Source organism: Abramis brama (genome assembly GCF_963993115.1).
Source record: "Abramis brama genome assembly, chromosome: 5".
In the NCBI taxonomy this organism is placed as follows: domain Eukaryota; kingdom Metazoa; phylum Chordata; class Actinopteri; order Cypriniformes; family Leuciscidae; genus Abramis; species Abramis brama.
Genome location: NC_139967.1, coordinates 32438207 through 32510295, shown reverse-complemented (window position 1 = coordinate 32510295; position 72089 = coordinate 32438207). Strand labels below are relative to the sequence as shown.

General features: G+C 38.0%; 2 protein-coding genes across 4 annotated transcripts in view; both read left to right on the top strand.

The window, feature by feature from the left end:
• The window catches only part of homer1b (homer scaffold protein 1b), a 31815-nt gene extending 3656 nt beyond the window's left edge, over nt 1-28159 (top strand). For 2 of the 3 annotated variants that reach the window (XM_084114252.1, XM_084114253.1), the window contains exons 2-9: nt 3021-3177; nt 12418-12549; nt 17307-17399; nt 17794-17951; nt 25741-25897; nt 26287-26397; nt 26517-26597; nt 26917-28152. In XM_084114252.1, coding sequence (XP_083970378.1) covers nt 3021-3177; nt 12418-12549; nt 17307-17399; nt 17794-17951; nt 25741-25897; nt 26287-26397; nt 26517-26597; nt 26917-27105 — 1078 coding nt within the window. In that variant the 3' untranslated portion in view covers nt 27106-28152. Of the gene's footprint in view, nt 1-2755; nt 3178-12417; nt 12550-17306; nt 17400-17793; nt 17952-25740; nt 25898-26286; nt 26398-26516; nt 26598-26916 lie in introns of those variants that run through there. The other variant, XM_084114251.1, reaches the window with a different exon arrangement.
• A 5604-nt stretch (nt 28160-33763) lies between these two features.
• Nucleotides 33764-47813, top strand: lhfpl2b (LHFPL tetraspan subfamily member 2b). The gene is made up of 3 exons (XM_084114114.1): nt 33764-34084; nt 37844-38441; nt 47079-47813. Exons 2-3 carry the CDS (start codon nt 38033-38035, stop codon nt 47333-47335), a joined length of 666 nt encoding a protein of 221 aa, XP_083970240.1. The 5' UTR covers nt 33764-34084; nt 37844-38032; the 3' UTR covers nt 47336-47813.
• The last annotated feature ends 24276 nt before the right edge of the window (nt 47814-72089 follow it).

The window sequence follows — 72089 nt, the reverse complement described above, 5'->3', positions numbered from 1 at the left end:
CATATGCCCTTTGACACAGATTTGAGGCCAGTTGCTTTTAAAGTAGTATGTTGGGGAAGGGTCAATGAGCAGGCTATACTGTAGTGGGCTTCCCTCTGTGTTTGGATTTGGATTTTGAAGCAAAGCATTTCTCTTTACCTGAAACTTGAAGGGCATTAATGAACTTCCCATGTAATCCTCCTAGTCGTATCTGATCTATGTATCCAGAGATAAAGCTGAGATTGTCAGTAATTTTGAGCCTGATGCAATTGTTAGTTGTCCCTATAAGGATCTTTTGAATATTGGTAAGTTTGTCCAATAACACTTTACAATGAGGTTCTGTACTTTAATATTGTTATCCCTTTGATGTGTACTAGCACCGCTGTGATTGGAGCGTTCAGTGCATCACGTGATCAACTGCTAAATTCAAATGTGCTTTTGAGCTTTGGCTGGCACTGGCTGCGGTGTGTCACATGACAAGCATGATGCGTCGCCATGAAAATAATTAGGAGATACGTTCTAAAAATAATGGTCGCCTTAAAAAACTCAGGGGGTCAGCTAGAATATTTTAAACTTTGCAGTAGCTAACATGAAATCACCATGAACCACAGCACTTAAATATTGGTCAATGTTAATTTCTACTTATTGTCTGTATAAATTATAAATTAACAATAGTTCATGAATATACATGAATCAACAATGAATTGATTTCATTGTTTCCAAGATTCCACTTTTTTTTTTTTTTTTAAGTCAGCATGAAATAAAATTCAACCTATTTTATAGGTTATATTATTGTGAACAACTCAGCTGTGCATGTGCTTCATTTAAAAAAAATGTTAAATCAAAATGTTATAATTGGACAAACAACAGACAACAGACTTCTCTCTGGTGACATGACATATGTAGGACTTCTCCAATCATTTAGCTCATGTTTATCTGCCTCCGCTCTTGACTGCAACGCCCACATCTCAGAATCCAATCAACAACCAAATGTATAGAACCAAGTACCCGTCCTACATTTTTCTTTTTTGAAAATCCATTACACACGAATGTAAGTCACAACAGAAGAAAAAATCTGTTGTTACCTTAATTGCATTAACATAAAAGCAGGTACACTAAAAATATTAGATCTCTATCTCTATGGTTAAAACATAAAACTCTATGCAAGTTACTTGCGCTGTTGTTGTTTTTTGGATTTTTTTTTTTTTTTTTTTACTTCGCTACTACTTGAAATGAATCTGAAATCTGCCACTAAACCAAATCATCCTTTTCCATAGTAAATGAGGGTATGGCAAGAACATTTTGAACACTGATTTTTTTTAATTTTTTTTTTTTTATGTACTCTCTCAATAATGAAAATGTATTAATGTTTACCTTAATGTTCTGTAGTGCAATTTTTAGTTTATTATACCTCATTGACCTTACTGAGAAGTTTTGCCATGTGAATGCTAATTGCTGATGAATTGCTGATGACATGTATGTATCACTTTGAATGAGGATAAATCTGTAATTGTGTTAAGAAGAATGAGAGAGTTCAGAGTGAGACAGCTCATCTGACTCGGGCTCCAGGTTTCTTTTGTTCTCTTTAGCAATGATTGCCTATTATTCTAGAGTGATTATTCCTTCCTGCTTGTGGTCCACATGCTTTTCTGTTTTTTGTTGCCCAAAGTGATGATAATATTCACAAAACTGACCTTCGTTTTTTTCTCTGTGCGTGGCCTCCAAGGTGATTAATTGCTTAAAGGGATAGTCCGCCCAAAAATAAAAATTGTCGTCATTTACTGTCCCTCATGTTGTTCCAAACCTGCACTTGTATGACTTTGTTTCTTCTGTGAAACATAAAAGAAGATATTTTGAGAAATGTCTCAGTGTTGTTTTTGTTCATACAATGAAAGTCAGTGGCGTCCAGTGTTGTTTTCGACCCCATTGACTTTCATTGTATGGACAAAATCTTGAAATCAAAATGGTAATGATGACACGATTTAGATTTTTGTGTCAACTATCTTTTTGCAGAGTTTATTCTTTTGTGTCATTATCGGAACCTTAAAATGTAGCATTGAAAAACTTGGCTGGGGTGTTTATGAAATTCCACCCATACTCTTAGACTAAAAGAAGTAATGCACATTAGTTTATCTATTAATTACGTTACCTTTGTCTATGTGTGATTATCAAATTAAGCTAGGGTGTCTTAGCCTGACTACGTCAGACTTCCTACTTCCGCTCAATTTCATTTCGCTTCTGTAGTCAGTCTGAGATAGCAGCCTATCTTTCAGTTCTCCAGCGGCCTTCGGACGGCCGGGCCAATCAACGAACAGAGGGCGGGCTGAGAGCCGTGACGTAGATGCTGATTGTACCGTGGATGCGTAGATTTACTTCACATAATCTGCAAAAGTCGTTCACAGCCATGTTTACTCCGGTATTTCGCTCGATGGTTTTGTTTTCGCATCATACATGTGTTTACAGTGGAAGTTAGATGCGACTGAGCATGCGCATAACACACGCCATAACCAAACGTCATGTGATTGGCTTACGGGTAACCAATGATTTTAAACTTCAGACAAGCGCCCCCCCGCGAGAAAGAAAACGCTTTTCAATTGAGCCATGCCAGACTCTGTCTACAAAGCAAAGGCGAAGTAGCAGAGTTTGGTATTACCAGGCTAAGGGTGTCTAGGAAAAGAGCCCTGATTCTTCCAACTTCCAACAGCAAAGATCAGGTCAGTAGGGGTGGGACTGCACAGATTACTGCGACCCTGACTATATTTAGTGTCCGTCCCACACTGCCCCAGCCAAACAGCTGGCATTTCCATATCAGCAGGGCGTTGAATGGTCGCCTTGCACTGTTAGCAGGGCACCAATGTGTCTGACTGCTTAGGCAAGACCCAGGTTTCTACCTGGGTTCAAGCAGTGGTGATCAGCAGCAAGATGGAGGCTGGAGAAATGGTGATCCGTCTACCGGGACGTTCCAGCGCGCCTGGCGGAATCGGAGAGACAACGGTGCTCAGGCACAAAGAGGTTCACCACTTTTTTTTCCTACCTTTCAGGGAACAGCCCATCTACAGCACCCGGGCACACGTCTTCCAGATAGACCCCAGCACTAAGAAGAACTGGATGCCCACCAGCAAACATGCGGTCACTGTATCTTACTTCTATGACAGTACCAGGAACGTGTACAGGATCATCAGCTTGGATGGATCAAAGGTAACGTGGTGTGTTTTTTGTCTTTAAACTGATGTGGATTCATGTTCGTTGGTATACTGTAGGGAAGCATCCATTGTGAATGTAGGGAAACAGGTCCTATAATATCATGTTCTTCTCAGTATGGTGGAGATTAAAGGATTGTCTTTGGTTCAGGAAAAGCATCTGATAATGCTTTCCAAATCTCAAAAATATAATGTGTGTTTGATGCATTCAGTTGAATTAGCAGCAGATTTGAGTGTGCAGAAGACCGACCTGCTAGAGATTCCTATCAAACATATTCTCCGGGATAGAAGTGGATTATTTCGCTCTCCCTGTGGAGAGCAGCATGCACTTGAATTGGTCACTGCTGTGCAACCTTACACAGTGGATGTAATGGCCCAATATTTCAGGAAACATCAATAGACAGTGGTAGCGACTCTACATCCGCTAGAGTTAGTCCATCCATCTTACCGTTGGCTATTACTTTAAGGCTTTTATAGTTTCACCCATTTATTTTAATGCAGATGGTGTAATTGTCCACAATACTTCGCATCAGACCACTGCAGACCATGTGTCTCCGCCATCCTCCTGAAATCTCACTGTAGAAAGCAGTCATGTGGTTTTGTATGTCAAATCACAAACCCTTGGACCCAATTAGCCTATAAATCAAAAGTATGTAAAAAACATTATATGAACATTGTATGGAGTGTTTCATGTGCAGTCATAACCCTATCCTGACGGTTCCTCAACTTTAGCAGAGGAGGATTTTAAAATAGCTCCCGCAGTATGTCTGAATGTGCTTGTGAGTTGGGATGCTCAGCCCTCCCCTTAGCTTTTGGTTTCAGAGACAGAAATAACATGTGAGCCAATGCACTTTGCACTGTGACTGTTGACACCAACACAAACGCACACTGTTTGTTCAGCAGTTAATCCTGTTTGATCCATGTTGAGATTTGTGTAGACCTAAAACATACCATAGGGTCAACGATGATTTTTTGAGCAGATCTATTTTTTCAAAAATATGAATTATATATTAAATGTCTTTAGTACAATGACTTGAATACACATTTTCTATGACGAGCATAATTCTTATGTTTTGGGGCACGGAAAGTAAAAAAATAATGTCTCAATAAAGTAATGAAATTGAGAGGACCCCTGTAAACCATTATGGCTGTGTGTCAAGGTCAGTTAGTCCTAAAACTTTTTTTGACAAATTTTTTTTTAATGACAATCGAGTTGTGAACTCCCAATCATGTGGTGGTACTCCCAAATATGTAACGATATTTATGAATTAATAATTCGTAGTTAATTTACTTTATTTAAATAAATTAATGGTAACACTTTACAATAAGGTTTCATTAGTTAACTACATTAGTTAACATTAACTGGAAATGAACTGCCCTTCTTCAGCATTTAATCTTTGTTCATGTTAATTTCAACATTTATTAATACATTATTAAAATCAAAAGTTTTATTTGTTAACATTAGTTAATGCACTGTGAAGTAACATGAACAAACAATGAACGGCTGTATTTTTACTGACTAACGTTGACAAAGATGAACAAAAACATCAATAAATGTATTGCTCATGGTTCATGTTAGTTAATACATTAACGTTAACAAATTAAACCTTATTGTAAAGTGTTACCAAATTAATTAGTAAAAATACTTTTTACCTTAAAAATATATTTTAAAACTTTTTGAAAATTATTATTAAGATGTCTATATATTCAAGGTGTAAGGAAAATGTGTTATTGCTTTTTACTTGATGGTTAAACCACATGACATTTTTAATTATTTTTATAAGTTTATTTGTCATTTACCATCTCAGAAACCTTTTAAATATTCAACTAATAGTCTTAGCTTGATTTAGGTAACTATCAACACTAGCAAAAAAAAGTACCATGGTAATTCCAGGATATTGTTTTAATTACTTTGGAGTATCGTCTAAATACCAAGTACATAAAAATGCTTACCATTTAGTACCTGATATGATCTCTGTCCCATGGCACCGCCGCCGTACCTTTTTGTTAAGAAATTAGGTGGTGGTATTACAAAATACAGGGATCCACAGTTGCATTATTATGTCTTTAAATGTTACTGTACCTTATGAGACTGGGACAGGGAATGGGGTCAACACAGCAGCTGTAATTAGAGTCTGATCTTAAGTCCATTCTGAGCCCTTCAGGGAATTTAAGTCATGCTCACAGTGGCTAAAGGTATTAGCAGGATGCTACATTGATTGAAGAGCTCATGTTAAGCCTGACATAATATTTAAGTTCTGACCATGCCTGTGTTTTCGCCCTCCACCCCTGCAATTTATTCTGGCTTTCTTCAACTGATTGTGGACCTGTCACTCTGAATGACAGAGACTTGTCACTTAAGCCTGGTCTTTATCTGAACCACCATTGACCTATAATAGGCAATAGCAGAGCGAGCAGGAAGGTCTCTATTCTCTGAGTGCTATTCACATTATCTTGGATATAACTTCACTTGACGGTATCTGATCAAATGCAGTTTCCTTTTAGTTTGGACTCTTCTTTGAGCCCTTTCCTCCTTACATTTTTGCCAATTTATTAAAGTCACCAACCATGGCGTGAGGGTGGGACAACCTGTCACTCGCATGAGATCACAGCAATAGAAAACAATAACGATCCAATCAATTCCAGATTGACTAAATTCAGTCCTGCTCTACATTTTTTCTTGTTTGAGAAAATTTGGCTGCCATTACTGAGCTCAGTCATTTTCAAAATAGTAACGCTTTTCCAGTTACATGCTATGTTTCATGCTATGTAATTTTTTTTATTTATTTCAGTAGTAGTGTATAGTATGATGTATTCCATACTACATCACTGTTTTCAAATCCATCAGGTTCATTTTTTTAGAGAATGGATTTGTTTGAATGTTTCATATAAATGAACAGGTTAAAAAATGATTGACTGATTAATACAATCAGGTCCCTGTGCAACATTATTGCTTTATCATGGCAGCATATGTGTGACTCTAGCAGCCTAAATGTAAATTAGTGTGTAGAAGTGGGAGGAATATATTTAAAATAACATTTAAATTTAGAATGAATTTCACAGACATGGCTTAGATTAAAGGAGAACTCCGGTCAATTTTAACATTGAGCTAATTTTTTTGTAAATTTGGAGTGCTGTCAGTACAGAGAACAACGACAAAAATCGGTGTTGCCTACACCGTGTTATCCTCTTTTTAAAATTTGCACCCTGTTGACTTCAATGGGGCAAGTTTTAAACCTGCTTTTAGCCTCTTAACATCCTTGATGTGTCATTACAAGTGCCCAGCCATTGTGAGTGATCCCTTCAGAGTGAACACGGTGAATCTGACTGCAGTAGATGTGAAAGATATGAATAAAAATTAAGTTAATTCGGCCAGCGCTCATACCTGTATTTATTTCCTGTTTTCGGTCGAAGCCCACAGTTGTCGATTGTCGAGTTCTCCACTGTTGCTTAGTTACCTATGATCACGCGCATGAACTCGACAATCGACTACTATGGACTTCGACCGAAAACAGGAAATAAATACAGGTATGTGCGCTGGCTGAAATAACTTCATTTTTATTCATATCTTTCACATCTACTGCAGTCAGATTCACCGTGTTCACTCTGAAGGAATCAACTCACATGGCTGGGCACTTGTAATGACACATCAAGGATGTTAAGAGGCTAAAAGCAGGTTTAAAACTTGCCCCATTGAAGTCAACAGGGTGCAAATTTTAAAAAGAGGATAACACGGTGTAGGCAACACCGATTTTTGTCGTTGTTCTCTGTACTGACAGCACTCCAAATTTACAAAAAAATTTGCTCAATGTTAAAATTGACTGGAGTTCTCCTTTAAGCCATGACTAGGCCTTTGTTAAATTAGGACATTAAGTAGCTTTTATAAACATGCCTTAAAAAACATAAAATAAAATATGGAACTGACTTATTTTAGGAAATGTCAGAGCAAGTTGCTTTCAGTTAAAACAGCTCAAACATGCATTTTAGTCTGGGACGAGGCTAATCCTTGCTATTCTTAAGCTGACATTTCCCACTGTATATTCCTAAACCCTGGGTTCGCATTTTTTATTTGAATATTTGTGGTGCGCCAGTGTCATTAATTGGACGAACAGCATGCGACCTGTTTACATAAAGCTCTAGCATTGCGCATACTTATATATTGTCGACTGTCAATCAAGTTTTACTGAATAGACTTTTGAGACTATAAAGGTAAGAATTAAACTCTTCTCGTTTTCCAGCTCCATTTGTCATTTTTTTCCTCAAATGCTGAAACATAACCTGTTTATACGACACGTGTTGTTCAAAGCACGTGAATATGAGGCACATGATTGGTTGGTTTGGAATAACGATAACCCAAGGTTAAGCGCAGTGTGAAAAGCACTTATAAGTATCTTGTTGCTTCAGATGTGACATTAAATGATCAGAAAAGAGCAAATGCCATGTGCCGGAAACAAAATTGCGTTGCTAACAGCTAGGCTATTATTGCGAGTGACATCCTGCTCTCTTTTAACCCCTGACAGATTGCAAAAGTGGCATGAAACGGACAGCTTCTTCCAACAACAACGTTAGCCTCAGCGCTGTTCTTCGCTGCTGTCCACCCACTGCACAGCTTTCAGCTGTTCACATGCAATTACAATCCTGAAGTGAGTGATTATACAGCAGGCTACGCAGACTCTGATTAGGGCTCTCGTCGAGCCAATCCGTCTGCATCTGAAAATAAAGACAAATAACGTTACCAGCTCCAGCGTACTTATCGTTCTGCTAGCTGAGCAGCTCGTACACAAGAGCTCAAACTGTGAAGTTCCTGAGCTGGTCTTCCACACATACACATGCTTATCACTTCATTAGGTTCAACCCACTTAATGTGTACATTAGGCACAGCGCAAACATCAGTCACGCTGATGCAGATTAGCAAACACTAGCATGGATTTGTTAGAAAACCTTCAGTCTAGTTGCTAAATATCTTAATTATTTGAATATTATATTTTGACATTTTCTGAAGAAAATAATGCTATAGGGTGGTATGTCTGGTCGCTTCCCATTGTGGTGTTCTGAAAGTTTGTTGTTTAAACTTAAATTCTATTTGCTACTGAAAGTGTTGTTGATTTATTTTTTTCTTTATGTAGGCTATGCTAAAAGCTCAGTTTCACCACTTATTAGCGGTGTTGGTAACACTTTACAATAAGGCCTCATTTGTTAGTTAATGTATTAACTAATATGAACTAACCATGATAAATACATTTGTTACAGTATTTATTAATCTATGTTAATAAAAAATACAGTCATTCATTGTTAGTTCAAGTTAGTTCATAATCAATGTTAACAAATTCAACTTTTGATTTTAATAATGTAAATGTTGAAATTAACAGTAACTATGATTAATAAATGCTGTAGAAGTATTGTTCATTCTTAGTTTATGCTAACTAAAGTAATTAACTAATGCTAACTAATGAAACCTTATGGTCTGCATAAAGTATATTTCAAAATATTACTGTTCAAAAGTTTGGGGTTGGGAAGATATTCTTAATGTTATTGAAAGGAGTCTCTTATGCTCATGACTGCATTTATACGGTATTCAATAATACCGTAAGTACAGTAATACTATGAAATATTATTACAATTTATAATAACAGTTTTCTCTTTGAATATATTTTAAAATGTTTTTTTTTTTTTCTCTAATTGCAAGGCTAAATTTTCAGCATCATTACTCCAGTCACTTCAGTGTCACATGATCCTTCAGAAATCATTCTAATATGCTGATTTTCTGCTCAATAATCATTTCACCACCCAGACTTTTTTTATCCCCAAATTGTGATAGTTTAAATCTAGTCCTAATTGTCAGCTCTAAATGTTACATGGAGAAATTGGGCCATTTTGAAATTTTTTTTACCACAGTTTATAGTTAATAAACATTTGAGCATTTGGCTGAAAGGATAATTTTCAGACTGCTGAGAACTAAAATTAACTATGGGCATGTGGACTATCTCTTTTCTGCTCTATTCCTGTGATTCCTATTACTATGGTAACAGCAACTTCATGATAGGTGGATCTCTCTTCAGGATTATGTGTAGCAATTCACCAGATATTCATTGCTTAAAATTTATTTCTGGTTTCCACAAAGGCATATGTACTGTATGTGCAATTGAAAATGAATAGGATTTTTTACTTTCAGAACCCTACTGTTGTGCTCTGTAGGTCAACCTTAAATATCCGTGGAAATGCTGAATACTGGAAGTATAGAACAGAGGGAACAGCACTCATCCTTCCAATGATTGTATAACATGTGTGTAACACACACATACACATACACACACACACACAGGAAGCTGACAGTGGTAGCCCACTGTCGATTTTCTCGCTTGAAATTACACGTTAGTATGTGGCCAATTGGCCTTGTTCTGGAAGTGTGTGGGAGTATGAGAGCGCTCGAGGCCTTTTATCCACACAGCCTTCGTGGATTGCTATGCTTTGTGCATCCATCCATTTCATGTTTTACATTCCCCATCTTGAAGAACTATAGTGCAAAAAATAGATTTATGCTTAAAACAAGTTAAAAAAAATCTGCCATTGGAACTCCATGATATGAAATCTATGTAATTTTATTGGTAAATACATTTTTTTGTAGAAATCTGGTACTTATTAAGAATGTGATTTCTGTGAGAGGATTTTGATGACTTTCTAAATCTCTGGATGCTCAAATTATGATTGTGAGATCCACAGAATCTGTGCAACATTCACAGTGCATCTCTCTCCTCTCTCTCTCTGCTTCTCCTTCTCGCTCTTTCCTCCCTCCTTATTTGCTCTCGGTTTCACACCCACACAAACACATTCACTGGCAGTGACTGTCGTCATTTCATCAATAACATTTCAAAGGCTTATAACGCAGGAAACATCCTGAGATGTACTGAAGGCAAGTGTTTGTGAGCATCCATTTCTGACCATCTCATTTAGACATTTTTGATATATTTTTAAGATAGACCCCTGATTCAACAGCATATGAGCTGTTTACTTACTCCATAACTGATCACTGATTAACTTTAAACTCCATCCTTGTGCCTTGGCATTAAATCCACACGGATTGTTGTATTATATTATACAACAGTTTATTCTTTTTCTGATTGGCTGAGAGCCTTTTCCAGCCATGCAATATTCTACTAGTATCACCACGGGAATTGTTTCACTGTTTGTATCACTCCACTTGCAGCATTTCTCACAGAGAGTGTCACGGCGGACGGGCAAACCACCATAATTTTACAAATACTTCTGTTGTTGTGTCACGGAATGTAGTTTTAAGAGTTTATTAGGTGAGAATATAGTTATTTAGACCTCAAATATGCGACTTATAAATAAACATAGCGCATATTTGACAATTTGTTTAGACGTTTTCGGAGATGCGAGCTCCAGACGTTAGCGGTCATTCAGCGTTCAAGTGAGAACAGCTTTGGGCCCTATCATATGGCAGGCGCCAGGCGCGACGCAAGTGTTTTTGCTAGTATCAGCCCGACGCAGTTATCATTTTCACGTCCTGCGCCACGTTGTTTAAATAGCAAATGCATTTGCGCCCATTTGAATTTAAATAAAAAAAGAGCCAACTCTGCCGGATGTGCGTTTTCTGGCTAGAGAAGCATTCAGTTATTCTCCTTGCAAATTCCGCCATGCAAATAGCGAATCCGCCATGGCACGAGCGCAACTGGCTTTTTAAGGGAATGGGAGATGAGACTCTGATTGGTTTATTGCATGTTACGCCCAAAACACACCCATTACTCATTAAGAGAATAGAGACAACCCTTTTAGACCATGCACCGGGCACGCCGACCAATTTTCCTGTCTTTAAACTAGCAAAAGTGGATTCGGACACGCCCTAAGTTCACTTGCGCCGTGCACTTAGAACGTTAAAATAGGGCCCTTTATCTCGGCCAGTCCTTTGGGAATTTTCTGCTGGCTCTTATGTAGGTAGTGGTTAAACATGAGGTATAATTCACTTTGGCTATATCAAACGAGCAATTATTGGTCTTATTAATCTACCTGGAGCTAATCGATTTGGCTAAGGGGGAAATTAGGTTTCACAACTTTATATTTTTATATTATATAAATTTTTTTCCTCAGTAGACATTCAAACTGATTTTGTGTTTATGAATATAAGATATCATAATTATCCTGAAGAATATCAGCTAGATGCAGATAGAGATCTCTCACTCATAATACTCTCCTCTACATAATACAATAAGCTTCAATGAAGCGACTCAACATTCCTAAGTTCTAAAGTGATGTTTTAGAACGGAGGCTTGGGCTCAACTGTTAAACTGTCAACTTGAGATTTGGATCCACGGCGGAAGGAAGTAGTTTTGCACAAAAGAGGGTTTTTAAAGACACTCCGTTGTTGTTTCTTATTTATTTAAATTGACTTGTGCCGTCAAACTGTTGTGTAAACGCAATATCAAACTCATAGCTGTGGCCGAATCACAGCCATGCTGATATATTTCATGCTGAAATCAAATGGCTACTCGTGTGATATTGCTTATATATTGTTAGGTAATTTGATCATGCTTTTTTTCTAATAAATTAATTAAATTAAATTCTGCTATTACTCAGTTGTTGTTTTTTTGTAACAAAATGTCTGTGCAAAAAAAAAAATGAAATTCTTTCTTTAGAAAGATGTCAGGACATTTTTAATTCAGTTATTTTAATATTGTTTATATAGCCTACTATTATATTTATTAATTTTGAAATAGCTTTTTTTTTTTTAAGATTTCTATTTAGCTTTAATTTATTTTTAATTCAGTTTTAATCATTTTAGTTCTCCAACTTAAACTTGAGTCAGTTTTTTAAGTTTAAGTTTTTCATATATTTATTTATATATTTAGTTTATATAGTACTTCAGCTTTATTTCAATGAACAAAAATGATTTTTAATATTTTAGATTTAGTTATAGTTAACAACAATAACAACTCTAGGAATATCAAAGGCCATATTTGAACTTACTAACTCCAAGGCCACATCTCCGACAACAGATCTGTACGAGCATGATGATACACTAATGGATCACACTCTTTCACACACAATTTTATGCTGGCTGTTAACCTAATATTTCAATCAGCTCATGTTATGGACCCTATTTCTGCCTATTTTTTGCTCTCTCAAAGGGCCTTCATCTTAAACGCTTCAAGGCCGGATTGAAAACATGCACTTATGTTTTCACATTCTTTTCTGAGGAGTTGTTTTCTTTTTCATCTCACAGGCAATAATAAACAGCACTATCACCCCGAACATGACCTTCACAAAGACGTCTCAGAAGTTTGGGCAGTGGGCAGACAGCCGTGCCAACACAGTGTATGGGCTGGGTTTCTCCTCTGAGCATCATCTGGCCAAGGTGGGTGGAATTCTTTCTCTCTCATTCTCTCATTTTCTTCCCCGTGTCTCTGGAGGTCTTGCTCTCCCTTTCTTTCGTTCTCTTCCACCCCCTGTGTTTCTGAGCTGGGGAACACCTACACACTGTGCCCTAATGAGGAGCTGTACAGTCATCTGTGCGTGGGAGGCTTCTTCTGTGCAGTGCTTTCCTCTCTTTCGCTCCCTCTATCTCTCGCTCCTCTGCATTATGATGATGCACTGTCAGGAGCTCACCACCTCATCTAGTCTTCCTCTTCTCTCTTTCTTTTTCATTCCCTCTCACTCTCCTCTTTCCTTTGCTTTTACATATGCTGTATTTACTTCATACAAAGTGAATTATAGCAGTATTTTCACTATTATTTATTTATCATTTTGAAAATATTGTGTTATTTTACTCACTCTCATGTAGTTCCTGATCTTTCTCACTTTATTCTGTGGAACACACACACACAAATGGACCATAACAGTATCATAAAATAGCACTTTACAAAAATGTGCAGTTGTTACATTAACACGTTATTTCTACTTAATTTAATTTAAAATATATATACGTGACCCTGGATCACAAAACCAGTCACATGGGTACATTTTCTGAAATTGGGATGTATACATATAAATAAATAAGATTTCCATTGATGTATGGTTTGTTAGGATATGACAATATTTGGCCGAGATACAACTATTTGAATATCTGGAATCTGAGGGTGCGAAACATTGAGAAAATCGCCTTTAAAGTTGTCCAGTTATGTTCGCGATTGTGGTGTATCCACTTAGAAAAATAAATGTTTTATATATTTACAGTAGGAAATTTACAAAATATCTTCATGAAACATGATCTTTACTTAATATCCTGATGATTTTTGGCATAAAAGAAAAATCTATAATTTTGACCCATACAATGTATTTTTGGCTATTGCCACAAATATACCCGTCCGACTTGTGACTGGTTTTGTGATCCAGGGTCACATATATAAATAAAATGACTTCTATGGTAATTATATGTAACTTAAGTCAGGCTGATTCGGTCATATTAAATAAAATTTTGTGTAATACAATAATATAATGCAAATAATGATTTTTTACACAATTGAATTCCCATTATGTTCCACAGAATAAAGTCTCAGAGTTTTGATATGACATGAAGGTGAGTAAATTATTAAAAGATTATTGGTAACACCTTACAATAAGGTTCCATTTGTTAACATTAGTTAACATGGTCTTATTGGACTAACAATGAAAAATACTTTTAAAGTATTTATGAATCTTTCTTAAAGTTAATTTCAACATTTACCAATACATTATTAAAATCAAACGTTGTATCTGTTCATATTATTTAGAGGACTTGAGCTGACATGAACTAACAATGAACAGTTGTATTTGTATTAACCAACATTAACAAAAAATAATAAATACTCTAACAAATGAATTGCTCATTGTTAGTTAATTTTAGTTATTGCATTAACTAACGTTAACCAGTGTTGAGGGTAACTCATTACTCTCTTGAGTTACCAGTGTTGAGGGTAACTCAAGTAATGTGCATTACGTAATCGGATTACTTTTGTCAAGTAACTAGTAAAGTAACGCATTACTTTTAAATTAACAACAAAATATTTGAGTTACTTTTTCAAATAAGTAACAGAAGTTACTTTATTTCCCCATGTATTGACTGACACATTTTTGTCTCCATGTTGAGAGAAATCGGGTGCAGAGGCGCTGTGTAAACATGATGGTTATTGTAGTTCTAGACTAAATGTGAACACGCATTTACTCATCTCACTTGCACAAAAACAGATTAAGTATTCCTTAAAAGGTATAAAAACAGTGAATTGCAAACTTAGAATATTAAGCAATCCTGCAGTATTTAAATATGCCAGGAGCTATTTATTCCATAAACTAATTTGTTAAAAGAATTCACATAAGGTCCAAAGAATATGCTTATTTTTGTTTGTTTTCCAGAAAGACTTCAGATAATAGGTGGATTAATATAAAGTGGGATCAAAGTGGTATAGATGGGCAAGCCGTGTAACGCCAGAATAAAAGCTAATAATGGCTGAATACAAACAAAAGAATAATGATAAAAAATAATGAAGATTAGGTCTCAATCACGGCAGAGTTGTGAAAGGTTTGTCGAGTGAGAACAATAGAAACATGAATGGGACAGTTCTCCTCGCCAGACATTAGACAATAGACTGCAAATGGGTGATTACAGGGCAAAAAATATATTTTCCTTCTTTAAGAACTCACATGACACGGTCTTATAAAATGTTTCCTACAATTCATAGTTTTAGAGATAACATCCTCAGATTTGAAATGAAGCATGAGCAGACTTGTGGCTTCAGCATCGTTGTGTTTCTACAACAGTTTCTACAACACAGACACATCATATTTTTATACATTTAATGTTTTTTTATTTTTTATTTTTTTTATGTTTGAGCTTATATATCTCCATAGACTGTTATTAATGAGTAATGAACTCTTAATAAAGTTCGTTGAGTCTGAGTCTTGAACTGTAAACTCTCAAGTGTTGGCTTTCTAAATATATGTTGGCTATGTGTCTATTCAGAATGACTTATGAGCAGCAACCTTTTTATTTTGGGTATGTCATTTATGCCCCACTTGCCAAAATGCGGGGTGTGTGGGGTAAGGATGTTAAATATCATATTTGTGTTTAATTTTTGTTGTTGTTTTTATTGCTGAAGTAAGAATGTTGAACTTTCTTCTTCTGCGTCCTGTTTTTCTGCAAATCAGAATTGCTGCAAAGCTGAAAGGTTTATTTGATGTGTGAATCTGCATTTCCTTTAGCTTGAGGCTTATTCATTTCACTTCTGGTGTGAAAGTCCTTTTACATTTGCCAAAAATAGAACTTTTTTTGTTATTACAAAAATTAACAAGCATGCCCAGTCCAGGTGAGAAAATATAACCCAAAAGTATTGTAACATTACTTTCCATAAAAAATAACTAAGTAACAGAATTAGTTAAATTTTAGGGACACAATATTATAAAGCATTACTTTTAAATTTCCCCAACATTGGCGTTAACTAATGGAACCTTATTGTAAAGTGTTCATCTTTGGATGAACTCTCTTTAAATACAAATGCCTCAAACTTTAAGATACTACAAACTTTCTGTCTAGGGTATATTCACTCTAAATCTGATTTTTAAACATTGTTAATGGAAAACCGTAGCCCCTGACCTAAAAGTGTACATAAATCTTCCTGCTGGATATTCAGAGGAAAATGCTTCAGTCCTTCCAGAGCCCAGGAAGCTTTAATGGGAGCAGTCTATATTGGGAACTGTAACCATTGCTCCTTTTTTTTTTTTTTTTTTTAGAAGAGATACCACATATCCACTCTAAAATAGTTAATCCATTTAAACACATAAACATGATCTTCTTATTTCTGTCTCTGTAATCATCATTAAAAGAACAGCATTGATAGTTACCAGCATAAATAAAAATTGCATTTTGTATGCAAGTCTCTAGCTTGGTGTGCTGGTGTCCCCATCAGGATTTTTTTTTAGCTAGCTTCACCAGGAATACTTTTTTTTTGGTCGAACGATTTACCCAGAAAGATCATGCTGGTTGATATGCTTCATCAGCTGGACCAGCACCAAACCACAGTACCAACCCAGCAAACAGGGAACGTTCTCAAAACTTTTGCTAACGTTGTGGCAACTGGCAAGGTTCTCTCAAAGTTATGAACAAACGTTCTTTCAGTAACAATCTTCATCTTTAAAGGGGTGGTTGAATATGATTTCACTTTTCTAACTTTAGTTAGTGTGTAATGTTGCTGTTTGAGCATAAACAACATCTGCAAAGTTACGACGCTCAAAGTTCAAAGCAAAGGGAGATATTTTCTTTTAAAGAAATTGCTTTTTAAGGACTACGACAAACGGCTGGTAGAGACTACACGACATTCCTCCCGGGTTAGTGACATCACTAACCCTATAATTTACATAAGCCCCGCCCCCTGAACACGATTTATAGATTATCATGATAGAATATGCTAATCAATGAGTAGAAGATAACTACACATCAGCTACATAAATTCACCAACTAACCATTCAGAAATATCGTCTACATGTTGTCACTTCTTCTTGAGTCTCTCTCTCGGTTTGAACATAAAGGCTAAAAGTTTTTGAAATTTTCAGTGCATGTGGGTGTGAGATAAAAGAACACAAGCTCTTGAAGCTCCGCCCCCTGTGCCGGGAGCAGAAGCTCATTTGCATTTAAAGGGACAGACACAAAACGGTGCGTTTTTGCTCACCCTCAAAAAGTGACAACTTTAACATGCTATATAAAAATATCTGTGGGGTATTTTGAGCTAAAACTTCACATACACACTCTGAGGACATCAAAGACTTATTTTACATCTTGTGAAAAGGTCATTATACCACCCCTTTAATAATGTTCTCAGAAAGTTAGCACAAAATTATTATTTATGCTGTTACCTGAAACGTTTAGTTTACTAACGTTTTTTTTTTTAAATGTTAGGCTACTACTTATTTCAGAATATTCAGAGAACATTCAAATGTAACGTTCCCATAATGTTTGCAAAATAATAAAACAGAATGTTCCCTTAATGTTCGCATAACCAAGAAAAAAAAAAGGGTTATGAAGCATTTAAAAATCAGATGTTTTTAAGAGAATATTCATAATTAACATTTGTAACTTAATGGGAATGTTAGCAAACTGAATGTGAATCCCATGTTTAAAGGCTTGAACCTGTTTTCTCTTATTAGTTTGCAGAAAAATTTTCAGAGTACAAGGAAGCAGCTAGGATGGCCAAGGAGAAGTCTCTAGAAAAGATGGAGCTGGCAAGTTCGCCCTCTCAGGTATGCCCTGTAAAGTCTGGACTCTGAACTGTTGTTTTAGTGTATAGTGTTTACATGGAATGAAGTTTGCTTGGAAAACTTGTTATTCAAAATAGGAGAATATAGTCTAATACATCTAAATCCGTAATAGTTTTTTTGCAATCAGCATATTTTCCATTTATGATTTATTCTTATCAGTACAGTCTAACCAGTGCAGAACAATGATGTTCACAAAGACTGGTCACATCATTTCAGTCTCCAAGGGAAATCTATTGTCTCTAAGAAAAATTTAGCCCCTAAATTTAGCCCCCTGCTCTAATTAGCAGCTTAGCAATTATATATGTAAAAGAAGATTATGTATTGACTATGTGAGGGTGCAACAAATTAATAACCCATGATTAATCGCTTTTCACAGGAATCGCCTGCCGACATTCATTCCCCCCTGACTCCACCCGTCACTGCGGACCTCTGTCGAATCAACGGCACTGGTGACGACGTCACTCTGTCTGACGTGTCACCGAATTCTATGCTCCAACCAGACCTTTCCCCGACCACGCCGACCCTTGCACACAGGTAACTGGGGCTTAATATAAAATCTCTTTCAGAATCCTGGTACAACAAGAGGTAACACGTTATCATGATAGTCCACTTTAGACATTCTACTAACTATAAGTAACTTTGCAACTACATGTCAAATAACTCTCATTAGAGACTGTCTGCTTAATATCTGATAACACTTTATTTTGATGGTCCCCCATCAGACATTGTACTGATTAAAGTAGCTTTGCATGCATGTCAACTTATTCTACTAAAGGCCCCGACATACTCTCAGTGAAGTTCTCTTTCGTTATTCGCTTAGGGGTAAAAAGAAGTTTGTGACTATAGTGGTGTACTGTAGGTGAACATCCGACGCCGCCCACACTGCTGAGAGCAGCGTTTAGATGAAACTTTAATATGTGCTGCTCGCTTTACTCTAAATACTAAAATATACTCACAACAAAAATGACAGTGGTAAGAAAAGAGCTATTAAGAACGCACCTGATCATGTGGATATGTTTGCATGACTTCTGCACTTTACACAATAGATCTATAATAGTAGTAAACATGAAAAAACAGTAAAAGTCTCGCTTTCGATTAGAACTACAACTTTGTCAGACAGTGACGGACGGAACAGAAGAAATTAACCCGGATAAGATTTCCATGGCAAAGAAGGCGGAGCCTCAGAGCCACACCTACCTATTACATAATCGCCACGGACTTAAGGTAGTTCAAAGGTGTTTACAAGCCAGAGCAAACTTTTCCATTTTGGCAAACTTTTTAAAACTCATTTTCTACTATAAAGCAGCTCTCAAATGTGTTCATGTTTTTACTCACGGACTTCCGACAGTGATGGACGGAACAGAAGAAATGAAACTGGATAAGATTTCCATGTCAAAAAAGGCGGGGCCTCAGAGCCACACCTACTTATTACATAATCGCCACGGACCAATGGTAGTTCGGAGGTGTTTACCAGCCGGAGCAAACTTTTCCACTTTAGCAAGCTGTATTGAACTCTTGATACGAACTTCAAATTAACTTAGTTTTGGCCTCATTTTGTTCAAAATGACGTCACACCAGTTAATTCGATTTCACTTATGGCCCTGAACCCTTACCTAACAGTTGAGTTAGTAATAACTAGTAATAACCTAACTAATGAGAGTTAGTTGACCAGTATTGCAAATTAATTAAAATTAGCTGACATGTAGTTGCAAAGTTACTTGTAGTTAGAATGTCTAAAGTGGACTATTGAAAAAAAGAAAAGAAAACCGACAAGATTTTTGGTTAATTTGTCACAATTATTTCTTTAATTTCTGCTTTTTTTATTTTTTGCATGCATTGCTCATTTCCTCTGTTTTTACATTTAGATTTGCCTCCATCTTAAAGTTACTCAAAACACTCACTTAAAGTTAATCTTTAAAAACACTTATAATTTAATAGCAATATTAAATCTAATCTATTGCAAACATCAAAAAGAATCTACATTTTTCTACTGTTAATTATAATGTTGTGATGTCTAAATTCACTTGTAGCACTGGTTGATTTTAGTTTTAGTTTTTCATTTATTTAGACAAAATAATATTGACTTTTAATATCAGCTGTTTATAGGTTATCAGTCATAACTAAACCAAACTAAATAATGTATTGGCTTATTAGCCAGAATTTTAATATCAACGCATCCCTAGTTTATTTGTTGCCTAAAATTTTTAAGTAAAAGTTGTGTTAAAGTTAGCAATAGCGGTCATGGGTTCATTGCACTTTTCCTGAGCACTCTTCAGCGAATTATTTTCAGCATGAGCATTCAGACACTTGTTCATATGAGTATGTACTTTTTTTAGTCTGACTGCAAAGGCAACATTTCGAGCTCATTTCACCAGCTCTCTAGATGCTTGAATTTTAATTGGTTGAGCAATCCAGTGCTTCAGGTTCAAAAATAGCATCCTACCATTTCTTACATAATCTCAGGTTAATGTTTCACTCTCACCTGCCACTTGAAAAATACTAACCGATTATTGGACGCAAATACACAGTGGACCAAACCGCATTTAACACCCACACTGTAGTTCTCTTCCAGCTATATGGTTTTATAATTGTCATGAATTTTAGAAGCATCAATAACTTTCTTTTTTTCTCTAGAATAATATGTCCAAACAAGTCAGAATTATATAATACAGTGGCACGTTTTCAACCCAGAGCAAATGTGACTTACGAAGATGGAGGCGGTGTCATCTGTTGCAAAATGTGTCAGAAAACCCACTGTTAAATCAACACAACCTTTTTGTTTACAATGTGACCTCAAATAGGATTGTGTTTTTTCCATGTGAATTCATATATTATGAACAAATTCATATGGTCTTTTTTTGTCTTTTTTTTTCAGACACGTGCTTAAAACTTGCCGGGTCTGCTCCTACTGATAGCATCATTTCACAGCTGTTTGACATGACTACAATGTTTTATAATGAATGCACTTTTATGCAACAATGACTGTAGATGCAACTAATTCAATCTGAAGTTCTGTTATTATTTTTAGACAGATATGCATATTTGGTCCCACCTTATATTACGTGTCTTTAACTAATATGTACTAACATTAATCATTTGATACGATGCACTTACTGTGTCCATACATGTTTTTACATTGTACTTGTATTTTAAAAAATACCTGCATGTAATTACATCTATAATTACACTGTTGACCCTTGCCTTACACCTTAACCACCCCATTAACCGGCTACCCATACCTCCAATCCTGTCCCTAAACTTACCCGTATCCCACCTCAATAGCAGCAAAATCATTTTGCAATACAACACAATAAGTACATTGTACCTGACAATATTTTTTGTGTTTAATTTAAATGCATAGTAAAGACACCTAATGTAAAGTTTGACCGCATACTTATGTCAGCTGAACTCTGGTGATGTTGTTTTATTAGTCATGTTTTAAAATCCTTTGTAGAGAAATCATTTTTGGAAATGTCTCCCCAATTTTTGGGGGAGAATCTTTTTGTGACTTTGTTTTATGGTCTTTTTTTTGTTTTGTTTTTTTTTGCATCAAGTTGTGTTTCTAAGGTTGATATCTGTAAATCTGACATCACATTTAATACATTTATTAAATGTCATTCCACTTCAAATTCTCAGTTTGCTGAAGTTTTCCAACTTGACTTTTAACAATGCATTTACCGCAAAAATGTTTGACACGAGTAAGTGATCTTAGTAAAGCAAATTGTCCTTTTAGTTTTGCCAAGACTGATTCATACCACTTTGATATTATAAATATGTAATTTATATTAATAATCAGCAATTCATTCTTCAGTGAGGCTGATTTTGAAGTACATAATGCTATTAGTTCCCTTAAAGATGACCTGACTTCAAAATTCCCCTTAAAAATACTGTTCCTGCACTTGATGAAGGTGTAATACGTGTATATGAGTGTGGTGAATCTGACCCAATGGGTCATAGATTAGTCTGTCGAGTGTATTTGTTCTGCTTTGGCTGTTATTACGTGGTGAGTGAATTGAAAGCATTTCTTCGAAACACTAATTCTCTCACCCACAGTCTTGTGCAGCACATTAAAGTGAGTGTTGAGGGGCTGGTTGGGCAGTTGTCGTGAATCACATTTACAGTGGGGCTTAATATGATACGCACACCAAAATGTGCGGTACACCAATCAATACTCTTTAAACTTCATTACGACCTGCTCTTCATGTGACGTGAAGAAAACAGTCCATTTTATTGGTGGCTTAAATGGTATACATTTAACAGAGGTGCATTGTGGATCCATTGAAATGATTTGCATGTTGATTACTGGGCTGTTGGAGGAACGATCAGATGGAGAATGTTTATTGATTCACATTCAGTAGGCTTGAAGGACAGTCACACTGACATTATGCTGTTCTTTGTAGTTATGTAATGTGGACAGCCATATGCTTCTGTGCACCTGCATATATACAATGGCCCTTTAAAAATAATACCACTTGGTTTGATATTTCACATCTAATGCAGTGACATTCATTTGTTAGCCTATAGTGTATGTGTCCAACTTTTTATATATGAATAAGAGGCTTAAAGACTTTTTTAGAGAAAAATATTTTATTACATGAAAACAGTATACATCATAAAAAAATGCATCATGAATAGACTGAGAATGAAATAACATGCAGATAATCTACAAATTAGTTTTGACTAAACTATTTGTTTCCAATAAGTCCATAAAAAACAGCATAAAACTGCATTGAACTGATTCTTGTGTGTTCTGCACAAATGTTCCATCAAGTTCAAACACTCCTTTCTTTCTTTGGCTTAAAAATTACTTATTAAATCTAAAAGTCAGTGTTTAATTATCGTTTTAATTAAAGTGCCTTTTAGGCTCTAATCAAATCCCATTCAGTCAAAACTGAATAACATTTAACTATACTATACTGTAATATACAACATATGTTGACTTACCAGGCTGAAGTCCCTGTTTCTCTTAGCTTGAAGCTGCAAGACTTCACTCAGGTCTTCTCTCCTCTCTTTCTCCTGTAGAGGAACATTTCTTCTCCTTGTGTGCGGCGCTTTATAGCCATGTGTGTCTCCAGCCTGTTGTGTCACAGCTTCAGTAGGAGTCGGAGCGTGTGGGCTGAGGTGTTGTCTGTCAGAGCGGGGGTCGATCACGTCAGCCACAGCAGAGGTGGTGGCACTGGGGGAGATGAAAGGGAATTGGCGGCGCTCCGTATAGCGTAGGCGTCAGCGCTGAGGACTCTGTGCTGGTTCTCTGCACGTGTCCTGAGCGACGGTTTGAGTGGTTAAGCTGCGGTGGTGGAGTGCGTGGAGGGAGGCAGAGGAGGTGGGATGTGTGATGAGATGTTAAACAGGATGACAGCGGATGGGATTCCTCATAGTCTTTTGGAGATGTGGGTTGGTTATGTATTCACTGGCACTGTGACACTGTTTCAGCATTTGATTTTTTTTTTTTGTCAGTACATGATGATCAGAGCACATTGCAAATTTATGCTTGATTTCTTTGTCACTACATGAGGAACACAGATGGACTGATGATAAATGGTGGAATATATAACCGAAGAGTTAGCCTCCTCCTTTTGTCTTTACACTTTTGAGATCTCTTTTAGAAGGCATTCTGCTTTATCTATTTCAGCTTGTCACGTTCCATCAATCTTTGTATTATAATATTTATGCAAATGACATCGAATCTGGATCACAGAGTTTTTAATAACCCTTGTTAATTGCTCTTGAACTGCGTCCAAGTCTTGGTAAAACACAGAATGGTCGAATTAAAAACCCTTGTATCCAACTTTAATTACAGTCACGTTTAAAATGACATTCTTCCTATGTCCTCTTAACAGTCCTCATGGTCTAGACCAGGGGTGTCAAATTCAGTTCCTGGAGGGTCACTATATGCGTTTGATCTTTCGTCCTTCATTATCAACCATCGAAGTTCAATTCCAAGGGCCCTATCACACACCAGGCGCGATGCAAGTGTTTTTTGCTAGTTTCAGCCCGACGCAATTATCATTTTATCAAAGTGTGCCACGTTGTTTAAATAGCAACTGCATTTGCACCCATTTGTTCGCCCTGGTCTGAAAAGGAGGTGTGTTCAGGCGCATTGTTGGCACGTTGCTATTTTGCTATTTTTAATGTGCGCCTATAGGCAGGTGCACAACGCGCGTACACTCTGCTTATTACACACACAGGAACATGTGCTGCTGCGCACACAAACATGCCAAATATTAAAAATAAAAGGATTAATATTAAAAATGAAAGATTATTATTGTGTACATAAAGAAATGGTGGAATCCAGCTGGAATCCCGTAGATGGTCTGCTTGCGCGCTTTAACCTCGCAAACGAGCTGATCCGTTTCCTCTCTGGAGACGCGTTCAGATTTTCAGCTTTCAAATTCTGCAGGGTAAATAGTGAATCCACCTATTGCGAGCGCAACTGGCTTTTGGGAATGCGAGATGAAACTCTGATTGGTTTGTTGCACGTTACGCCCAAAGCACACCCATTATTCATTAAGAGAATAGAGACAACCGTTTTAGACCATGCACTGGGCGCACCGACCATTTTTCCCGTCGCTAAACTAGCAAAAGTGGATTCGGACACAGCGTAAGTGCACTTGCGTCGTGCGCTTTAGACCATGCACTTAGATCGTTAAAATAGGGCCCCAATACTCAAGAACGCAAGCACAGAGGACGCATGAAAGTGCCCGGATGTGTTCTTGAACACAAGTCCGTTCTTTGTGTTCTTGAAATTGAGAAACAGCCACTGTCCTGCAAAGTTTAGCTCCAACCCCAATTAAACACACCTGAACCAGAAAATCAGGGTCTCACTAGGCATACTAGAAACTTCCAGGCAGGTGTGTTGAGGCAAGTTTGAGCTAATCTCTGCGGGACAGTGGCCCTCCAGGATTGAGTTTCGACACCCCTGATCAAAGAATCATTAAGAATGGGAAGAAGTCTCATATTCGCACCAAGGCTGCCTTTATTTGATCAAAAATACAGTAAAAACTGAAATATTGTGAAATATTATCACAATTAAATATATATTTTTTTCTTTTTAAATATATTAAATGTCAAAGCTGAATATTCAGTCTTCAGTGTCTCATGATCCTTCAGAAATAATTCTAATATGCTGATTTGCTGCTCAAGAAACATTTCTTATTATTATTATCAATATCTGTGCTGTGTAATATTTTTGCGGAAACCGTGATACATTTTTTTCAAGATTCCTTGATGAATAGAATGTTCAAAAGAACAGTTTAGTATTATTATAAATGTCTTTACTGTCCTTTTTGACCAATTTAATCTTCTCTTGATGAATAAAAAATAAAAAAAATAAAACCTTACTGTCCCCAAACTTTTGAGCAGTAGTGTCAGATATTTAGGGCCAGATTTACTAAACAGGACAGATTAGCGTGAAAGCGCAATTCCAAAAAAGCACAAATGAAAGTGGAAAGTTCTGCTTGTGATCTAATGACGACGCGTAAATTGAAGAACACCGATGCAGCCGCATAATTTCCATAATGACCAAAGCAATCTACTAAGAGCAGTGGAAATCAGCGTCTGGTTTAAGACATGCTTTTTCTGGATGGTAAATAATGGCACAAATACCAGGAAATTGACTAGCGCAAACCTTAGTAAATCACTTTGCGTGATTCATTTAAATACTCTCCTCCCATAAATTTTCAATCTGAAAGGGAAACTCCTAAAAATGCATATGGAATAAGGTCAGCTGGAAAAATAACCCTGTCCACGCCTTTTCAGCGCTAATTTAAATCCTGACAGTAGTTTTTTAACGCCAAAAGAGGGTTTGCGCTGGCGCAAGCTGTTGGTAAATCTGGCCCCTAATATGAAATTTGATTGCATTACATTCATTCTGCTCTTTAAAAACTGGTCATAAATTAAATTGATCACAGTTATTTTATTCTATTGACAGCTCTAGTTTTTAAAAGTCAAATACCTTTGTTTATTTTAAACAGTTATACATCTTTTTAGTCTAATAGTTTACAGCTTAATACAAAGCAAGTATTCTCGACATACTATTTTAATAATTTTTGTTGCTTCAGTACAGTGACAATATAAAAGCCAATTATTTTTTTTGAGAAGAAAGTATTTATATCTGTATATTAATTTTATACATGGACGATATATACCCTATAGCTGCCTTTATATTTTAGAAAGTGACTCCCTCACAGGGGGATCTAAAGGTTCTTGGCATGAAAAAACCCTGGCCTATAGATTGAATCCTAAGTCTAAAATGGACATTAACAGTCAAGGATATATAATATGCAAGGTTGATTTTAATGTTGTTTTTCATTTTTGTCTACAGCCCGACTACCAACAAACACTGGGAAGCAGAGCTTGCAACACTAAAAAGCAACAATGCCAAGCTCACAGCTGCTCTACTGGAGTCCACAGCCAACGTCAAACAATGGAAACAGCAGCTAGCAGCTTATCAGGAGGAGGCCGAAAGGCTACACAAACGGGTGAGGAGGGGAGAGTTGACCTTGTAACCCAATATTATGAACATACAACAACCTTGGGTTCAATATATTTAGTGTTGTCTTGAACTAAGCCAGGGAGGGGCAACGTCGGTCCTGGAGAGCCACTGTCCTGCAGAGTTTAGCTCCAACCCTAATCAAACATATCTGAACAAGCTAATCAATGTCTTCAGGATTACTCAGGGTTGGAGCTAAACTCTGCAGGACAGTGGCTCTCCAGGACCTATGTTAACTAAGCTAAAACTGTTGGTAAATTTCCTAGTGTTTCTAATGTCTATGACAAAGTTGTGAATGTGAACTCCCCTTCAGTTTAGGTCTCTGTAACCTAAACTAAATTTGTGAACTGTTTTTTTGTTTGTTTTTTTGGTCTGCAGGTTTCTGAATTGGAAAGTCAGAGTAGTCAAACCAATGTGATCAAATCCCAGAAAACGGAGCTGAACCAAACAATAGAGGAGCTGGAGTGTACACTGAAGGCAAAAGAAGAGGTACTGTTTGTTATGTTGCATGGTCAATGATATCACTAACATCCTTCTTTCATTATCATTTTTTGGCTTTGCCAGATGCTTAAGCCATTTAAAACTTCTTTCTTACTTGTTTTTCATAGGAAATGGTGCGATTGAAAGAAGAAATAGAAAATGCAAAGCAGCTTCAAACTCAGAAAGATGAACTCACTAAAAAATTAGAGGTAAGAACAGACATCATCCCACCTCTCTCGGAAGGTCCGGGAGTCTCCCATATATTGATAGCGGCTCCCTGACGCCCCCAATTTATATACAATATCCCGGAAATCGAGTGAGCGAGTGAGAAAGCATGTTTCCACCTGGTGTGTTTTGCATGATCAATATAATAAATATATATTGTTATTGCAGCAAAGGGAGGGGGACTCTCTTATTAGTGATTATGGTTTTGAAATTAAATATTCAACAAGGTGTTATTGTGAACGCATACTTGTGTCCATGTTTTATAGCTGTCGTGTAACGAATGCCCGCACGGTGTGTTTGCAGGACACAGATTTGCGGAACAAGGAGCTTGAGGAACAGTTGGTTGATCTGGAGCAGCGTCTGGAGTCAAGTCAAGTAGATCAAGAGAACCTCCGCAAGAACCTCAAAACTCTGCTGGAGATACTGGATGGAAAGATCTTCGAGCTGACAGAGCTGAGAGACAACCTAGCTAAGCTCATAGAGGACAGCTAGACTCCTCAACCTCTAGCCTCAAAACTTGATTTTAATGCCACTTTCCTCCTTTTATGAAATACACAGCATCCGATTCAGGCCGAGAGAGTCTGGCGTACTTTCGAGCGACGCCTCGACTGCCGGTCTCTCCTTCACTCACTTACACGGAATGATTAACCATTGGTTGCACTTGATTTTGTATTTTTGAGGTGGGTTCGTTCTCTTCAGTGCCACTGCTACCTACCAAGTTTTATTGTCAACAATACTCCTGTACTTTTATTGATGTTTCCTTGAATTCCCAATCCCAAAATCCCAAATTAGGCAGCCTGCGAAAAACACATGGCTGCATATAGGCTCCTACTCTTTAAAGGTGCTGGTTTCGTGTGCCTGGCTGTTTGGCGTTAATGGACGTTTCTTATGCTGCTGAGGACACTACACAATTACACTGACTGGATCTTCAGTCGTATTTTAAGACTGGATATTCAGAGCCATATGTTGTAGCCAAATGTTGTTGGCTTGCCTCTTCCCCTTCATGGAAACTGCCTCAATGTTAGGTCAGTCAAAGTTTCAGGATACTCAACCGCTGACCTAAAAAGCTCTTGACATTTAGCAGACTCTGAGACGTAGATGTGGCATATGCTTTAGGCCTGTAATATACACTGAGCAATATTAGTGTGAGCGTTTGTATGCCAGATTAGTGCGAGCCACCTCAGTGCGTCCGTCAGGTACTCGAACAGTGGAAAAGACGAATTTATGGCCCGCTATAGTTAAACTCCGGATTTCTCCAATGACCAGTGTAATGCTTTCGGATCGTACTGGCCTTATAATAACCCGTATCTATACATTTTTCAGGATTTTCTTGAAGACGAGGATCTTCCTTTGTTTGTTGACTTACCAAATGCAATTATGTACTCAATTCCTTACAATTTTCAATAACAATATTATTGTAATATTTAAAAAGTCCATCCTGCTGATGGGTATTATGATACATAGATCACTGTCAGTATGATTGTATTTATATGTGGGAAAGTTCTGTTTTAAATTTCCCAATGTTAATAAAGACTATTTAAAGATATCTGACTGCATTGTTCTTTAGAAACAAAGCGAGAAAATGATAGTGTGACACACCAAGGTTGTATAACATTTAGACCCGCAATCTGTGAGAGAAACAACAACTTTCTCTCACAGAGTGATTTGCATCAAGGGCCGAGGGCAGAATTCTGTCTGAGTAAGTTGCAGTATGCAATATGATTCATAGCAGACCTCCTTTGTCACAGCACACACGATAATATCCTGGTTTTACCCCTGCCGCCTGTGTAAAGTACACTAGCAACAAGTGAGGAACAGAAAAAAAGAGGGAAAGAAAGAACCTTTAATTCAGTGGTTCTCACTTCCCAACCTTTTTGACACCAAAGACCCTCGTTGTCTAAAACAACATTTGAAGGCCCCATGACTTTTCTAGTGATTTACTGGATAAGTATTAAGAATGAGGATTTTTTTTCTTTTTTCTTTGCATAACTGGAAAAAAATAAATAAAAATGCCCATGGAGTTGTGAGATTGTTCTTTTCCAGGTCTTAGAAATCACTTCGATGGTTAACTAGACATTCTGTTGACTATAAGCAAATTTGCACCTACATGTCAACTAAATGTTATTAGAGTATAGTAGACTCTGCTTACTATCTGCTAACATTTTGTTGGTCCCCCAACAGACATTCTACTGACTATAAATAACTTTGCAACTTACATGTCAAATTATTCTACTAACCCGAACTCTAACAGCTAACCACAACCTAACAGTCTACTAATACTCAGTTGACATGTAGTTGACAAGCTACTTATAGTTAGTAGGATGTCTAAAGTGAACCATCAAATCAAAGTATATATTTACAGTATATTAGCTTATAGCTTATTTTAATGCTTGTTTGGTCTTATTTTAGATCTGCTCCCCTGGTTGAGAACCATTTCTTTAATCCTAAACTTGAACCTTTTACACTAGGTTTGAAGGTTAGCTTCCCAAAAGAAGCCATTTCATTCCCTTTTTAGAATGTTCACGTCTAGTAAACACGTCTAGAATATCAGTGTGCAGGTCAGTAACACATTAGAGTGGTGCAAGTACCCTGGACAACCTTAATACAAGTCTTCAGTTGTGGTAGAGGGACACCTTGTGGTTGGAAGCAGAACTAGAATATCATTTATGTCACACTGTAAAAAAATTCTAACCCTCCCAAATCAAAAATTTCAAGTGACCGATAACATCTAATTTTTTTAATTGGTGAAAGTGAAAATCTTGTTGCAATAGTCTGTTAACATTGGCTCAATGAGAAATAATACGTCAGACTAATTGAAAAATTTAGATGTTATCGGTCACTTGAAATTTTTGACTTGGGGATGTAATTTTTTTAATCAGAATGAGCTTTATTCGCCAAGTGTGCGCAAACACACAAGGAATTTGGTTTTCAGGAGCTCTGGGAACATACATACATAACACAAGAGGATAGAAAGAACATTTAAATAAGTAAGATAAAGAAAAGTAAGAATAAAAAATAATAAATAAATAAAAAACGATAAAGTAATAGGCTATACATCTAGGTCAGAACACTTATGTACAAATGTGTGCATTATGTAAAAATATGTATTCACATGCAAGTATGTATTTATTGTCCAACACTCAGGTGGCAAAAGTGCCATAAGGTACTGAATTATGAATGATAAAAACAGGTAGTGTTCTAGGTATTTAAGGTGGAGATGGCATGGGGAAATAAACTGTTTTAGTTGTAGGCCTGTCCTCCAGAGGCAGTGCTGTTCTAATGATAATGGCTAAAGTAGGCAAGGCAAGTTTATTTATATTGCTCATTTCATACACTATGGCAATTCAAAGTGCTTTACAGAAAGGAATTAAAATAATCACAAAATAAAAGCAAGGAAAATTAAAACATTTAAAAAAGAAATATATATATATATATATATATATATAATTATATATAAGATATATGCTACAGTTATAAAGTGTACTGGAGAAGCAGAGGAACATGGTCTTGATCATGACGACAGCTGGATCCAGGTGGGTGAAACCCTGTGGAGAAGCAGATCAGAGTATCAAGGAAAATTTAAAAATTAAGAAGTCAGTAAACTGTATACCTTTATACAGTAGGCTACATAGTTATTTAACCTTTAACATTTCTCCAACATACAAATAAACCCTCCATCACCAGTCACTCTTGTCTGCTGTCCAATAAGCCAGTTTGTTCCAAATGTTCTTTTTGTAAAGAAAATGGAACATTTAAAGAAAAATATTCTAGAAACAGTGTAGCCTACATTTCATGTCCTTTATTGATGATAATTGTACTTTTTCCTAACAATTTTCTTCAGAAATATCACATTTTATCCATTAAGAGAATGCATAGGCGTACTATAAATATTTAATTAATATTTTATGCACCTTGTTTTTCAGTTGGCTTGAAATTGTGTGAAATGTCCGTTAAATTAAAACATTGTTCGATGCCCGCTCTCTGAAGTCAGTGGGTCAAGATTTTCTAGCCTATATTGAATTTATGTATACAATCTAAATACCTTAGAACAATAGACTGATTTTAATTTTCTTTCCAATAAGAAAATATTTAATTTTAAATGTCCGCAAAAAAATCTGTCAACTATGTTACTAACCAAACACCCCCTGAAAACTAAAATATGGTTTATCCCAAAACCATGTGACCAGAATTATGTGATGTCTGTTGAGCTGTGTTCGAAATAGCCCCCTATTCCATTCATAATTCCCTACATTACTCCACTAATATTTCCACTTGAAGGAGTAAATGAAAACGAACGCTTTTGCATAGTTGCATATTTGCTGTTTAATAATCATTTGAAACGTAGCATTAGCAAACTGGCAACTCCAGTAGTAAGATGAAAATATTTTGAACTCTGTCATGGAAACTTGCATGTATAAACCTTATTAAATAATTTAATAATCAATCAAAGATGAATTTATACCTGTATGATATTACGCTGTAGCCACACTGGACCAGCGGTTTGGAAAATGGATGGATGGATGTATGCCATTTGGCACGGCCCTTAGCTTACAGTGCATTATGGGTATTCTCTAGCCATGTCAACTATCTTATTTTTTTCTGTATTTTATCTCCAATGACCTATTGTCAAGGACAAGGAGTATATTAATTGCCCGTCAACTATGTTGGTTTATGGTTTGCAATATTTTTATCATTTTATTTCAAATAAATATAAATTTTTTAGGTTAATCTGATCAAGAAAATAACATTTGATTGGCCAGACAAAGGCCTGCCATTTAAGTTATGATGCAAAATGGGGAAATGGTCAACTGTGTTACCTGTCTATACTTGCATCAACTACTGTCATTGTTTTGACAGATTTTAGTTAAATGTTAATGTTAAATATCTAGATATTGCTTTTAATATTAGTTTGGATCCACATGAACTTGCGTTTTGCACAACATTCTTAAAATTATCAAAATTATCTTTAATCTTTGGATTTATGGTAAAAAAAAATTTATTTTCCTTAGTGACTGTGCTGAGAATTTTACACAAATATCTGCAAAAAGAGAAAGAAAGAAATATTGCAGTCCCTTAAAAATGTATCACTTAATCAGTGTGTGTAATGGCATACAGTTTGTCTGTAACATAGCTGACAAACTCACCAGAGAAAACATGTTTTTTTGTGTTTAATGATTAACATGTGTTTAATGATTAAGCTTTGTAAGCGGATACGTTACACTGATAAACTATGTAACTGAAACCAATGGCTGTTTTATTTATTTAAAGCATATTGTTTTGACACATTTTTACGCTGATGTGAAATGTACCCTAAATTATAGAATGACTCACATAATGGCTTTTGTATAAATGTTTTGTATTGGATATGGATTTGTTCCTCTTCTAAATAGGCTATTGGGATTGGAATGCATTACTTTCCAGTAGAGCTGTTGTCGGTATTGACAAAATGTCTAACCAGTTCAATTTGAGGACACTGATGAGCCCTTTGGCCCGTCCTAGCCTCAGTTTCCCTGAAGATTAAACTGCTCCAGTCTGCTTCACCTCAATCTAGATGTCTTTTAAAGCGTTACAGTCAGGGAAAGTCACAGTTAGTTTCTAAGAACAAACCAGGATGGATACACAGAAACATGTTTGTGTTTGTAGAGTGAAACTTCATTTACATTACCATTTATTTGCTAAAAATAAAAAAAATTGTACTTAAATCATGCAAATCATGCTATTTACGTTTTATTAAATTTACAAAATAAAATAAATTAAATTAAACAATTTTTTTTAATTCATTAAAAATGGTTGGGAAACTACATCTAGGGGATGTACAAAGTATTTCATCCCCTTTGCTTCATATAGACATTTATCTTACGGGCAAGTCAATACAGTGAAGTGTTGGTCAGAGTTATTTTTTTCTTTTCTTTCAGTGGCTTGATCTTGGACTAAGCTTGTTTTTTAGTTCAAAATAAAAATACTAAAATATGTTACGGATAAAAATGAGTAATAGTGACAGAATAAAGTGACAGTCAGCAAATGCTGCACATGACATAAGAGTAGGGCATTTGCTTTACTAAATAATTCAGCTGTACACAGTATTAAAGCATCATTTAGTCTGGACTTTGTTCGAGAACAGTGTGTACTGTCATGCCTTTTTTTTTTTTACACACTTTATACACAGTATTATATCCCACACTCATCACCTTGACTCACTTACAGTAAAAGACACAATAGAGCTCTCTAGAGTTGACACAGAAGTACTACAACATGCTTTTGTTAATTCATACTTCAATAGGCCCATTGTCCTTTTATGGAATCTTATTAATAAAATGGCCTCAAAATATTAATATTTAAATATTACAGATTGATAATATTTTGTATAATTGTATAACTGCAGCTGGACGTTTAAAAAAAATCTTTAGACTTTATTATGTCACAAGGGTTGATTTGTATTAAAAATAATAAATAAAGGTTTTTCTTTCTTTTTGTTATATGAAGATACTTAATTTATTTTCAAAAGCCCTTTGTCTATGTTATTGCCTCACCACATTGACCTAGACACAGACTTTCAATCTAAAACTATTAAAATCCCTTATATAAAAAAAAAAATCATGATTTTTAAAATTGTATTTGTGTATTTTTTATTAAATGTTTTTATAATTTTTATTGTTTTATTTTATTTTAAAAGGATGTTGGCCATTCCAAAATATTTTCAAAACATAATTTCCTCCAAAGAGTGCTATTGAATCCAATATTTGAGATAAGTGGCGAGATGAGTGGTAAAGATGATGGTCTGGTATAGAAATGTTCATGACAGAAAATGTTTCAGAATAAGTTTGTCATAGACTGATGAGTTCTCAGGTGATGAAATATATAGGCTGCAATTTGGATATTGTGGACAAATTAAACAAAATTTGTGAGAGTGTAAAAGGTGTTTTAAAAGAGTCATAGGGCCAAAAGCATCCAGCTGTAAAAATGTGTCTTTCCATCCCATCACCCCATAAATGCACGGTGTCTCTTAAAATATCTCGAACTGATATAGTTAATTAGATTCTCCAGACAAATTTAAACATTTTCAGCAAAGAAAACGACGATACATCATAAAAAGGAGAGCTCGCCTATGTCAGTGAGCTGTGCTCTCATCTCTACCTATAGGCGCATAGGCGCATTCCGAGCAATAAAAACTTCCCGAGGGGCTGCAGTAAAGGAGGCGGTGTAGAAACAATGAGAAAGTAGCTGAAGTGGGCAAGAACTGATATTAATTTGAGACTAACACCGAACTTGGATCCGTGAACTTTAAACAATGGAATATTGTATGATTTTCCATGTATTCCAGTCTCCAGAGGTTTGATTGTGAAGCTGCATGTTTCTCCCGTGGCTCTTCCCTTCTGGCTCGTGTCGTGTAGCGTCAGAACAGAAGAGATCCGCCAACATCAGGAAGTTAAAGACTAATCAGCGAACTGCCCGTTAATTCACCAATGTTAAGGTAAGGGAGATACAAACATTTTATTTTTGTCTTTCGGACTGCGTGTTATTGTTCTCAATTCAATTGTGTCGCATCTTGGTTTTGACATCGTCGAAAATCACGCCGAACAAAAGAGATCATTTACTTTTAGCTGTAGTGGTGGGATGGTACAACTTTACTAAAGCATTCAGAGAAACAGAACAAGCGAAGAGAGATGTGAGCGAGAGGAATTTACTGCCTCTCATAGTCTCTTAAATATCAATAAAACTGCTTTCTGAATTTGTGCTTTTAGGCAAACTTTGGTTAACCGTTACTGTGTTCAATGTTTGGAGGTATGAGAAGATCTTCTCGACAATAACACGAGACGCCGGTAGACTTTTTAAGATTTCAGATTAAATTAAGTTATTATCAAAGTTGGCTTGATCGGCTTCTAACCAAACAGTACAATAAAACAAATATGGTTTTCTGAACATGACACTTTGGTAATACCATGTTTTATATGTACCATAGCACATAATGATTTGGGGATAAATATTTCACCAACCAAAAAGTAGCGTACCATGGGATTATTGTGTTTTTTGGGTATGGTAACATGACAATACCATTATGTTTTTGGACATGTAGGCCTATCATTTGTTGATGTACCATACCAATGTATATGCACCATTATTGATGTACCGGATTCACTGTATTATGGGAGTTCTACAATAAAAGTATGAGAATCTGCCAACGAAAACACCATATTGATAAAGTAGAGGATAGCCAGTAACTAATTACACATAAGATAGATTGAATAGGGTGAAGGTTTTTGAGGATGAATACAGTGAAGGATTCTTGTCAGCTTTCAAACTGTTTTGAAGGCAGCATTTGGTCAAATAGCCATTTGAAACTCCATTGAGCCATTGAAAGTCTGTCACCGTTTCTAGGGACTTGGTTCCATCTTCATTCAGAGGTAGAGAACCTCTTCATCCCTTTTCAGGACCATGTTAATTCCCCAGCAGGAGAGCCTTTGTGTCCACATCTCACAGCAACAGGCTCTGACATTCTTCAGGCCCCTTAAGAATCCATGGCACTTTCCTATTTGGTTTGCTATCTCCTTTTTTGGGGAAATCATTAAGCTTGAGCTCATTCTTTGTGTTTCTTAGATCAGAAACATTCTGGCCATTCAGGTAAACACTTGGGTAGCTCTCAATTCAGCTTGATAATCAAGCAATCATTCTTGAGGACTGAATACACAAGTCTATTGCAACAAAAAAGCTGTATACAGAAGACATACTGTATACATATTTGGAGATTCCCTGGGACAACAAGCTTTGACATGGTGCTGTGATTGCCTACCATTTAAATTTTAACTGATAAAACAGTGCTTGATGCGAAGTGAAAAGACTGTGAAAAGTGAAAAGAAGTGAACCTGACAAAATCATTCATTTATTAAATTCATATATCACCTGCCTTCACAGTACTGTCATTGAAGGCTTCAAGGAAACCCTTACCTGTCATCATGTTCTCAGCCTCAGTTTACTTAGGAGTTTTTAAATCTGAAATGTCATGCCTTTCTTGTGTTTAGATTAGGATTTCATTGAGAAGTAGAGTTTGTTCTTTCACATTCTTTATTTTACCATCTTACATGCCTGTGCAAACAGGCATTTGCTACTTACACAATCTTGTGGTATCACAGTAAGGACCTGTCATAACACAGACTAGGTGAAAGTTTCATATAGCTTGCAGCAATGTCCTGTGATAGTCAATGTGAAATGACTCAAACACGTAGTGAATTGGTGGCTAATTCATATGTAAATATACAATCTCATTTAATAAAAAAATGTAAGATTTTTAGAGAAAGTAGAAGAATGTTCACCCTCTTAACAAAATTGACACTTCTTGTTTTTTTATGGACTATTGCTGTATTTAATATAAATTATTTATCCGTGTATATCTTTATACTTGATTTAAATTTCCCCTCCCTCTTATAACAACATCTCTTTTCTTCTCTGATGACTGTAACTCACATGAGATTACAACAATAGCAAACCACATTTATCCAATCAATTCCCGATAGGGCTGAGCGAAATGGCAAAAAATAAATAAAAAAATAAAATAAAATAGTAGTAGCTTAAGTTGGGATGCAGATGTAAATTTTTGTTCATAAAAAAAAAAACCTGTAAAAATTGTAACAATCTTTATTGGGTAAAATTCTAATATTCTGACTTTTTGAGACATTTAGCCTAGTATAAAACAAATGCACAGAAACTGCTATAGTGATTTGTGGATTGAAAAGGCCACTATGTTTTCCGCATCAGTGTTGTTGATAGTGTCAGCGCTGTTTCCTCTGGCTTTATAGTTTAAATCACGAGGCATTTGATTTATGCACCGAACTCAAGTGCTTTTCACAATCACAGTCTTATCACAATCTTATAACAAACAAATCACGATCTACGATCTGAATCGCGATCTTACAATTTTGGGATGTAGCCTACTATCAAGAATATCCAGACTGGAACAGTTGTCAAAATAGTTATTCAATTCTGAGTTAAACTTTAAAACACTGTGTAGTCTTCACTGTTTAAATTAAATATACATTGATTCTTATTAAAACTACTTAAGTTATTCAGTCAAGAGCAGTGAGTGATTTTGTCTTTGTCTTTTGTTTAACATTAATGACACAGATATCAGCAGGTATTTGCATTAGGCTTTAAGTCCGAATGCATGGATCTAATATAATGACACACATCTGATTTCTTTCCCCAACTATTTATTTACTTAAGACATAACTGACTGTCTTAAATACTCGCCAAGATGGACATTTTACATGTTTTTGTGTATATCTGACCATTTAGGTGCGCGCCTAAAAATCCAAGTATACTTTGCTCGTCCGTGTTCAGCTCCATTTCACAACGTGCACAGAGAGATTGGGGATCAGTCTCTTTCGCAATTTGACGGATTGACGGATGAACGGCATGCGGTTCAATGATCATTGTATCTTGATTATCACGTTTTCATAATCATTGGAAGCCAAAATCGAAACCAAAACTAAAATTTGATTCATCGCACATCCCTACTGCTGTTGAATTGTTTTTCTAATGCATCACCAAGCATGAAAGACACATGATACAATTTGGCCAGTCAGCACAGTCATCTAGTAGGCATTCATTGCTGTATTTTAACATTATTACAAGGACATAAAAGATCATGATCTCTACTTTTCGCTTAGAAGTAGATCATGGACGTCTTCAAGAATGATCATGATATAGAATCGTCAGATCGCCCACCCCTACTTCCATTTCATGCCGACTTAATGCAGCGTTTCTCAGAAATTGCTTACTGCATCTTTAAATACTGTGTTGTTTATGGCTCCAACATGTCTTCCACCTCAGTTTCAGTCCTCACAGTTTCACTCGTAAACTTCTCCCTTGCAGTAGGGTGATTGCTTTTTTTCACTTTAAACAATTCATTTAAAAAAAAAAAACACTTTAAAAGAATAATTGTTCATGAGTCATGAAAAAAACGAACCCAGGATGTTAGGTCGAAAATATGACCTAACCCAGCTGGGTAAAAACAACCCAGTGCTGGGTTCCCAAAATGGCCAAATTTATAGTTTTTAATCATTTTTTAGAGTGTGCTGTGTGCAAGATTTTACAGAGAGAGCTAAGCTTTATGTATTCAAAACCACATTTCCTTGTTTCTGTTCCAGAGGTCAGTGTGCTGATTCAGAGCTCTTGAGCAATAGATTTATGGTCTTGATTATAACATTCTAAACATGTTCCTTATTTCTCTTCATAGATTTGTTAATTCTGTGTCAGTACATGGGTACTTTCCAGATGGTTCAAGTTCTCAGGAGTTGCAGTTTGAAGAGATATGGGGCTGATTTAGCTGTGATGATAACACCAATGACCCTTCACTGACGTGCTGCTTGACCTCAACAGAGAAGAAAGCGTTTCCTCTCAAGTGCCGGCATCAAGGTTCTGCAGAATGTGTCACGTCATAGTCACATGCCGCTCTATGTTATGGACCTTGATGAGCATTGTGGTGGCATTTGCCGAGCTGGTGGCATTTATGAGCGCTGAATGGCTTGTGGGAAATCCAGATGGTTCTGAATTCAACTTCACCATCACCGCTTCTCAACGCAGCGACCAGCGCACCCTGGGTATATATAACCGCTGCATCAAGATGGCACAGCAGAAGGTGGTCCAGTGTGGGCCCTACGCCACAGACTTTATGGAAATAGCCAGTGGCTTCTGGCAGGCAACTGTTATATTTCTAGTCATCGGAATCTTTCTCCTGTCTGTTGTGGGCATCCTTTCGGTTTTCAGCATGTGCTTCCAGAGTATCTTGAAGAAGAGCATATTCAACGTGTGTGGCCTGCTTCAGGGAATAGCAGGTAAGATGGGAAAGTATACAGAAGCACTGCTTTCCTAGATTCTTGGCAGTCTTTTGTGGTGGCCATCTTTAGCTTAAAACCACAATCAATTAAACAGAAAATTAGGGAGTGTGTTTAAGTGAGACACTCAAGTTACCCCACAGAATGCTCTGAACTCACAGATTCAAGGGTTTGACATTCCTCTGGTGACCTCAAAGACCATGCTATCTAATTATGAGCTTCAGGACTCTCATCATCCTATTACAGAAAAGACAGTCTAAATATTACGGCATTGGAAATGTTACTTCAGTGTCTCTCTGGTGTCTCCAATGTTTATAAAACCTTGTTAAGCTTGTCCTATTTCTGATTTAAAACAGAACTTGATCTCCAGCATACAGAGGCACAATGTTTGAAAATCTCAAACATTTTAAACATAAGTGTGTCTTTCTTACTTGCAACCAAATAAATGTATAAAAGCCTTAAGAAAAAAAAAAAAAAAAATTCTTATTTTAGTGTAAAAAAAAGTAAAATGGTAGTTGATTATATTCTTAAAGGGATAGTTCACCCAAAAAATGAAAATTCTGTCATTAATTACTCAACCTTATGTCATTCCAAACCTGTCAGACTTTCATTCATTTTCAGAACAGAAATGAAGATCTTTTTGATGAAATCTGAGAGCTTTCTGTCCCTCCATTGACAGCTATGCAACTACCACTTTGACGCTTCAAAAAGTTCATGAACAGATCGTAAAACTAATCCATATAATTTGAATGGTTTAGTCCAAATTTTGAAGAGACTCGATCGCTTTATATGATGAACAGATTTAATTTAGGATTTAAGCTCAACCGAACCTGAATGATGTGCGAGAACAAACCTTATTGGTTCTTGTGGAAGCTCAAACGTGCTGCGTAACACGAGAATGAACCTCAGTGGTTCTCGCATGTCAAACGAACATCCTTGAGCTTCAGTTTACCACAGCTGATGTGATGTGTGAGTTGATGAATTTTTAAATATAAATAAAAGCCTATATTAAAGCTGTTCATCATATAAAGCAATTAAATCGATCGAAAATTTGGACTAAACCGCTCAATTCATATGGTGTGGCAAGCAGGACAAGGTGTGATTTCTAATGAGCTGTGATTGCTAATGAACGCCACACATGTTTCATATCTATCACGGAGGAGATTCAGAAGCATAAAAGGAGGGGTGGCGACAGTGAAGGACGAGAGAGGACCAGGCCTGGTCTATTTTACATTATGTTTTGTTTATGTGTGCAGCAGTCTATTTATTTTATAATTAAAGTATGGTCTTAAATGTTCGCCAGTTCCCACCTCCTTCTTCCCTAATCAACATACATTTGTTACAGTTAGTTTTACAATCTCTTTGAACTTTTTGAAGCGTCAAAGTGGTAGTTGTGTAGCTGTCTATGAAGGGACAGAAAGCTCTCAGATTTCATCAAAAAGATCTTTATTTGTGTTCCGAAGATGAATGAAAATCTTACGGGTTTGGAACGACATGAGGGTGAGTAATTAATGACAGAATTTTCCTTTTTGGTTGAACTATCCTTTTAAAGTCGCAATGAAACAGAAGTATTCTGTATTTTGATGTTCAAGGGGGTGTAATGGATTATCAAAATAGGAAACATAGGGTGGGGACTTGATTCTTTCCTTTGGCTGTTTATCAGATTTTGAGATGTGGGATTTGCTTGCTAAAATAAATTCGCTCTTACAGCAAGTTGTGGATGGATGAGTTTAAGCCGACTAAATAATTGGAGAATTCCGGCATTTGTCACTAAAGAGAAGTCTGATGACATTCTGATTAAAAATATGAGGTAAATAAAATAAAAATGAAACATGCATGAATGAATCGTTCACAATCTATTGCATGAATTTAGAAAAAAAAGATAGAAATAATTTTCATTTCATGCCGGCTTGAATGCTTTGTGAATACAGCCCTAGGAATCCAACCTCCTTTTGTTACCATTTCTCAAACCAGCTCAAAGGAACAGAGCTGTAATGTTGATTGTGGCAGGGCACTCTGAGTCACAATACCAACAGATCAGTCTTGATAATGCACCTTACTTGAGTCATGTCTGGAAACACTAGAACAATAAAGTATTGCGGTACAATAAAAATATTGTAGTTCATTTTATAGAAGACCAAGACCAACAACAGGCACAAGCAAATTACATAGCTCTTGTATAATTTAATTGAAAGATTTACGACACGGTGATTGAGTAATTTGGGAATAGTGAGTGCGTGACTTCAGCATGACTTCAGAGACAGGATCTCACTTGCCTATTTAGAGTAAGAACACTGAATAAAATAGAGGGATCACAGTGACTGGCTCTGTTTGGTATGAAGATTAGATCAGCAAGAGTTCTTGATTAGACTTTTAAACAGTACTTACAATTAAATCACAGAGTTTAAGGCAAATATCTATTTAAAGCATAATCACATAGCTCATTAGAGGCACAAAATGACATTGAATTGAAATCGTGACTCATGGCTCACCCTTAGTTATTACAGGGAAAACGTTCATGTTGTAAAGATATTCTGATGATGTTATCACACAGTTCAAAGGTGCTACAGGGTTGTTGTCAGGACAAACAAGGCTAAATCTCAGTTTCTAGTTTTGTATGAGCATGTCTATGAGGAAAGTTTAAACTTTAAAGAGAAAAATGAGGGTAGCATTCAGTTTTCAATCCATATATAATATAGCCTAAATATGTGTGTCACAGTTTCGGTGCGTTTCGGTATGTGCTATGTTTAGGGGAACATAGGACTAATGTTAAATAAAAATAAAGAAAATAAGAACAAATGATCAAAAACTACAACGAATAGCACAAATAAATACAATAGAGCAAAGATGCAAATAAAATAAACAGTGCTTTTCAGGTTTTTCAGGTAGGTCTAACAGCATTTTACTGGTACAGAAATTGAATAAAGTGATACAATGTAATCAAATCACATTTATTTGTTGAAATAATAAAATTATATATAATTCAAGCAAGTGATCTATGAACAAACCCCTCTGTAAAAATTTAGTGGAGATTAGATCAATGCATGCCTTATATGCATTTTAATTGAAAGCAAACATATAAAAGTGTAATAAAATACACATGTAGTTGTGTATTTTGGTCACATGGTCTTAAAGAAGACTACCCAACCCAAAACCTAAAAATTGACCAGTGCATAGACCAGTGCATCATTCAAATTCTATGAGAATTGAGAAGTCCACACACCATGGACTTAACAATAATGACTGATTAATGTGTGGCGGGGTGAAGAATGACACGACGCGAGGATGCAGGTGAATTCCCCGAAGGGTGGATTTTATTAAAGGCAAACTGGTGAAAAGGCGTTAGTGCTCGGTGCTCGGTGCTCGGCTTCCTCTTCGGTTTGTGCGCTTGTGCGGTGTGGGTCCGTGCTCTCCCGTGTGCGGTGGGGCTGGCGGTCACACACTGCTCTCTGCAGAAACAACAGAATAAGGGGGTTAGCCGAGTCTTGTGGAGACATCTCTCACCTCTGCGTTCGTTTGCTGGGTTTAAATAACCAGAGCTTGATGGGGCGCAGGTGTGGTCGCTCAGCCCATAACGAGCAGGTGCAGGTGTGACTGCTCGGTTTCCAGGGCGACGCTGACGAGAGCTCGGGACACGTGTCACACTCCCCCCCCCCCCTAAGCGTCGTCCTGTTCCTATGGAGAAGCGGGGAGATTGGGGAAGGGCGGGGAGTGGACCCTGACAGACCTGTGAAAGCTGCCCATATCCGGGAAAGTCCGTCGGCGTTGGCGTTGGCCGTCCCCGCTCGGTGTTGCACGGTGAAGCTGAAGTCCTGGAGCGCGAGGAACCACCGCGTCACCCTGGCGTTCGTCTCCTTGGCCCGGGCCATCCACTGTAGGGGAGCGTGGTCGGTTATGAGGGTGAAATGGCGGCCGAGGAGGTAGTACCTGAGCTCCAGGACTGCCCACTTGACGGCCAACGCCTCCCTTTCCACCGTGGCGTACCGTTGCTCCGCGGGGGTCAGCTTTCGGCTTATGTAAATCACCGGGTGTTCCTCACCGTCGTGGCCCTGTGACAGAACGGCTCCCAACCCGGTGTCAGATGCGTCCGTCTGCAACAGGAAGGGGCGGTTGAAGTCGGGGGCTCGGAGTACCGGCTCCGTCGTAAGGGCTGACTTTATCCGGTGGAACGCCGCCTCCGTCTCGGGGGTCCACGGGACTTTCTCCGGCTGCCCCTTCCTGGTGAGGTCTGTCAGGGGAGAAGCTAAGGAGGAGAAGTTAGGGATAAAGCAGCAGTAGTACCCCGCCAACCCCAAAAAGGCCCGTACCTGAGTTTTGGAGGTAGGCTGCGGCGTGGAGAGGATAGCTGCCACCTTCTTCTCTTGCGGTCTTATTAGGCCGCGACCCACCTGGTACCCCAGGTACTTAGCTTCAGCAAGGGCTAGATGACACTTCTGGGGGTTGGCGGTCAGGCCAGCCCGGCGTAATTCCTACAGCACCCTCCGCAGCCGCTCCAGATGGTCCTCCCAAGTCTCTGAGTGAATGACGACATCATCAATGTAGGCCGCCGCGTATGCTTGATGCGGCCGTAGGAGGACGTCCATCAGCCGTTGGAAGGTGGCCGGGGCCCCGTGTAGGCCGAAGGGAAGGACCCGGTACTGCCAGTGACCGCTTGGGGTCGAGAAGGCCGTCTTCGGTTTGGCCTGTTCCGCTAAGGGGACTTGCCAGTAGCCCTTGGTGAGGTCGAGGGTCGAGATGAACCGGGCCCTTCCCAAACGGTCCAAAAACTTGTCGACGCGGGGCATTGGGTAACAGTCAAACTCGGAGACTTCATTAAGGCGGCGGAAGTAGTTACAGAAACGGGAGGGTGCCGTCGGGCTTTGGAACCATGACGATGGGGCTGGACCATGGGCTGCGTGATGGTTCAATTACCCCTAACCTCAGCATCTCCTGTGTCTCTTCCTCGATGGTGTGTCGCCGAGCCTCCGGGACACGGTAGGGCCGCTGCCGGACGATGGTCCCAGGTGCTGTGCGGACGTCGTGCTCCAAGACGTGGGTCCGCCCAGGCCGGGGGGAGAACACATCAGGAAACTGACTGACCAGGTGTTGCAGCTCGGACTTCTGGGCGGCGGAGAGTTGAGGATCCATATCAACAACCACGGGAGTCGAAATGATGTAGGCAGAGAGCTGAGGCCCGGTTCCGGCCCAGCGCTTCAGGAGATTGACGTGGTAGAGCTGGTCCTCCCTCCTTTTCCCCGGCTGCCGCACACGGTAAGTAACGGGGCCGACCTTTTCGGTGACGGTGTACGGCCCCTGCCAGGTGGCCAAGAACTTGCAGGCGGCTGTGGGGACCAGAACCAGTACATGGTCTCCTCGCTGGAACTCCCGTGGTTGGGCCGCCCGGTTGTAGTGTCGCTGCTGGGCCTGTTGTGCCTTGACGAGGTGCTCCCGGACGATGGGCATGACTCGGTCGATCCGCTCCCGCATCTCACGCACGTGCTCCACGGTGGTGCGGTGTACGGCTGGCTGTTGTTCCCAGGCCTCTCGGGCGACGTCAAGCAGACCGTGGGGTTGGCGGCCGAAGAGCAGCTCGAACGGTGTGAAGCCAGTGGAGGCCTGAGGGACCTCTCGGATACCGAAGAGCACGTAGGGTAGCATCTTGTCCCAGTCCCGCTTATCTTCGGCCGTCACTCGGCGCAACATTTGTTTTAGGGTCTGGTTAAACCGCTCGATGAGCCCGGTGGTACACCGTGGTGCGGAGCTGTTGGACCTTCAAGAGCTTGCAGAGGTCTGCCATCATCCGGGACATGAACGGGGTGCCCTGGTCAGTCAGAATCTGGGATGGAATGCCGACCCGACTACACAGCAGGAACAGCTCCTGGGCAATGGCTTTGGTGGTGGCTTTACGGAGGGGAATGGCCTCAGGGTAGCGGGTGGCATAATCCACGATGACAAGAATGTGTTCATGCCCCCGGGCGGACTTCGGCAGCGGTCCCACCAAATCCATCCCAATCCGCTCGAAAGGCACCTCAATGATGGGCAGCGGTATCAGCGGGCTGGGGGGAGGGGTCCGAGGTGATGTCCGTTGGCAGGTTGGGCAGGCATGGCAGAACCGCCGGACTTCGGCCTCTATGCCCGGCCAGTGGAACCGGTCGCGGAGGTGCTGGATCGTGTTCTGAGCCCCCAGGTGGCCTGCCATAGGGTGTGCGTGGGCTATTTCCACCACTGCTCCCGTCTTGCTGCGCGGGACGACTAGCAGAGTCTTTTCCTCCCCCCTCCGCTGCGCGACACAGTAAAGCAGGCCATTTTTCACCACAAAGTGAGGAGTTGGGTGGGGTGCCGGCTGCAGCTCTCTTCCTTCTACAACTCTCACTTGGGCCCAACAGTGTTTTAAACGGTCGTCCTCGTGCTGCTCTTTGTAAAAAACCCCGGCCTCAGTCACCTACTGGTAGAGATCAAAGTAGAGGTTAGAAGATGGAGGGGGTGACTCACCATTCCTGGGGCTGTCCGAGGCCAGCAACACGGGACGCCGTCGGGACCTCTTGCTGGGCTTCCGGGTTGGGCGGTTCCCGGCAGGGCTGGCAGGCTGAGTGACGGCGGCGAGTAAGCGGTCGAACCCCGGCCAGTCCCGACAGAGGAGGACCTGTACTGGCAGATCCTTGACGAGCCCGACGTCTATTGGCCAGGCGCCGGTTGGCGTAGCAATGGTAACCCGCCGCGCAGGTACTTCTCTGGTGTCGCCATGCACACAGGTGATGGGCAGCTTTGTTTTGGCTTCGGCCCGCGGGGGTAGGACCGACGTGTTGACCAGGCTGACCGCGCTGCCGGAGTCCAGAAGCGCGAGGAACGGGCGGCCGTTTACTTTCACCTCCGCCCGCGGCGCGTTCTCTGTATGTACGGCGCAGCCTGCCAGCCAAGGTTGTCCCGGAGAGCGGGGTGCTTCAGTGGGCATGGGCTCATCTTGAGGGCCGGGAACCGCCGGCCTGCTCACCGGTCGCTGGGTGCCCTCCGGCGTGCGCCGCTCCTGAACCACCCTTCGGGGAAATGGCGGCACTCTCTCCCCAACCTCCCGGTGTTGGGTGGCCTCCGCCAGCTCAATGGCCTCGACCAGCTCGTCCACATTGGTTGGGTTCCGCATACCGGCTGCCTGACGAAGCGGGCGGGGAAGGGCCCGCAGAAGGCGGTCGACCACTACACGCTCCGCTATCTGGTGTACGGTGGGACCCCCGGCCAGTAACCAGTGCTGGGTGAGGCGGGAGAGGCTAGCCGCTTGAGCCCGGGCTGGCTGCCGCGGGTCGAAGGTCCACTCGTTGAAGAGTTGGGCGGCGCTGATTGGTGACAGCCCCATCCGGCCCAGGATCTCCTTCCTTAATTCCTCATAGGAAACGCTTTGCTCTGGGGGAAGCGCGAAGTATGCCCGTTGTGCCTCTCCCGTCAGCAGCGGGGCCAGGATTCGTGCCCACTCCTCCTTGGGCCACGCCTCCCGGGTGGCCACGGTCTCGAACATCTGGAGATACATCGTTACATCATCGTGCACCGACATCTTTGGCAGCAACTGCGTGGCTTGGACACGGGGGTCAGGTAGCGGAGTTCGCGGGGCGGTGGCCAGATGGAGCGCGGCGAGCTCACGTTCGGTTTCCCCTTGCCGGGAAGCCATGTGCTCCATAATTTGCTGCTGGCGGATGCTCACCTCGGTGAGGTGCTTCAGCAGTTCTTCCATCGTTGGGGGAGGAGCGCCACCTGGTGAAACCAGAGAAGATACGTGAGTCACGGGGAACAAAAAAAAAACAACTAAAACAACCGAACCAGTCCAACAGGGGAAACACCGCGTGGGAAGGGGCCGTCGGTGACTTCTTCACTGTCTTGCCCGCATTCTCCACCAGTGTGGGGCGGGGTGAAGAAGGACACGACGCGAGGATGCAGGTGAATTCCCCGAAGGGTGGATTTTATTAAAAGCAAACTGGTGAAAAGGCGTTAGTGCTCGGTGCTCGGTGCTCGGCTTCCTCTTCGGTTGGTGCGCTTGTGCGGTGTGGGTCCGTGCTCTCCCATATGCGGTGGGGCTGGCGGTCACACACTGCTCTCTGCAGAAACAACAGAATAAGGGGGTTAGCCGAGTCTTGTGGAGACCATCTCTCACCTCTGCGTTCGTTTGCTGGGTTTAAATAACCAGAGCTTGATGGGGCGCAGGTGTGGCCGCTCAGCCCATAACGAGCAGGTGCAGGTGTGACTGCTCGGTTTCCAGGGCGACGCTGACGAGAGCTCGGGACACGTGTCACAAATGATATTGAAATAACTTTCAGAATAATTTTTTATGAAAGATAAAAACATTGCCAGTCAGAATCTAGCTTGAGCATTTAAGGTGGCAGCCAACATAACTGCATACACACACTTACAAAATGTAATACATTATACTATATTATAGTTATCAATTTTGATGTAAGCGGACTGTTGAAATGAATGATTAAATCTGTCCTTCTTTAAAATGTGACAACATCCTAGCATTGTACTGGTGAGAACATCACTCCTATTTTCTTTGGAAAATGTAAAAGTGTAGGTTTTCATGCCATTATTAGACATTCATGTACTGGATGTGTTTCTATTTGTTTGTTTGAAGTGGTTGTCTTTGTAATTACAGCATTCCCGTTCTCCTCTTTGCAGGTCTATTCCTCATTCTAGGTCTGATGCTCTATCCTGCAGGCTGGGGCTCTAAGAAGGTGGTTGACTACTGTGGCCAGGATGCTTCGCCATACAAAGTGGGCTTGTGTTCTCTGGGCTGGGCCTTCTACACAGCCATAGGAGGCACTGTTCTCACTTTTCTCTGTGCCATGTTTTCAGCCCAGGCTGAGATCGCCACCTCCAACGACAAGGTGCAGGATGAGATTGAAGAGGGACGGAGTCTCATTTGTGTGCTGTGAGCCAAAACCACTCAAATGAAAGAGAACATTTGTGTTCCATGTTTACTGCTTGAAATTACTGTTGCATAAATGGGAATGTAGTTCAGACCTTCTGTCGGTCTGCTGAACAAAGACTTTACAAATGTATTTGCTTTTGCTTTCTTACTCTTATCTCATCCTATCGCTGTATCGCCATAGCAAAATATACGAATCGCTAATTATTCCTAGGAAAAATAACTAAACTAAAACTTTTTAAACTAACAAATGCATTTTTTAACATTGTGTTTATAAGCAAATGCATTTTATCAGTATTTTGATTGTTACTCAATTTTACATGGGATTTTTTTTAAATAATGGATGGAACAATGCTGTAAGCAATTTTGTTTATGGAACGATATACTGAAAATAAGTGTAGTCTCTGAATGATATCTGAAATAACTGCCCTGTATCTGTGATTTCTTTAAACTGTAAAATAAAAATGGATTCTTTGTTTAGCCAATCAGAAGGCGATTGATGTGCTTTCTGGAATAGCATGATCCTGCAATACAGCCGCAGTCTTTTGGCGCTTTTCCACTGTGTGGTACGACTCGGGCTCGCTTTACTTTGGCTCAGTTTGCAGTTTAGTACCGCTTGCGATTATAGACTTATCGTTGTAGTTGCGCCGCCACCTTGTCTACTTACCACGATACTGCCATTTCTTTTTTGAAGTTGCGCGTGAAATATCCAATGACACTGGTAGTGACGATGCTCTCTGACCAATCAGAGATCTGCAGTGTTTGCACGTCACATTTTAGTATCGATACCAAAGACTGTAAAAAAATATGGACATAGTGTCTGTGACATCACCCGTAGGTTTCTGAAGAGCATTTTTGAAGCCTAAAGTGGGCGGAGCCGGCCGTCGTCATCTTGGCAGCGTGTCACTGCGTGTCATTCCCGGGTAACTGAAAATGGACAAAGAGGCGGGACGTGAATGGAGCTGAGGTGCCTGGGGGCTGAAACCAAGCCTGCCTAGCTCAACGTGATCAAGTTGTCTATAGATGGAAGATATTGGCGGTTGATTTTGAACTGATTTGAACGTTTCCAGCTTACTTTTGAGATAAATAACTAATGAATAGGCTACATGTGGTAACGTTCATTTACAACACTAGATGACTAAACTGTTTATAAACGTAAACAGTTGTCATGAATCAGAATTAATGTCATTCGTTTCTTAATAACTTGCATCTCTAACAAACAATTTGAAGCAAATCAATTAAAATCAATTAACCCGAATATATGAGTGTGTATTTGGATGTCTCCTGGTTATAACGTTAGCCTACTTGTCATAACGTTAATAATAGAATGTTATCACCACTTTACATTAGTTAGCGTATGAACAGCTTATGTTAAATATTGTAATTCCCCAGACTGTTGATTCATTACTACAGTGTCCAAAAGGTCATAATAAATGTATTTTAGCTTAAAAAAGGTGGTGGACATCACAGTCCTCATTCTGTTCCGTTGTAGCCTAGGCTACTGTCTATTCTTGAATAGCCTAATTACAGGCCTATCTCCTCCACATATTTTTGAGGACATGTCAACAATTAAAACAAATACTTCCAATATAGTCTGTGTTGGTAAATGTTTCGCTATTTATGAAATGCAGGCGTACCATTATATGACAACGTTTCAGACTGTTTTATATGGTTTCAGCCTACAGGTAATCACAGTCTGTCGGATTCTGGAGTGTAAAAAGTTTGAACTAAAATTATAAATAATAAATAAATTATTTGAAATAAAATTCATAAATGAAATGATATTAGAATTTCACTCACCAAAAAAAGGGTGCCCAGACTTCTTGGACGGTCTGTTAGAATTAACCCACTGCCAGCCATATTATTATAATTGTGAAATAATACTGAAAAAAGCACAAAACACAGCAGATGCCAAGTTTAGTGGCTGGATTTAATTATTATTATTATTACAGTCAATGGAATTAGCTGACAAACGGCTAATGACAACAGTGGCAATCCACCTGTCACTCAAGTGGCCACGCCCTTAATTATGCATAAGTTTAAGGCTTAATATAATTTAAACGGATGAGTATTAAAAAAATCACTCCGCTCACAGTTGTTATGAAGGGCATAATTAGCTGTATAGACCAAAACCACCTTTTGTACCAGGCTGTAAACATATTTTTTTCTGCTGTAAAGTTGGCCATTTTAACATGGGGGAGATACAGATTTGTCTCCCTTTTGGAGCCTGTCTCTAGCGGCCAGTCGATGAATTGCAGTTCAAGTCACTTCCGTGTTGGCTTCAAGAGAGACCGCGGGAGGTTGCCGCTTGATCGATACTGCTCGCTTGGAACCTCAACAAGGTGGTACTAAAAAGTTCCAGGTACTAGGAACTGTACACAGGGGAAACCCTCAAAAATGGAGCTGAACGAGCTGTGGAAAAGCGCCATTTGAACCACATTTCTAGGACCCTAGTTATTTTTGTATGCACTAGCAGGTTATACTATTTTGTAGAACTTACTGTTCAATTCTGTATTTATGTTATTATTTTTCAGGCATGATTTACTGTTTTAATTATCTAGATTTATTCGATATATTCTCCTAACCAACCCCTAAATGGCCGACATGTTCTTCCGTTAAAAAAAAGGTGGAAAGATAATTAAAAAATTGTCTTTACACCTGTTTTTATTCAGGTTTAAATCAGGTCTCCTCTGATGGAGTAGAATTAATTGGCTAGGTGACACTGCCTCAAAAAACTAGGGTCCTGGTAATGCTATCCTAGAATTTAAAAAAGGCGGTTGCTTACAAGTGGCTAAATGGGATTAGAGAGACTGTCGAGGAGATTAAACGTCATCACGCCGAACAGGTAAACTCAGTATGCTTTTACAGCCTCATTGTGCTTATAATTGTAATCTTATAAAGTATTCTAACTCAAACTTTCTGGGGAAAATCGGACAGAACCATTAGCATCTCTCTCAAAAAAATTACCAAGAGTTTCGATATTGTTCCTATTTAAAACTTGACTCTTCTAGTTACATCGTGTAAGACCAACGGAAAATGAAAAGTTGCGATTTTCTAGGCTGATATGGCTAGGAACTATACTCTCATTCCTGTAATAATCGAGAAACTTTGCTGCCATACCATGAGTCCAGCAGGCGTAATGATATGACACAGCGCCTGAAAATAGTCCCCGGCTCGTAACTTCCAACGTGAATGGGACTTAAGTTTGTCTAACCTATTAGACCTATTTTCAGGCGCTGCGTCATATCATTACGCCTGCTGCACCCATGGTACGGCAGCAAAGTTTCTTGATTATTACGCAGGAATGAGAGAATAGTTCCTAGCCATATCAGCCTAGAAAATCGCAACTTTACATTTTCCGTCGGTCTTAGTACACGATGTAATTACAGAAGAGTTAAGTTTTAAATAGGAAAAATATCGAAACTCTTTGGTCATTTTTTTGAGAGAGATGCTAATGGTCCTGTCCGATTCAATGATCTATGCTAAGCTATGCTAAAAGTAGTACCGCCAGACCCAGAGTTCGGCTGAATGGATTCGAAAACGGTAAAACTCAACTGTTTAACTCTGGGGGAGTTGTAAAATGAGGCTATTTCCAAAAAAAAGTGGAGTATCCCTTTAAGGTAATCAGCTAACCTATAGGCAATTATTTTAATTGTTGGCGTTTTATTCAGTTTTAATATCCGAATGTTAGTGAGAAGAAAAAAAAATGTTTAGATATTAATCTGCATCTGTTATGCTTCTCTTTGCTCGCTCCTTTGAAGGCATCTTGAGTAAAAAAAAGCTCTGTAACGAAGCACATACAAAAGACCTGAAACGGAAACGATGCAACCTGTTTTACAGATTACGGAAGTTTGCTGCGCATAACCGCCATAATATAAGGCCTATTTCTCATTATTAGTTGGAAGTTCATGTTAGCTAATGCATTTAATGTTCCCAAATCAAATGAGACCTTATTGTAAAGTGTTACCTTATATTTTACATATTAATATGATATTCAAATATTAGTAAGCTACTGCGACATAGGGAAATTCTGGAGAAGAGCGTATGTTGTGTCAAATGCACAATGCACATATGTGGCAAACTGCATCTTAAGGTTATGAATGGGAAGTTTGCATCAGCAAATAAGGACCTAGAAAAGTCATTGATTCTAGTAAGATTTGTCAAATGAGTCGGTGTGGGCAAGTCCTAGACGCTGCAGCGAGGGCCGGACTCCTGATGTTTGTTCTGTAATGACTGCATGTGGCAGGTGTGCTGAGGGGAGGTTTCTCATCCAGCTCTGTGTTAGCGGATAGAAGCAGATCTCTGAGTCTCTCTGTCAGTTACTATGCTTAGGCCCTGCTGGCCCTCCCCTGCTGATCAGAAATGCAAGACAGGCCTCTTCATCTTGCATGAGCATGCGATCAATTTATAATTAGGTCTGTTGTGATTAATGAATTCCCAATAAAGCACCCTCTGCTCTGATGAATGTATGCAGGCCATCCCACCTAAACTGCTGTCCAAACAAGCATGGCTCACTGTTTCATCTCATTAGATCTGAATGTCCTGGTAAACGAGAGCTGAGGTCTGATTATTTAGGGTCAAGAGTTAGTTTTGCTATCTATTATATATATAAAGTGCCTCTAAGTGCCATCTGAAATTTTCTTCTAGAATGATCATTCTTATCAAGCTTGTATATTTAAGTTCAGTAATTTCACTGACAATTAATAGGTAATTTTCATTGCCATTTAAGTGAAATTGCTGAACTTAAATATACAAGCTTGATAAAAATTGTCATTCTAGAAGAAAATTTCAGATGGCACTTACAGGCTTTTGCATCTGAACTCTTCATATATATATATATATATATATATATATATATATATATATATATATATATATATATATAAAACAAGGAAATATTCATTATATGAAATGTAAATGTTTTACTGATCTTTCTTTTTGCATTATTAAACAGGCTTATTTCCTTGTTGATCTGTTTTACCTAAAACAAAAACCTTAATTAATCCTCCATTTGAACGTGTCCGGTGTTCTATTTTGAAAGAAATTTGCCTTAGTAATCATTCAATGTATGTAACAAATTCACGTTCATGTAGCAGTGCAGGAATTCAGTTGCTCGCATGTAATTGTAGTAGCATTTATTTACCATTTGGAGGAGCCCTTGTCAAACTGTTCCTGCTGTTCCATTGTCACAGTAGTACAAAATAGACATATATTAAGCAGTAAATTCATATAAATGTGTTAAACATGTATTGGGTTTATGGAATTATGGGAAACTTGTTTGGATAGACAGAGCTTAGTTTGATTTTAGTGTTTCATTATTTTTCTTTTTTTACCATTATTGGTCCATTGACCAGTAGATTGGTGAAAATAATGTTAACTTACATAAATCATCATAAAACATGAGCATTGTGTGGGTTTATGGGAAACTTTTTTGAACTTTGGCACAACAAAACGGAATTGTATATTTTTTATATGCCTTTATTTTTTACATTGTTAAGCCATCCATTGACATTGGTAAAAAAAAAATAGAATAGTAGAATAACCACAAAACGTGAGCACATCTTTACATATGTATGTATATATATATATATATATATATATATATATTTTAGGTTTGTATGATTAACCCAAAGGTAGAGACAGAAAGAACCTGGACCTTTATAAGTACTTTATGAGTTATAACAACAATAACAACAACAACAAAATACATATTAAAAGAAAAAAGGTGAAGAAATATTAGCAAATAAATAAAAAATAGTGACGAAACCATGGCAAAACACACACACACACACACACACACACACACACACACACACACACACACACACAATCAAATTAATTAACAAATGTTTATATATAATGTAAATATGTTTAATATTAGTATTTTAGATTTATAAAAAAAAAAAAAAAAAATCAAGTCACTTCCTAACTTTATATTTTTACATTAGACTGCCAATTCAAACTGCTGTAAATTTAAAGTGATATGGTTATTTTTCAAATGCTACGACATGCTTTATCTGTAGCTGGGTTAAAGATACGAATTAAGACACTTTTGGATTGCTGAGAGTTACTGTAACAAACATTTATATGTATAACATAACATGAATTTGTTATATATTTTATTCCACAGGAAATTGATCTATAAATTTAAGGGGGGAAATATGTTTGCATGCTATATTAGGAGTACTTAGCAAACTGTCAAAACAAAAACACACCCTCCATTTATGAAGCAGCGGTGTAAATTCACTGATATTAAGGCCCCCCATTCTGTCCCATTCCATCTCTCTAAGCATTCAATAGGACCACCATCATTCTGCTGCCTGCTCTCACAGAATCTGCCTCCCACTTTATCTTCCATTAATGGGCTCCAATCAGATTGTGTATGAATAATCAATGGATAGTCAACAGCCGGAATGAACTCTCCTGAAGCTGAGCATGAATCTTGCTAATGGCACACATCCCAGGGATTTAATTAGGAATAATGCTCCGCTTGGGTGTACAGACCATCACATGGTTTGTTTGCTGCCGAATGTGAAAGGTAAACACGGAGGGGACAAAAAAACAGAGTAGTGTCATTTCCCTGAGGTGAGTGCTGGCCAATCTGCGGGAAACAACTGCTCATGCTTAATGCCTAGTACATTAGTCTTCTTAAACACCTGGTCATGGCCATTTGGAAATGTTCATTAACCACTGGTGCAGAGTGAATAGGTGCAATAGTTCACTCCTGCTTAATTGAATGAATGAGCTTGACTGTTGACTCTAAGAGCACTTCAGTGTTAAACATTAGGCCAAGTGCTAAAAGCCAACCCCACAATTATCTGTTTGGATTGGACATGAGAAAAGTGTAGGAATATTGTGTCATCGGGACGAGATGGAGACTTGATTATATTAAAATGAATATAATGGGATATTATGGGGATTGGAGTTATTAGTAAAGGATTAGTTCACCCAAAAATGAAAATTCTGTCGTTACTCACACTCATGTCATTCCAAACCTGTAAGACTTTCATTCATCTTCAGAACACAAATGAAGATATTTTTAATAAAATCTGAGTGATTTCTGTCCCTCCGTTGACAGCTATGCTACTACCACTTTGATGCTTCAAAAAGTTCATAAAGAGATAAAACGAATCCATATGAGTTGAGTGGTTTAGTCCAAATTTTCTGAAGAGACTCAATTACTTTATATGATAAACAGATTGAATTTAGGCTTTTATTCACATATAAACATTCATCAACACACACCAGTTGTGGTAAACGGAAGCTCAAGCATGTTTGCTTGATGTGCGAGAACCAATGAGGTTAATTCTCGTGTTACGTAGCACGTTTGAGCTTCCTCAAGAACCAATGAGGTTCATTTTCGTGTTACACAGCACGTTTGAGCTTCCTCAAGAACCAATGAGGTTAATTCTCGTGTTACGCAGCACGTTTGAGCTTCCTCAAGAGCCAATGAGGTTCATTTTCGTGTTACACAGCACGTTTGAGCTTCTGCAAGAGCCAGTGAGGTTCATTCTCATGTTACACAGCACGTTTGAGCTTCTGCAAGAGCCAGTGAGGTTCATTTTCGTGTTACGCAGCATGTTTGAGCTTCCTCAAGAGCCAATGAGGTTCATTTTCGTGTTACGCAGCACGTTTGAGCTTCCTCAAGAACCAATGAGGTTCATTCTCGTGTTACGCAGCACGTTTGAGCTTCCTCAAGAACGAATGAGGTTCATTCTCGTGTTACGCAGCACGTTAGAGCTTCTGCAATAGCCGATGAGGTTAATTCTCGTGTTACGCAACACGTTTGAGCTTCCACAAGAACCAATGAGGTTCATTCTGGTGTTACGCAACATGTTTGAGCTTCTGCAAGAGCCAATGAGGTTAATTTTCGTGTTATGCAGCACGTTTGAGCTTCAAGAGGTTTGTTCTCGTACGTCAAGCAGGTTTGGTTGAGTTTCTGTTTATGTCCGCTGATAAATGTTTAAATGTGAATAAAAGCCTAAATTCCATCTGTTTATCATATAAATCGATCGTGTCTCCAGAAAATTTGGAGTAAATCGCTCAGTTCATATAGTTTGGTTTTACGATCTCTTTATGAACTTTATGAAGCTTCAAAGTGGTAGTTGCATAGCTGTCAATGGAGAGTACAGAACTGGCTCAGATTTTATGAACAATATCTTCATTTGTTTTTCCGAAGATCAATGAAAGTGTTACGGGTTTGGAACAACACGAGGGATATTAATGAGGGTAAATGACTGCAGAATTTTCATTTTTGGGTGAACTAACCCTTCGCAGATATGAGCAATAATAACAACAGAACTGAATAAACAGTTTATTAGCTTGTATTGTATCTGTACTCTCTCAGCAGCAGCCGGTTGAACTATAATTGTTCAGTATGTTTTCTGCTGGGCGTTTTGAACGCTTGGCAGGTTGAGGAAAGAAGACCACCATTGTTTTTGTGCTAATTTTAAGCAGGCTGATGGGGAAAGCTGGGCCAGTCTGACAGGTTGAGGAAACCCGTAATGCTTTCCCTCCTCACAGACAGGCCTGCTGACAGCACCATTTACTTTACAGGAGACCCATTCTAGCTTTCAACGCCCAAAAGATAACCAACTCAACATCTATGATCATAATGCAAGCTTATATTATCTATTGTTACACATAATGTTTGGTAAATTTGCATGGAAAATTATATATATATAATTAATTTTGAATATCTGAAAAAGCTATTTCATGTTTTAAATTCACACATTTTGTGTCAGAAGAACTGACTTTTATTTCTGAACCAACATCAATTTAGTGCTTTAACATTATTAGTGCATCATTGCAGAGACCATAAAACATTTTATGTCTCACATTCATATCTGTATCACTATATAAAGCTATATATCAACAGCTGTTTGTGTGCTCCAAATGTGAAACTCAGGTGGGCTTCATTCTTCTCAAGATATTGATTTAACAGGCAGCGGTTGTGAGAGGAAGAGGAAGAGGGAGGCTGTGTTAACGTGTAGTGTCAGTACTTGTGCTGCGTGTGTGTGTGTGTGTAAGTGTATGAAGCTAGTGGCAGTGTGTTTGTGTGTGCGATGTGCAGATGTTCCATTGTGATGGATCTATTATCCAGCTATTACAAGATAAATGAATGATCTCTCCCATTTTCCATGCCTCTAGAAAATTGAAATTGGGGGGAGGTGGTAGAGTTGGGGGTGGTGTATCATCCGGGCTGCATTATTAAGGTTGTTGGGATGGCCATTAATTTAAGAAAGTGTAGAAACTCTGGCAGCTTGAGCTCACCGTTTCCACGTTATCAATCAAACCTCAGTCACTTTTCTGGGACGACCACACACTCAGGTTTATGCCACCTTAATTAGGATTCATGGCAAAATAGATGCAAGGAAACATCCAATACCCCTCATTGTTTCACTGTATATGTATTGTTATTTGGCCAAGCATTTTGCTAGGAGTGATTACCAGTCTGTCATCAAATATTTGTAGTTCACCAACTTATTAGATAGATCATTATTCAGGGTTTAAGAGACATTGAATAAATGCCCTGTTAAAGTTGCAATAAACTTAAAATCCTCTGCAAAGTACAACTGCAGTGACATGACGCTTATGTTTGTTGACTCTATTCATTTATTCAATAAACAAAAATCATACTTACAACGACTTGAATACAACTCTTCTATGATGAGCATGTTTTTAACATTTCTGAATTAAAATTCATATTGATATTTTTGAGGGGCAAAAAATTAAAAAGTCACAGTGGAAAAAACGTCCTGATGTAATGAAGAAAAAAAAACAAACTTTATTTGAATACCAGTAATATATATGTTTAAAACATTTACTGCTTATTAACTCTTTCCCCACCAGCGTTTTTATTTATTTATTATTATTTGCAGCCAGAGCCAGCATTTTTTCAAAAATCATTTTCACAAAACTTTAATGGTCCCCAGAATACTTTGTTGTATGAATATCTGAACATACATTAGGCTATATCAAAAGAAAGAGAGTCTCTGCTTTTAAACAAACTAAAACATTTCATTCTAGCTTGCATGTTTTTTTACCAACTTGAATGCGGGTTTCTTAAAAAGAGCAAAATTCTGAACAAAAAGCTGAGAAAATTGCATTTTTGTCAAAGACTTAGTCCGGATCTGATTCAGAATGATGACCACAACATAAATGGAGCAGATCGTGTCCATCAACACCCCAAAAGCTTGCACAGTCCTGTACATCTTCATGGGTTCAACATTTCAGTTAGTAAAGTCAGGCAGTTTTTATTTATATTCAGTTTAATGTTTGATGATCGCTTACATGTGCTTACATTCTGAAATGGATCCGGAGATTCTATACTCTTTCAGAAGATGTGTAATAGCGCCCCCTAGCCTATAACAGTGAAAACATGGATTGCCAAAAATTTCCATCAGTGGCGGGGGAGAATTGTGTTATAAATGGCGGAAAATTATGTCAATTATGTCCAAAAAAAAAAAAACAGGTTGTAAAATGTCATATGGTTTGTGTCAGTTTTATGTTCTGTGTTATTGTGTTTTCGTTCCTGTGTCTTTTGTTTCAGTTCAGTTTGACCTTAATTACTCCCTGTTATATATATATATATGTGTGTGTGTGTGTGTGTGTGTGTGTGTGTGTGTGTTTAAAAACATTTTAATTAAAAATAAAGATGATTTAAAGATGAATTAAGATGTATACAAACATATTTAATGTGTATGGAGAATATGTTATGTAATAGAAAAAAAAAGAATGAACGAATTAATTAAAACGAATTGAATTATAGCGCCCCCTAGCTATAGGCCGGTTTTAGTGAAAAAGGCCTTATAGGCCTTAAAGTGAAATACATAATCTGAACAATGTTTCGAGGTGTGGTAACTGTAGTATAAGCGGAATAATTGACTTCAGGTCGTTGAATTATTAGAAAAATAATGCACACCCGAGGTATAACGGCCACTCCGCTTCGCGTCGTGACCGCATTACCACCTCGGGTGTGCATTATTTTTCTAATAATTCAACGGCCTGTCGTCAATTATTCCGCTTATACTACAGTTACCACACCTCGAAACATTGTTCAGATTATGTATTTCAAGACGTTTGTAAAGTTTTTGTCATTAAAACGCTCTTGTATGTAGGACTAATTTCTTACGCATCTAATCCAATGCCTCCGTTGCTAATTCCAAAACGTCATTTTAGAGTTAGTAACGGAGGTTTGAGCCACTGATAGCAGACTAATGCTGGGGACACACGACTAGCTGACACAATCTCAGACTGTTTTCATCGCAGTATATTTTAAACACCGACTTTGATCACAGACTGAACGCGCTGAACAAGCGTTTGGGCATGATCAGTCATCAAATTACATTCATAACCGGCCTTAAAGTGTGTCCTCGGCTCGGCTTTATGCAGTTATTAGAGAGAGATGTTGCAATAATGAGACAGAAAAGCATGTGCGTCAATAGCCTATTATTATTTATTTATTAATTCAATTCGTTTTAATTAATTCGTTCATTCTTTTTTTTTCTATTATTGACAGATGATAGTAGACTAGCCAAATAAATGGGGGGAAAAAGCCTTTTAACAAGTAAGGCCTATCAATAATTATTTATTTGTTATATTATCTGCAATAAAAATCCGTGCTGCAGGACTATCCATTTATTTACCCTATATTCAGTTTAATTTTCTATTGATTATAGATAGAAATATAGGCTTTATTTATTAAAATTAAACTGCATGTTTCCATTGATTGTGAAGCTAGACATTGAAAATTGCAGATCAAGCGCATGGGGCTAAATGTTTTTTCTTGTTATGAATTGTATCCTATTTTCCGTTATTACAGTTGACTACGCGAAGTGATATGGAACTGTAATGCGGTCAAGACCTGCCTGGAACTACTTTAGCCGTGCGTTTCCCTGAAAATAATGCGCACCTTAGAACGTTCGTCAACCAATCAGATTCAAGCATTCAACGGCCCTGTAGTATAATACTTTCTATTTGATGGTTACACCTCATGACACGTTAGCGTCATTCAATTTTCTCATTAAATTAATTAATTTAAAAAAAAAAAGTATACTTGTGAGAACCCAGTTAAATCAACATAAATACAAAGATAACATACATACTTGGCACGTGTTTTAAACTATTTTTTTTTTTTAAAAGTTGACTATGCCTTATACACATATATAATATATTAACCCAGCTGCCAAAAGCATTGTCACCATCAAAGGATTAAACTCATTGAGACAATACCTCTGAATGAGATGGAGCCTTGATTCTATATATAAGTCTTTTTAATGTTTTTTAAAGCACTGCCTATTGTATTATTTACCTTTTAAATGCAAATGATGATATGTAATTAAATGGATATCACCCTGTTAACAGGGCTATCAGAGTGTACTGTCTTTCCCATTATTTATTATTTGGCATTTTATGATAAATGGTGAATAGCAGTCAAAGCTGATTACACACTGCACTAGAAGTGCAGTTTACTGTCAAGAAGAAGACCGATTGACTTTATATTTACATACTAATGAGAAGGAGCACAAACTTACCAAAAAGAACACTGAGCATTCATAGGGCGCGACATTTACAAAATAAGGCTGATGCCATGCAAATTTTAAATGAAACCTATTTAGAGTAATAAATGGAAGGGCCCCTTGGTAGACCACACTATTTGCATTTCCATTTTCAAATTAGGGTGGGTGGCTCCTTGCATTGTTGCTGATGAGACAGTCACTGTTGGTGAAATTGCTGCATTTTCCAGGAAGTTTGTGCTAAGTATGTCTCTTATGACCTTCTCTGTAATTTACCATTTATCTGTTCAAAAATGCAGCACTCAGGATCTATTATATGGCAACCTTCATAAAGAGACAGAAATAAATAAATCAAATTTTAGGCATAAGGGGCTTAATATAATCTATGCTATAGGCCTATTTTATATAGTTTGTACAGCTTCTAATCACATTCCAAGAATTCCTTCTTGACTATACATATTTTATAAATATAGACTATATACATCTAATAAAAAATGCGTTTTTTAAATCATTTGAATAATTTATTACAAATGCTTTGGGAAGCTGAGTAACACCTGGATGTGATCCAGTGTGATCTATAAGAATTGCTCGCTAGTTTAAGCGATGAGTTCATAAAAATCAGCCATAAGTGGATAATGTCACGCACAGAGGAGATTCAGCCAGCCTCTATTTTTCAAAATGAGTTTGATGGACGCCAAACCATTGTGAAAGTGCTGTAGATGGGCCCAGCGTTCTGCAACATATTCTGACTTATCAAGCATAGCTTTAATGGGCTGCAACTCATTGCGTGCTCTATGTTCAAGTGTATTAAAGGAAATAAAGGGAAAATTCTGAGTAGGAAACAATGAGCTCATGTCTATTCAATGCATGTATGCTTTTTAACACTGCAGAGATTTAGGATGTATTTATAATGAAATGGTTTACTATTTGCTGAATACTGCACAAATACACTTCTTACAGCATGCCTACCATTAATTTAAAAAAATATATATAGACATTATTAATCTGAATGTGCTTCACCCAAACTTTCCTGAACGACACCGGACTAAGAACTGAATAAATCACAGGGCTTAAATACATGGGGAGAGTAATCAAGGATAAAACTGAACAGGTGTAGGAACTGATTAACAACTAGGGAAACTAACTAGAGAACTAAGGCAGGCAAAACAGGAACAGAACACCTTGAAACTAAACCAAAACTAAACGTAATCTTGTCAAGATTATGTTTTGTTTAGTTGCATTTTCTTTCCTGTGTTTGTTTCTTGTGCTTCAGTTCAGTTTAGTCTTGATTTCATCCTAGTTAGTCTCCCTTGTTACTGATCACATTCATCTGTCTATCATTAAGTTCTCTGTGTTTATACTCCCTTTTTCGTTCAGTTCATTGTCTGTTCTAGTCTTTCATTTGAGTAGTTAGTGCAATATTTCTTCGTGCATTCTCCTGTATATTCTCTCTGTGTTCAGTTCAGAAGTTATTGTTTGATATTCTGCGTCATAATATCAACTAGTTACCACGACAAGCATGACAGAAGAACGGAGCTAAACTGATGAAGAGGATTGTTTCTTCCAGAACGGCTGGACACTGGAGGAATATGTGGAGGGCTATCTACAACTCTACAATGAGGCGCGCTGGGACGATGAGACCCTGAAAGAACTTTTCTGGAGCGGGATGGATGACACCCTCGGCCAGTTGCTGCTTTTCGGGGATGATTACCAACCTATCGCTGAGTTTGTCGATTACACCTTGCAGGTATGCAGAGCCTCCCTCACTTTGGGAGATGTTGAGAACAACATCACCATTAACTCTGACTCCTAGGTACATATTCCATCACCAGCAGCTCTCTCTCCTGGCTTCAGACTGAACTAGTCGTCTCAACCCAGAGTGTCCCGGACAGTTAGAGAGATCTTCCGCCGCGGACTTGAGTTTGACGCCCGAGCCCACCACGGATAACATCCTCCATGGACCACGTGCGTGTGCCGCCTCCCACCCTAGAGCCAGAGCAAGCTAACGAGGCCGGAGCCCATCTCAAAATCTGCACCTTGGAGTCAATCCTCTCAAGAAGCAGCTACAGGTCCACTGGCTCATTGACTTTTAGTCAGAACTAGTTCCTGCTCCTGAAAGCACTTTAGGTAACCTCCTTGACATCCCGGTCCTTCCCAGTCACCTACCCACCCCATTATCTCCATTATCAAGGCTGGACTCACCTGGCCAGTTGGACTCACACAACCCCTCAGCTTCACCTTCGCTGCTGTCTCCCTCCAGCTCCATTGTCTCAGCTTCGGGTCTCCTCTCCACCAGCTAAGTTCAGCGAGACGGATCCCTTGGCTTCATCGCAGGACTCCACCTCGGCCTGTCAGCCCATTGGCTCCACCTTGGCTCTGCGCTCCCTTATCTCTGGCATGGTACGTCATCACTAAGGCTCCACCTGCCTCCCTCGTCCCTCCGGCTTCACCTTCACCATCGTCACCCTGGTTTCGCTGCGGACTTCCGGGCCTCCGGCTGTGCCTCAACCCTCCACCCTTTCGGCTCCAGCAGGATCCTCCTTTCCTCTGGTTCCATCTTGGTCCTTGCTCCCTCCGGTGTCTCCCCGTTCTGCCAGTCCTGCGTTGTCACCTCTGTCCCTCTGTCTTGATTTCATCCTAATTATTCTCCTTGGTTACTGATTACATTCAGATGTCTATCATTAAGTTTCTCTGTGTGTTTATACTCCGTTTCGTTTAATTCATTGTCGGTTCTCATCTTTCATGTGAGTAGTTAGTGCGATATTTCTCAGTGCATACTCCTGTGTTTTCTCTCTGTGTTCATTAAAGAAGTTATTGTTTGATATTCTGTGTCATGATTCTAGTAACAACCACGACAAGCGTGACAAATCGTTAGACATACAGGTGAAACTCGAAAAATTTGAATATCGTGCAAAAGTTATAATTTTGATGATTATGGCTTACAGCTTATGAAAACCCCAATTCAAAATCTCAGAAAATTTTAATATTACATGAAATCAATAAAAAAAAAAAAATACAGAAATGTCGGCCCTCTGAAAAATATAATCATGCATATGTATATAGTTATATATACTAAATATATTAGTTTCACACCCAACAAGTTAACTCAACTCAAACCGATTGAGGAAACTGATTGCGGCAAACCATTTAAGTTTAAAAATAAATACATATGAGTATTGTGAACTTATATATATTGATGACTCAATATATATAAGTTCACAATACTCATATGTATTTATTTTTAAACTTAAATGGTTTGCCGCAATCAGTTTCCTCAATCGGTTTGAGTTGAGTTAACTTGTTGGGTTTTACAGTGCACCTTTTAATTTGAATTACTGAAAATACATGAACTTTTGCACGATATTCAATTTTTTTGAGTTTCACCTGTATAAGCTTATATAAATAGAATAGAATAGTTTAGGATAATTTAGAATAGGATGATGTACTGTGTGCATAGCTGAAACAGTGCTGAAAGGTCATCACTCATCAACCTGGATCTTATTACTTGTTACTACTTATTCTATATAATTATAAATCAAGTCACCATGTCAAGCATGAATAATAAGTTAATAACAAAATTAATCAATAAATTGCATCACTTTTTGGGGGGTTTCTCAGCAGTTTTGTTACATAAGAACCTCCAAACATGATCAAAATCTATTTTCTTTGAAATTTGAAAGGTTTTCTATCAAATGAGGCCATGTACTTGACAATTATATATATATATATATATATATATATATAGAGAGAGAGAGAGAGAGAGAGAGAGAGAGAGAGAGAAGCCATTACTTTTAAAGTAGCCTATGCCACTTAGATGTGAAATAATTTAAATGCCTTCATGGCATAATGGGTAACAGTGCCAGTCAACAGAGAGCTTACATATCACTTATATAAAGATTAAGTGATCTGGACGGGACTGGTATTGGTATCGGCCGATCATGACGACAAGAGATCGGTAGTCAGTAACGGCTGCAAAAATCCTGATCGGAGCATCCCTGAAAGCTTCTCATTTAAAACAACGGCAACAAACATTTGTAAGGATTTTACTATGTTCTAATGTTCCCAAAGTTTTTTCTCACAAAGAGGATATATTTTGCATAACCATTACACCTCTGCTCTGGTTAACTCAAGCTGTTTTGATAATGTGATCAGCCATTGGAAAATGAGGATCAATGGGATTTTTGTGTCAGACTAATACCATGCCAGCAAACACTGTAGTAATATAACAGTGTCTGATTAAATAAAATCATTTAATTAAACCATTTTCTGTCATTAACAAAAGCGAGACAAACAAACATACACACAACACCGCAGACAGACTAAAACTGGCCTCTGTGACCAGCGTCCTGCTCAACCATGTCCTTGCCGCCTATCTCCCGCACCCTGAACTCCCTATTACCGATGCTAATTGCGCTAGCTCACCCTGCTGCTTCCATAACAAACCAGCATAATGCCCAAATTATGACTTTATTAATGTAAGTCAGCATCTAATGGTTTTAAAAATGATTTATATTGTTTTTCCTATTCTGAACAAATTAAATCTGCAGCTCGAATTAACTCAGGCTTTTCGTCATTAGAGAGTTTAAAAGCCTGTTATCATTGCGCTTTCATCCTGAATTTCACATCTGAAACACCCCAGAAACAGAATAAACATTAAGCTGGATGTAAAAGGAACTGTAAATGAAAAGACAAAAATATCAGTCTTCTAGCCTAGATTCTGCAAATTATGAAGTGAAATTTTGTAAAGCTCACATCTCGAAAACTGGGATACCTGAAAATACAACGAAATTTAATACAGTCCACCTCTTCTTACAACCCCATTACTCTTAGCATGCTGTGAAATTCTCATCTTACACACATTGCTGGCCAGGGCCATGAATTATGCATTGTGCCAGAGAAATCCTCAATCTCACGCTTCAAGACCACCACACATTACCCTGCTTCTGTCTCTATTACCAAGATGAATTGCTGAATGGGGGATATTTGAGTGGTTATGGTTCTAACTTCATTGTTTGTTTGCTGTGTAAAATCTCTCTTTTGTGTGAGTCTCTTCTGTCTATTGAAATAACAGTATATTTTATGGCTTTTTAGAGGGTGAAAATGATTACGGCAGTGTTCATGGCTTAAAGCGGTATGACACTGAAATTACTGTTGTGGCAATGTGGATTACGCCTCTTGTATTGTTCTAGAGGAAAATCATAATTTTATAGTGCTCAAGGTGTGGAAGAAGGTTTCAACTAAGCAACTGAGATGGTTGCACAGGAGTGAGCTTTGTCATCTGCAAAAGAAATTGAAGCAAGATCATCTGAAAATAGTTTGGTCTGTAATGAATGTTTTTAGGATCTGGGAACGAGTTGAGGAGGTCCATGGACACACTGAGTCGGTGACCTCCAATTCTAAACGATCATTAGTGTCTCTTCCTCTAAAATGTTGGACACACTTACAACATTCTAATAGTCCTTCTCTAGTATGCACGATCATTCACTGAGCCCCTAATACCATCATGAAATGTAGTCACGCTAATGATAAAATATTAGCTATGCTCCCGGTGTCATAATTTAATCTCAGCCTGGCATTTGAGGTCAAACTCTGCCTTAAACTATTGAACCTCTTTCCGCAGTATTTTGGTGTGTACACAGACAGTTATAATGCTGTTTAACAAAAAGATGAATAAAAAGGTAACACTTTACAAGAAGCATCCATTTGTTAAATGTAGTTAACTGAAGTAAGAATTATTATAAGATCGTCAACTAAGTAAAGCTAAAACTTTTAAAACATTTTTGGTAATTGAAATAAAGCTGAAATAAAATAAAACAAATATTAGATGAATATCAAGGCAAATTTTCATTTAGTTAAAGTTAAAGCACTAAAATTACTAACTGAAAAATAAAATAAATTAAAACTAAAATTAAAACTGAAATAAAAAATGAATTATACCTAATTAGTAACATTTAAATATATAAAAAACCTAACTCAAAATATGAATAAAAACAATATATAATTAATACTAGAATAACAGACTACAGTGCATGAATTAACATGAACTGACTATAAAAATATTTCTAATGTAAAAATATTGTAAAAATAACTAAAGATATTTCAGTAAAAATATTACAGTAATATTTGTAAAAACTGTAAAAATATTTCTAATGCATTTATTAATCCTAATTAATGTTAATTTCAACATTTGCTAATATATTATTCAAATAAATATGTTAATATTAGGCCTATTTAATGAACCTGAGCTGACACGAACTAAAAGTTGTATTTTTATTAACAAAGACATACTGTTAATAAATACTGTAACACATATAATGCTCTTTGTTAGTTAATGCGTTAACTATTTTGGGAGTAAAGTGTTACCAATAAAAATATATACCAGAGGAGTGTATTATTAATATTCACGGCAGTAGGGTTTAGTGTCTTTCTTGTCCCTTTTTTCAAGTTAAACTGCTATGTATTGTGCAGCGATCCTGTAGGGATCAGCTACGTTCAGCACCGTTATTGTGTTTGACCCTCTATCCAGCTGAAATAACAGTTTGACATTAGAATGCTGAGAAAAATGCATTTAATCCCTCTTTTCAATAGGTGAGCGACTGATAACTTTTCACTCATAATTAACTCATCTTGAAATGAGAGACATTTGGAGGAAATTGAACTGTCAGCCAATGGAGTCGTGCATTTGACCTCATCACAGCGAATGGGGCCCATCATAATTTGTTCATTTGGTGCCTATCAGTCTGGCCTCATCCTCTTCTTGCCAATCCGTTGACCTCCCTCTCCGCAATTCCATTTGGTTCTGTTTTAATTATGACTCAGCAAATCCAAAGCAATAGCAAAACCCACCCTGAGCTCCCCTCGACTGTCACTCACGTTCTGACTGACACGAGCCAGATAGTCTGAGTGCTTTCGGGGGAAAATTGAAGCAGTGGGCGCCTAAAATGGCTGTTTATATGTCCTCTCGCAGTCGGGCTTGTTCATTTGTGCTGCTCATCGCTTTCCTTTCTGGCTCTTGTTGGTAATATACATAATGGACATAGCAGTGCATTAACATGTACTTGTCCACAGTTCTTGATATGATTAATGTAAATAGGTGAAAAGGCTTTTAACATTTCTGATGCAAAATGTCACCCAGCACAAGGGTTCTTCTTGAGTGATTCACCAACAGAGTAGTAATTAGTCCTATCTTGACAATGCATCCATTCATATACTAATTCTCAATGCTTCAATTAAGCAAATGTTTTCCAGATTGAAAATGCCACGCTGTTTGCCAGTCACAACTCTATTGAGGGTGCTTTTGGCTACACTCAAGCAATGCTCTTACCTCTGGCTGATGTGGTGTGGAATTGCACAGGCAAACATATTTTTAAATCCAATTTTTGTTGTTCTTTAGATGCATTTCAGTGTATGGATAATGCTCCAAACAGCTGTTGTTCTCATCAGGATTAGTGCTGAATCAATTCGAGATTTCCTGTGAATGCTAGAAAATGCAACCGTCTTAACCACCTGGGTCCTGAACGACGCGACAACAGTGTAACGACACAATTTCAACATAGACTTTTTTTTTTTTTCATTTCCCTTAGAACCTTTGTCACGACTCTGAGAATTGCTCGCTATGTGATTGTATCTGTCAAGCATTCACCCGCAGGCAGTTAATAGCCTTAACCCAAATGATTTTCTGTCCTTTTCTTTGGGCAATAGTCTCAAACTGGGAATTTGTAACAGGCCAATTTGTTAACCTTCTCAGGGCAGGAGCATTTAATATGTGTCTGGTCAGAGGAGGTAAAGACTTCCTGTTGATAAACCTGGATGTGTTTGTCTGCTTTTTGACCTTTCAAAAGAAGGAAGCAAGGATAGAATTCTTTGAAACTGGATTTGTTGTGTGTTTTTGATCACCTTCCTCTCATATTAAACACACAGGTCCAGAAGTAATTTATTGTAATTCACACAAGAACAGTTCTGTTATGGTAATCCTGCTCAAACTCTACTTGTTATCACAGTCTCCATCATTATCATACAAATTACATCCCCTGCTATTGATTTTATGCAGATGATTACCGATACATTTTGGAAAGTATGATTCGCTGTTAATGTTTACAGTATTAGAAAACAATTACCTTACCATATGCCTCTGAGTAATTGTTTATTATTTTTCAATTAGACAAACGCTGATGATCAATGATTTAGAAAAAAGGGCAATGAATAACATCAACAGTTATAGATTTGTTGCCAGCATTCGAGATGAATTGTTTTAATGATTTCTACAATGGCATTTCAATGGCATCCAGTACCATTTGAGTCTGAATGTAGATGATGTGGACTGTTGGACCGTAGGTTGTTTGCAATTTTATTCAGAAGAATATCATTATGTAGGGGTGTAACAATACACTCATGTCACAATTTGGGTCGATACTCTCACAGTACTTTAAATAAAGCCAAAATAGGGTTAAAATGGTATGTTTTTTAGGCCTTAGACATATGATGGACAGTTAACATTAAAATACTGAATTTAGTATTATGTAATATTAGTATTACATCCGGGATAGGTTTGGACTTTTCCCTTATGCACAGGGCAATGGTGACACCAGAATAGAAATATTCATAATTCGCTAAAAATGCATAATTATGTTAGACTGACTACATATAGTGAAAAAGTTTTTGTATTTTGTTAAATAATATATTTTATCTTTCATTTATTATTAATATTATGGTAACACTTTACAATAAGGTTAATTAGTTAGCATTAGTTAATGTATTAACTAGCATGAACTAACAATTAGCAATACATTTGTTGTATATGTATGTACAGTATTTATTCATCTTTGATAATGTTATCATTGTTTGTTCATGCTTAGTTCACAGTGCATTAACTAATGTTAACAAATACAACTTCTGATTTTAATAATGATAGTGATAATACTCACAGTTAAAATTAATATTAACTAAGCTTAATACATGCTGAAGAAGTGTTGTTCAGTCTTAGTTTGTGTAACTAAGGTAGTTAACTAATGAATCTTATTGTAAAGTGTTACCATTATTATTATTATTAACTAAACATTGAAGCTCAAATGTGTGACCTTCAGTGTTTTCCATAGGCTATTTGATGCACCTTTACCATTTCATTTTGTGTGAACTATACACACAATACATATTGTCGCTATCCAATTATACACATTGTTGCATTTTTGTATTGCGATATATTGTGACACGATATTTTGTTACACCCCTATTATTAGAAATAATTATATGTGTTATGCTACAATTTACAATGGTTCCTGAACAGGTCCCACTTGATTTTCGGTGTCTTTAACTATATTTACTAACATTTGAATTAATAATTTCATACAATGCACTTCTTTTCTGTAATTACACAGATAATTACACTGTTGACCCTTGCTTACACCTTAACCAACCCATAAATCTACCCATACCACCAAACCTACCCCTAACCTTATCCGTATCACACATCAGCAGAAGTGTTTTGCAGTACAACATGAACACAACAAGTACATAGTACTTGTTTTTTGATGTAAGTATGTATTAATTAAAGTCCCCCTGTGGTGAAAATCAAGCTTTTAATGTTGTTTATATGTCTATGTGGTGTTTTTAATATGCTTTAAGCATGTGCAAATTCATAAGTCAACACCATTGCTGAGTATTTTCTCCTTAAAACCGCAGTGAACCAAAATCGTGGTTTGAAATGCTGGTGTTTCTGACGTCACAAACTACCTTGTAACCAATCACGCCAATGTGTCGAGTGGAGGCGGGGCTAATTTGCATATATATAGAACCTCATATACTAAATGAGGCATGGGTGTAGAGTTACATTCAAGCTATTTTAAGGCATACATTTGTAATTTTGGTGATCAAAGATGAGTTTTAAGGGATAAAAGTATTGCCAACAGGGGGACTTTAAGGACACCTAACATAAAGTGTGGCCAATGCATAATACACCTTTCATGCCTTTCAAAAATCATCTAGTAGATTTGGTACATATGGAATCCAAAATAAATACCTGAATTTAATACACTAAAAATGAAATGACATATAAGGCATCAAAATGTGCTGTTTTCTCTTTTGCTCCCTCATCCAAACCATTATTTACTTCACACACAGACAGAATTGATCTTGATGCAGTGCAGTCAGAGTCTTAATTGGTCAGCCCTACAGCAGAGAATGGAATCCAATGGTCTTGCTTTGAATCGATGGTCTAACCAGAGAGGGTGTGGAGGTAGAGACTGCACAGCGAATGTATGATCAATCAGCCTCAAGTGATTATTAGCAAACCTCCAGCTACAGGTTTGTTGCCAAGAGAACACGAGACAAAAAGACTCATGTGTTTCAAGCGATAGGAATGCCAGAGTGTTCTGTGAGTAATTGGGTGCAGTGTGACGCAAGTCTACCTGAAAATTCACTCACCTGAGAAGAACAGCGTCTCGACAGATGCTCACGTGAAACCCAAACACTAATGTGAAACAGACCAAACCTAAAAAGGACAAACAAACTGCTCAGCTATGCAAATGACCTCATAAATGAGGCTGGGCATGTGTGTTGTGCTGAATAATTACTGTGAAATTGATAATTGCACTGTTATGTGAGATTATGTCTGGTAGCATGACGAGCAAGACCAGTCTTGCCGTACCATTCCTGGATGTCAGCGACAAGGTCAAAATGCACAACCGTTGTAGACAGATGGCGATTACTTGTTAATATTATCCAAAACTGAGGAAAAATAAACATGATTTTTTTTCTGTACTTGTTATTCAAAGGTAGTTGACATTAAATACTTCTGAAGTTGACCTGTCCTGCAGTGAGATATTATATAAATGCATGTTTTAAAATGATTTCTTATGAAATAATAATTCAATTAATTACATGTATTTATTTTAATTAATTCAATTAATTAAAAATCTGTACTTGTTATGCAAGGGTAGTTGACATGAAATTCTTCTGAAGTACTTGTCCAACAATGAGACATTATATAAATGCATATTTTTAAGATTATTTGTTATAAAATACTTTATTTATTTATTTATTTACAAGAATTATAATTCTTGTACCATACTGGTACTTTTTAAATTCACTCCTCACAATCTAGGGACATTTAAAATGAGCTACTGAGGGCAAAAGATGTTTAAAAATGGAGAAAACAAAAAAATCAACATTTCTTTAGGAAAAACTCTTTCCTTTATACTTTCATAAATATTGATTTGTTGATAAATAGAAACGTCTATGGACATTTTATGCATCTGTCCACAAACAGGTCCCTCGTTCTTATAGGATTATGCGGGTCAAATTGATATGTTCTTGATGCCTTCCATTATAGCCTGAAGGATGGTACGTGAGGTTTTGTTTACTTTGCTTGAATCCGTAAAGCTTTAAATTGGTCGGAGTTCAGGGCGTAAAAGCAGCAACGTTCTCCAAGGACGTTTTGGTGAGCGCTTCTTCTCAATCTATATCTCTTATCTGTGGTTGTTGATGATGTATCTGAGCGTTTGTGACAGCTGTGTGTTACGTCTAATAGAGCAGAAAGGCTGCTCAGAATAAAGCTATTTGAAAATTTGTTTATGTGAAATATTTGTAAATGGAAGCAGGCCCCTTGGCACCTTCACGTCACGTTCTGGTGTCTGTCTGGATTGTGAATTTGACGGGGGATTTGAGGCTGGCAAATGGTTCAAGCAGATCACAAGACTCTTGCCTCCCCTCAGTGGCTGCCGAAGCCCGGTGTTTAGATGCCAGCGGCGTCTGCTGACGTCTCCTCAGTCATTCTGCATGAATCCCCTGTTGGTTTCTTGGAGCTGTGAGTGTCATATTTGCTCTATTGACAGTGCATGGATCTTACTATATATATTTTCAGCACTTTTTTTTACACTTGTTTTGACAGTGGGACAGATTTGGCTAGAAATATCTTTTTTTTTTTCAGAGTAACTCGATATGTAAACATCAGAAGAAAAACAGTACACATAAACATTTTTTTTTCCAGTACACATAAACATTTTTAAATCAAGATACATTTACTTGAGAAGCAAAATGTTCTATATATATATATACAACATACAGTACAACATATTATGAAGTATATTTCATATATATATCAAAATTAAGTGGGTTTTGCTGAAAAAATAAAATATATTTGCCAATTTGGTCAGAAAAAGCCAAATTGGCAAACAGTGTAATTTTTTTCTCTTTGAATTAATTTTTGTTTTAAGCATAAACTCACTTAACTTTGATACATTTTTCATA

Coding starts and splice junctions, on each gene's coding strand:
- lhfpl2b (XM_084114114.1), top strand. CDS start 38,033: ATGTGTCACGTCATAGTCACATGCCGCTCTATGTTATGGACCTTGATG. Junction 38,442..47,078: donor CCTGCTTCAGGGAATAGCAG/GTAAGATGGGAA, acceptor TCCTCTTTGCAG/GTCTATTCCTCATTCTAGGT.